Source organism: Parasteatoda tepidariorum, chromosome 8, assembly GCF_043381705.1.
Source record: "Parasteatoda tepidariorum isolate YZ-2023 chromosome 8, CAS_Ptep_4.0, whole genome shotgun sequence".
NCBI classification, from domain to species: Eukaryota; Metazoa; Arthropoda; class Arachnida; order Araneae; family Theridiidae; genus Parasteatoda; species Parasteatoda tepidariorum.
Genome location: NC_092211.1, coordinates 85,851,733 through 85,913,983, shown reverse-complemented (window position 1 = coordinate 85,913,983; position 62,251 = coordinate 85,851,733). Strand labels below are relative to the sequence as shown.

At 28.5% G+C, this 62,251-nt stretch overlaps 1 protein-coding gene across 1 annotated transcript; it reads left to right on the top strand.

The window, feature by feature from the left end:
• Positions 1–1,621: 1,621 nt before the first annotated feature.
• On the top strand, positions 1,622–43,899 carry LOC107443870 (protein O-mannosyl-transferase Tmtc3). The gene is made up of 21 exons (XM_016057875.3): positions 1,622–1,761; positions 12,562–12,768; positions 15,333–15,469; positions 16,869–16,950; positions 17,687–17,792; positions 19,587–19,702; positions 21,620–21,789; positions 22,742–22,994; positions 23,495–23,643; positions 24,939–25,022; positions 26,307–26,444; positions 28,297–28,390; positions 30,039–30,173; positions 30,550–30,632; positions 31,883–31,955; positions 32,275–32,361; positions 32,610–32,683; positions 33,525–33,645; positions 36,185–36,286; positions 39,591–39,674; positions 41,327–43,899. The coding sequence occupies exons 2-21, from the start codon at positions 12,562–12,564 to the stop codon at positions 41,702–41,704; spliced, it is 2,673 nt and encodes an 890-aa protein (XP_015913361.2). The 5' UTR covers positions 1,622–1,761; the 3' UTR covers positions 41,705–43,899.
• Positions 43,900–62,251: the final 18,352 nt, after the last annotated feature.

Below are 62,251 nucleotides of genomic sequence, written 5' to 3'. Positions count from 1 at the left end.
TCAAAAATACCTCTTTTGTTACAAGTGTAAGAAAATAAACCTGGTATACCTTAAAAATCTCCTTATCAGTCTGGTTGATTTGAAGTGAATTTTAAACAACCTCAAAACAAGCTGAAGTATATATAAATCAACCTCGTACACCTTAATTACAACCTTTACGAGGTATAATTTTTATTGCTGTTTTCTCTGCAACCTTAAATATACCTCAAATATACCTCAAAACAACCTTAATACCTCAAAAATACCTCAAATCAACCTTAAATATACCTTAAATTTTCATAAGGGTGTGTTTTTTTCATATTATACCCAATTTCAAAATGATGTTCCTTGTTTGAAAACTTTATTCTCAAATAATAGATACATATTTTATCTCTTCATTACTTTTAGATAACATACTACACAGCAAAATTTTATACTTGTAAGATCTTGATATGAATTTGAATATGTAGCTAAAAACAGAATAGTTGAATTATTCTAGTTGAAATTATTCTTTCAAAACTAAAAAATACTTACCAAGAAAACGATTAAAATTAATTAAGAATCAGCACTAATGGCACTATTTCAAGTAATTTGGAAAATTTTTTATTGTTCTTTTCCAAATTATATGGATACAGAAATATATATTATTCTATAACGAATAAGAATATTCTATAACTATTACAGTTCTGTACGTTCTGAATTCACATTTATTTATTGGAACGACGAAAGCAATATTGACTTCACTTCAATTTGTAATGAATTGAAGGCAGAAGAAATGCATTTTACCTTAATACACACGTCTGTAACAGTATGCGATAGCGAAATCGAAAGTTATCAGTTGCAAGTTTGTTGATAATGGAAGTTAAAAATTATTGAGAAATTTTTCTTCAAATATTCGGCGTGTTCTGCGTCTGAAAGATATCCCAATATTCTGGAGAGTTTTTTCAAGTTATTCGGCTTTTCTTTAGGGAAATTTTTATTTTTATTTGTTGCTAAGAAAATAGCGTCTGATTCTGCCAATGATTTTGATGGAACTAAATGAAAACGTGATAAATTAATGTCTGATATTTACAGGCTCCCGCTAGAGGACGTACTCGAGCGTTGCGATCGCGAATCGACTGGCACGCATTTGCCCTCGACGGTGATCGGAAGTACGGAAAATGTATTCAGTGAGAATGGCTTTTTAACGGAGCATTCGAACTGTATACCATCACATACTAGTTGTTGGTTTACGTCCCACTAAACTAAGCAGACTGTCGCCAATAGGCTATTGTTGATGGTCTAAAAAGCTTTCTGAGGATGATTCGAAAATATGCCATCACAATTTTAATCCTCTGCAGAGGGGATGACTCCTTTGCTGTATTAGCCCAATGACCTACGCGTGAAGTCGAGCACTTCACGATAGAACAGTTTATTGAGGATCGATACCACACACTCTTGGTCCCTTTGCAGGCTGATCACATATCTCTCATTCTCACTCTAACCGCAGCCAGTGATGTTTGACTTCAGTGTTCTACTGTTAACCGTTTCTTAACGATCAGTTAATTTCGTCACACGATCACATTGAAATGCTGGTTGCAGTGTAAATGGTTCTTTAGTGTATACTTTATCTTCTATACTTCTTATAATCGATAACCTTTATATGAAAATCATCGCTATCGCCAGGTAAATTTAATGGCTGTCAAATTATGTTTACTTTCTAAATGATACTAAATTATATTTTGGTTGTGTCCTATACGTGCCTTAGTCAATTTTCCGTGATAGGTTATTAATTTTTTAAAGGTAAGATACGATGAATAATTTTGATTATTTCTTTTTTCCTAAATTTTTAGTCAACTTTTTAGAGCTCATTATTTAATATGTATAATAAATGCTTTTTTATTTTGCTTTTGTGTGTTTGCGATTGGTGTAAAAACATCTATATATATATATACAATAAGATAGAAAGAATTATTGAATCTTTACATCGTGTTTTGATTTTGCAATAAATCATTTGTTCTTGTGTAGAAATCAATATGATTTATTTCAGGAATATTTATTCTCTGTTGTAACATTTTTTATGTCTTTTATTGATTTTATTTTACAGAACAAGGAGCCATACTATAAAAGTTATCTATTATTTTTTCATGACAATAAAATTCAGTTTCACAGTTCAAAAAAATTGATTGTTATCATACATCTGAAATCTTAAATTTTTAGTGATTGAAATTCAGGGGATGCGAAAATGGATTCAAAGGATGTTTAATTCATTAGGTTATTAAAATGTTTGCAAAGGATGTTTAATTCATTAAGTTATTTAAATGTTTGCAGTTAAGATTTTTTATATTGTTACTAACATATTAAAAAAAGTTAAACTGAAAACTGACCCTTCAACTTCTTGTATTCTAAATTTAAATAACTGCACTTAAATTTATCTTAGTGTATTGCTAATTATTACTGTTGACTAATTGGGAGAATCTTTGTATCAATATCTGCACCAAAATAATTGCTAAATTGTGGCGATTTTCAGGTTGTGTCTGTGAGAAACTAAAAACATAAAGGGAGACCAACTTAAAAAGTATAAAAATTTTGTGTTGTGATCTGTAGCAAAATAATTGTCAAATTATTGTTCGGGCGATGGCCTGCGAAGAACTAAAAAAAAAAAACATCACAGAAAGGGACCAACCGAAAAAGTATCTAGGCAGGGGAAACATCTCCACGTTTATTTTTTTTTTTTAAAAAATGTAGAAGTTTAAAATTTATTTGGATAGTTGGCGTGACAGATCACGATATGAAAATATCAAATATCCCCTGTAACCACAACTGGGCAAATCTCTACAGTTGGTTTAAAAAATTTTCTAATTTAAAATTTATTTGGCGGCTTAGCGATTGTTTTTGGCATGGCAGATCAGGATGCGGAGATATCCTCGTCTAATAGTTGAAGAGTTAAAAATGTGCTTATTTTTATATTTCCTTAATTTGTTACATATTAGCTTAAGGGTTTTTGATAAATAATGTCACATTTTCCCCGCAATATTTTTGGCCTTGCTTTCCCTTGTCACAAAGTGTCAGTGTCACACTTCACCATACACCCTACCTCCCTCTTGTTACATGTCACACATTAATAAGTAAACGATACTTGCAGTTCAGAAACAAAGCACTACATAACAAATCACGTTTCAAACTTTATTTTTAAACATAAAGCTTTTTGTCTTAAGGAAATTTGTAGAACTAAAAATAATTTTAAGTAATTTTTATGAAATATAAAAACAACAATTTTAAAAATATTAAATCTCTTCATTGTAAATGTTTTTATTTTAACCAAAGTGTGTAATGCCCCCACTTTTTATTGTTGCCTTTTCACTACTTTCCAAGCTTGTTATCATTTATGAATAGCCCTTTAGTTGAAGAGAAATACTATTAAATTTTCATTAAGATGTTGATAAGTAAAAAATTAAACATTTGTAATCGTGAAAATTGTTAAAAAGTGTTTTCTACAATAACCTCCCCCCCCCATCTTTTCTAAACTTGCAATAGTCAGGAGTTTGTTTAAGAAATGTTTAATTATTTATCTATAGTTTATCATATATCCTGGTGTATTGCATGCATTTCCACATAGTATTTAAAATCTGGAAATTTTAATACAATATTATTAACTAAAAACTAAAGTAAGAGAGAGATTTCGTGTTTAGAGACTGAAGAAAGCTCTTATTTATAGAACTGAAACCATAATATGTCCCTTTATATATTTTCGTTTGTGTTTTATTCAAGTGTTTTTTGCTTTAGTCTACATAGCACAAAGCATAGCTTATCCTTTGTTGGACAATAATATTGCAAAACGAGAAATTAGGAAAATAAACGTGAATTTTTAACAGCTTGTTCTGTAATTTTGTTTTCAGATTTTTGTAACTATTTATTTATATTTTTAAGAAAAAAACACTTTTACTATTTAAAAATTTTATTATGAAACTTCTAATAGTTCATAAATAAAGTACATTTCCAATTAAATAATGAATCTTAATTTTTACTGTAATGGTTTTGTTTAAATCAAATGATTTTAACGCCCCCCCTTTTTTTTTAACTTTCATTCTGTGAGCATTGCAGTTCTTATTGTTAGAATTTTTTCATGTGTTGTGATAAAAAAAAACCCATTACTCTCCCTTAATGATTTATCAAAATAAATTTATTTTGATAAAGTTGATGAAAAGTGTCAGATATTTAAAAGTGTCCTATATTTTCCTGCTTTTTGTACTTTTAAAAATTAAATTTTTAAATGTATTTTATTTCTGCAAATATCTAACTAAGTTAACTGGTAAAAAGGATTTGATTTAGTGATTAAAACACTTAGGTTTATTTAAAGGATGATTCGAAAATATGCCNCTTTTAAAAATTAAATTTTCAAAAGTATTTTATTTCTGCAAATATCTAACTAAGTTAACTGGTAAAAAGGATTTGATTTAACGATTAAAACACTTAGGTTTATTTAAAAATTACAGTATTGCTGTCAACATAACTATATATGTGTGCGTCTTTTCGTAAGTCAACTTACTGTGCTAGTGGCCCTGTACTCCAAAAACAAGTGCACCCCTACTATAAGCATTTATCTACCATTTGTACAAAGTGACTCAAGTGTATCTTTCTAGCTTTTACACTCAATGACGTCTAATATAATTAATTCAACTGCTTCTAATGTGAGAATAAAACAAGTTAAATTTATCTTTATTTTACCCTGCTAAAGGTTAAACTTTAGTCACAGGTGTTAGAAAGTGAACTTAACGCCTTTTTCAAGAGAAGCGAAAAATTTTGCGACTACTAATTCAGACCAAGCCATCAAATTAAATTCGACTTCTAAAAATAAACCATTCAGTCCAAAATTTAATGCTTTTTAATTTTGATACATACAAAATTTTGTGTATGATGTATCGTTCAGCTGTAATAAAATATGAAAATTCGTAAAATTTTGCAATTCTTTGGCTCTCAAAAGTTGAGCTCTTGTTAGAAACCGTCGCAAATTCATATTATTATTTTATGAGATGCCCTTGGTAAAATAAAATCATTTCCAGCTTTTTGGGAACTAATTCAAAGCACGACTTTTTTTTTCGTTTTTATAAATTATTTTTTTTTTATTTATTTTGACTGGGCAACAATTGTTACAATTGTCTTAAGGCCGTAAAATCCTAAATTTTGATCCTCCTAGCTGGCGGAACCGTGGCGACACGGTGACATTGTCGCTGAAGGTTTCTGAGTTCTTGCGGAAAGATTTTTCCTTAGGGAAGTAAAAAATTTTTTTTTTCTGTCTTATCTTTTCTTATTTTATCTTTTCTTCTGAATTATATTCAAAAGATGCCTTCGGAGTAGTTAAAAATGCTTGCGATTTTTATATTTAAATTTGAGAATAATGAAATATAAAGAGTAATGAAGTAAAAAATTATGGTTTTCTTTTCTGTAGAAATTTTCGTTCTATTTCTTTATGTAGTTATTACTATTGATTTCGAACCACGGAATGAAAACACGCGTTTAGTAACCTCTTTTCGAAGAGTCCGATTCGCGTGGTTTCGCAGTCGCTTTTTTTTTTTAGTAGTTACCGTTACGGATTTCACGATTTTTTTTTAATTTGTTTTTACTGAGATGATTTACAAAATGCGAAAAAGAAATAATGAGTGTGTTTCCCCCCCCCCTACAAAATGCCAGAATATCGGTCATAATATTAGAATAAAAAAAAAAATTACATATTCAAATAAAAAAGTTATATTATTTTATTTTAACCCTTTTTTTTTAAGTTGACGCTTTTGTTACTTTAAATTAGTAGCAAGTATATTCAGGGGTCTGTCCAGTCATTTTGTGAAAGGTCCGGTTTTTGTAAAATTGTGAAAAAATTTCTCGTAATTTATGAATATTAAATAAGCGTTAAGTCACATTCTTTCAACCAGGGTCCTGCTTTTATGAATTTGTGCAAATAGGGTCCGGTTATTGCAAAAAACTTTTTCAAGGACTTTTTAAATTGTAAATAGATACAAGATTATGCTCGGCACTGTAAAATTATAATAAAAAAATTAAATTTTCAAAAATAAACAGCAATTGCTGCTTTAAAATTAGAGATGCAACATACAAATATTTGGTAATTAGCCTATACTGCTGAACGCAGAATATTCATTTCGGACAAATAAAAGAAGAAGCGTCTGCCGGAGACAAAACTTAATTCGTTTACATCCATCTTTCTTGTTTTCGCCCCTGGGAAGGGTTTATTCGATTAACAAAACACTAATGAAGATAAACAAATTTGTGAAGATTCCGATTAAAAGAAAAATCATTTTGTGAAGGGTCCGTTTTTAATTTAAAATATTTTGTGAAGGGTTCTTTTTTATGAAAAGGTATTTTGTGAAGGGTCCGTTAACGGACCCAAATTTCTTCTAAGCAGACTCCTGATATTTGTTATTTTTAGAAGTACCTTGCAGAAAGATATTAGTATTAGAGAGGTATATCGCAGAAAGTCCGAAATAAATTCTGCCACAGCGATTTTGATGTAAGGGGTAAAAAAAAGGTCGTTTCAATTGCTTGCAAAATCTACCCTCTCTTTTAATGCAATATGTAACATTTACATACTGCGTTTGGAATATAAAAAGCTTTGGAAGCCAACTTTTCATAGAGCAATGGCAAAATGTTCTGCCTTCTATCATTCTCTCCCTCAGGTAGTCTGGAAGAGCTCATCCTTTTCTCTTATCTGTTCAGACAAATGCCAGTGTACTCCCCCCCCCTGCTCTTGCGCATCCTTTTCAGATCCGGAAAAGTGAAATAACTAAAATCAACATTCGGAACGTGAGCATCGCAGTTTTCTGGGTCTACTGTGTTGCATATCTAGCTGCCATGGTAATTTTCCTTCCTTTTAATTTAATTGGTTCTTGTTGATTTTTTAATGTTTTAAAATCAACTGTCGTTTTATAAAATCGCTCCATTGGGTTATTACTGGTCAATTTTTTTATGTTTCTAATGAGATATATTTGCAACCAGAATATTTTGAACTATTAATTTGATTTGCAAAATCTTTTTAAAAATGTGTTTAATTCAAGTTTAACTCTGTTTTTTTTCTTCGTGCCCAAGGAAAGTTTCTATTTTCCCTTTCTATTTTTACACTTAAGATATTTACTCTGTCTTTCTGAAAATATTGTTTTTTATTTATTTATTAATAAAGGTATTACTGACTGCATACTTTTGCGGTATTTTTGAATGGCACATTTACAAAATTGTTTCATTATTATCAGTTTTAAATATAAACAATTTATTTTTTAACTTTCACATCAATCTTATTTTTATTATTTTATCTTACCTAAAATGCACCTTCGTAACCAAATTTTTATTCAATTTACTTCATGTTGGTTTTAGTGTCTTTAATTTTGTTATTAAAAATAAAATAATTTATTTAAGCTAAATAATTTATTTTACTAAATATCGTTTTGTAAAAAAAATCTAACTTCTAGGATAAACTTCTTAATTTGCAATAAAAAAAATTTAAATATAATTTTAAAAACTTGTCTGGAATTAAAACGATTCCAATTGTATTATAGATTCACAATAATTGAAACATGAAATATTCTATTTTAATTTCATTATTTTTTCCTACCAAACTTATTATTGCTCATTTTTTATTCTTTTATTTCTTTCCTCAGCCTTCTATATATTTTACTTTACATATTTTATTATTTAATGATACATTTATTATTTAACATTTTATTATTTAATTTACTTTACACATTTTTGATCGAAATTATGATAGTACTACCTTGCATTACTCTGAACCCTTAATCTTTTCACGTCTCGCTGTTTTTTTTTAATTTCTATTATTTATTTTAAACATACAGTGGATTAAAAATCTTTTGCATTAAATATTCTAAGTATAAATCGGGTGGGTAAAAATCGTACACTGACGACTAATCGCTTTCAAACATCGTGGGAGTAGACAAAGCTCTATAAGTAAACAAAACTAAGTTTTTTTTGTTATTTTTATTTTCCTTATTTTAATTTTTTACTTTTCTGATAAATTTAATAATGCTTCCTTTGATGCTTTTATGCGATTGTTAAATGTATGTATTCTCTTATTTTTTCTATAGCAGATTTTCAATTGTCAAATTAATGAAGTAAATTGAATAAATTTTTAATATTTAGAATTTCGAGTTATTGCACGTTCCTACTCTAATTTTCAATTTAAATGCTTATCACCGTTTTTTTTAAAATCTTTTATTTATTTTATTAAAATAAATGCATTTAAGAGATAACATGGGGATACCTTTTCCTGGCACAATATAAAGGGGGATTATTTTCTAAGGGAGCTTTTAGATACTATAAAATATGTTTAATTCAACAAAATTTAAAAAAAAAAGAAGTATTTCCCCCCCTTGTTTTCAAGAAACGTTTTTTCTTCTTTTTCAATTAATTTTCTTCCCGCTCTCTCTTTTAAATTAAGTGTATATTTAGTAGCATTCTTTTCTATCTAGTTGTTACAATAAGAATTTTCATTTCTGTCGGATACTTTCCAGATAATAGTGGAATAATTTTCTTCCCCCCATTTGCAAAACAAAGGTATTTTCTTTCCCTCTCTTTTGCTAACTTCTGTATTTTCTGTGTGTGGACGTGTACTAAATGCCAACCAGCAGAAAAAGCTTTATTTCCATTTTCGTCCAATCAATATGAGTTTTTCTTACTTTAGTGGCATTAGAGTGAGAATTCATTGAGTAAATTAGATCTTAGAAATGAAATGGAAAAAAAGGGGGAGGGGAACGCCGCATCCTTTTGAAATTAACTTTTTCCCCCCTATCTCACTTTTTCCCTTTCGAAATATGAGGGGGAAATAAAGTGCTTTCTGTGAAAAGATATGCTTAGTTTTTTGTTGTTGTTTTTTTTTTTTTTTTGTTGAAAGAGTAGCTTTTTCTTTGTTTAGCATATCGCTCAAATTTGCATTTCTCAAATGTTATGATTTTATAATCTAATTTAATCTCAAGGTTTCGCTTCATATAATTTTTTTTTTTTTAAGATTATGAATTCATCATTTTTTAATCAACGGGAGGTTGTTGTATTATTTTGTGTAGATTAAACAATTTTTTTTATTTGCTAATAATATTAAAAACTGAATGAAGGTTGTATAGGGTGTCCAGTAAATGTTGCTTGTAACTTAAAGTAATGTAAACTTCTAGGGCAGACTATAAAGATTAAGAATTACACAACAAATCATGACCGGAAAAGTCATCGTACGCAGCTAGTGGCGCATTCCCATTTTGAACTTATTAACTGTGTGTTTTTGAACCGGTACTTTCATTTATCTGAAACATCTTAATTTCATGTTAATTTTATGTTATCTAATAATTATGGTCGAAAGTTGCATTCAAATAGGCACGGAAATAGCTTTAAAAAAAAATCGTAACTTAATAATTTGGCGAGCTTCTAAAGTCTCTCTGAAACATGTTGTTACATTATTGCTGTAAAATATTTTGTTATTCAACTAAGGATCGAGCACATTTTATAAGAGAATTGGTTCCCAGTCGATGTGATTAAAATTATGATATTTTATAGTTGAAATCTTCCAGAACAAAAGTCCTCATTGGGTCTCAATGCCAAAAAATGAACTCATATTAAAGTATTGAGAGTTTTACTTCCACGCTACGTATGTTTTAAGTGTCCTTTCTAATGAGTTGTTCGAAGCATTTCGGTCAATTTTAAAGCTCCGTACCTCAAAATTTGTTCATTTTTTAACTTTGGTCCTATCTGAGCTTTTGATTAGGAGGATTTCAACTTCAACGTATGAACATTTAAGCTAAACTGGGACTCGATTCCCATATACAATAAGAAAGGTCTTTTTGAAAATTACTTTATTGAAACATTTTATAGATGAGTTAGAAAAATAATTTGTGGTTGGTTGGTTCTAATGCCACTAGCCACGCTGGCAAGCCTGCTTGGTGAAACCCAGCAAATTTAAGGCAGAGTGTGCGATTCTTGTTTTTCAGTGGCGCCATCTATGGCCAAGAATACGACTTCGCCACACCATACGTCACACCTGTTTATAAGGCGGACCCATTCATACATCCATTCATTCATCCACAGATCGTAATTTTGACCTGAATCAGAGAACGATCGATCTCCAATCCAGTATCCCCAAATGTATTGATTTGTTATGGGAACAATGGAGGACTTTGCGACTCGACAGAATTTTAACGTACATCAGTCACCAATTACACAGGGAGTCTTCGGCCGGCGGGGTTCGAACTCTCGGACTTAAGCCCAGCGCCCCTACCGACCAGGCTATCCCGGCACAAAATAATTTGTGCGTGTGCTAAGGTTGAATGACATATTTATATCTTAATTGGTTTTGTTTTGAACAGGCAGTGATATAGGACATCACATCAACACATCTATTTTTTTAAATATGTTTTTAATATTGCACAATCACAGTTTCGCAGCATTGGCGCACTACCTCCGAAAAGAACCTTATCATCTAGGAGGCAAAACTCTAATGGCTTGGGGAGCATTTGGATTTAATGGGCTGAGATCCCTGCATTTCCTTAAGGGAACACGAACATCTAAAACACATCGAGATACGTTGCGGAAACATATGCTTCCTTTTTAAGATCATGTGGAAGGAACTGATTCTACATTTCAATAAGACACTCGATAATGTCTCGATATATATTTTACGTTCGACAGGAAATTGGCTTTCCATTATTTAAGGGGTGCACAACCTGCTGCCCGCGGGCCAAATGCGGCCCACCGACTGTTGATATGCGGCCCGCAAAAGCTTCTGAACACAATAGATTTTTTTTTTTTTGAAAAATAAAAAAATTTCGAGAATTTTGAATCACACATTTGAGTCATCACTTTTTGACGAGCTCAATTTACATATATTCTATAGTAAATCTGTGTTTCTTGATCTCTTACTACACCGTAATTGCTTTACATGGTTTTTAATAAATGTAAAATTTTTAATACGATATTAAGACACGTTAATTTCGAATTTGAGTTATCACTTTTTGTCTGGCATTATTTTTGACCATTTCATCTCAAATCCAAGTGATTTTTCCAATTAATTTTGTTCAATTGAAATATATTTTATTTGAATTTGTATTAATCATCAAAATATGCGTTTATTGAATAATCTTTTATATTTTCATTCTGTGAAGTGAACGTTTTTTTAAAAAAAAAAAATTGCACGAAGGTATTTTTATGAATTTTATTTGAAGAAACTTTAAATTGACCCAAATTAGAACACCAAATACTACGATTTTGTCAATTTAAAGATTTTGATTTTAGTATTATCATCTGCCAGTTGAACTTAACTTTTTGATTTATTTTATTGGGTTTAGAAAAAACGCCGCATTTCTCTTCTCTTGGATAAAGCTTAAGTATTATTATATTAAATATAAATTAAATTTAAACCACATAAAAAGTAAAATTTTACGTTGAACTTTATGAAATTTATATTTAATCTTTGAAAATGTTTCACAGAAATTACTTTTGCCTTAATGTGTTGAAATTTGAATTTTTGAATATAGTGCTGTAGAGTTATTTTTTAAATTCTGCTGCTGGGGGAGGGGAGTTGCTTACAGACATAACACAATATGTTATGTCCATAACAGGCAGTTTTTAATTTTTAAAAAAAAACATTTTATGTATCTAAAAGTTATTAAAAATTGGAGTAAGTGTTAATAGAATTGCTCTAAAAATGAATTATTATTCAAAAACATGTTTTTTTTTCCTGACATAGATCTCTTAACTATTTTGGTTCAATAGTGTACATAGACTTAAGTGCACACCTCTGCAAGATTTAGAAGTAAAGTGCATCTTATCTCAGACTTATCTTAAAAAATTTATATTTATAATGTGAAGCAAGAACACTGTGGTGAAGAGATATTCGGATATTTATAATCATCAATTTTATTTTAATTTAATAAAATGAAAATAGTAATTGTGATTAAAAGATAGAATTAAGGTACTAAATTGAAACACTGTATACATTTATCATATTTTAATGTTTTTTTCTTTCTTTTTAACAATAATAGAAAATAACTCATCTTATAGTAATTACATTCAAAGATTATTATATACGAACGAATTAGGGTTATTATTATATATGAACGAATTAAAATTTATTTTATAATTAAAAAATATTTTGATTTTAACTCATGGTGCTTATTGGTGCTTATTTTTTCTGGTAAGTGCGCTCTTATACCTCTGCGGAGGTACCAGGATGTTATGTATTTATTTTTTCCAATGCCCGCCTCAACTCAAGGGTATTAGGGCAGATTTGTTGGCCATTCTCTCACTGGCACCATTCTAGGTGGGCCAACAATGCTCCACAGCTGGTGCAGAGAATGAAAGAACATCCATGCCTTGTCCAAGATTCGAATCTAAAACCTTTCTGATGCAAGGCCAGTTCCCTGTCCCCTACACAGTTCGGGTTTAGTGATGTTATTTTTTATAATGTTATTTACCTTTAATATTGTTTAAAGCCTTGTAATTTTAAGCTACATTTTTGAATTTAAAATTATTAAAAACTGTTAAATAGTGTAAATATTGATTGTGAAATAGATTTTTGCCTGATTTGTCTTTGTTTTGTTTTAGATGACTGCAAGTGGTGAAACTTCTACACAAAGACCTTTACACTTTGTTGTATTAGTAGTCGCAGCCTTTCTGTGTTACTATAATTCCCTGTACTGTGGATTTGTCTTTGATGACATGTCTGCAATTAGAGACAACAAAGATCTCAGACCTTCCACACCTGTACTTAATCTTTTCTTTAATGATTTTTGGGGAACACCTATACATAAGGTCAGTCTGATCTTAAAATATCTTTGTTCAGAATCACCAAACTTTATATGTTCTTTTTTTTTTTAAATAGAATTCTAGTCAAAAATGGAGTAAGGAGCCATTGTGGCTCAGGGGTTAGAATGCTCATCTCCCTATGAAGTGACCCAGGTTTCAATACCAGCGATGGCTGATCGATATGAATTCTGCACCCCGCTTGCATCGACCTCAGTGCTGACGTAATAGTTCCTTAATCATAGACGAATAATGAGCTAAGAGTCCACTTGCTGTCAGGTTAACAGTGGGAGGTTTTCGTTGTTTTTCAATCCGTGTAACGCAAATGCGGATTAGTTCCATCAAAAAGTCCTCCATAACAGCGGATTTCTCCCAATACTTCATCCAGGAACTCCCTTGTTTTCCTGATTGGGTTCAAAATTTCAAGGGTTTGTTTTTGGACATTTGTAGTTGTAACCTCAAAATTGGATCAGCTGTTCAATGATGATTATAAAATTAAAAAAAATAAGTAAAAAATTGTGTGCTGCAAAATAATAATTAAAATTAAATGCTTTGTGACGATGACATGATTCAAAACATACCGGCAATGAAACAACATACTGTTTTATTGCCTGATGAAACTTGGAAGTTTTTTTTTTTGATAGTTGCCTTATACCTTCGCTCAGTTTTCACAAGCAACTTAAGAGGTTTTCATGTATTTAATATTTTCTTCCTTGTAAATGCATCGGCAAGTTTTAATAACAGTTCTGTTTTTTTTTTTTTGCTTAAATATTTATTCGCAAACTCGTTCAAAGTCATTTTTTTGATTTCACTTTTGATAAGGATTCAAACAACAGGTGCTGTATTTACTAAATGCAATTAAATTGTGTTTTAATTACAGTCTCCCATGGTTCTAATATTTTTATATAGTTAATCTTGATTTATTGCCTATATTTTCATGCAACTATTTGACTATAGATGGCAATTATAAATGGATTTAATGTCATCCATAAAAAATAATGTAAGGTAAAATTAATTTTACTTTTTTTACACATAATTTTATTTTAGTGTCTAAACTGTTTAATTTTTTAACTTTTATGTAAAGATTATTAATGAATTAGCAGGTTATGTAAATGTGATTTTAAATGAGTTTCAACTCAAGGGTTCCCTTCATTCACAAAACTTTTTAACTAACTTCATTAAAAAAACTTAACTAATGGAGAATTATATGTACTGATNCTGTCATGTCAAAAACCACTTTTTGACGTCAAAAACCCAACCCTGAAGGGTTCCCTTCATTCACAAAACTTTTTAACTAACTTCATTAAAAAAACTTAACTAATGGAGAATTATATGTACTGATTTTTCCATATTTATTCTGTAACTAACTAATATTTTTGAATACTTTTAATTTTATTCATTCAAATGTGTTTCATTGATCTCAGTTAATCAATTTCGAATTTTAAGGTTGTAAATATTTTTAAAGCTTGAATTTTAAACTTCTTTAAACAATTACACAAATATTTACAAAATATTTACAAAAATTATTCAAAAATATTAATTATTTACTGAATAAATAAAGAAATTTCACAGATAAAATTCTCTGTAGATTAATATAGCAGAAGTAAAATCTTTTTCTCTTTTTGTTTCTTTGTATCTTTTTTTTTTCATTTAAGGTGACCTTTAAATTGACGTTTTCAAATAAATAATTACATTTATAAATTAATTAAAATACCAAATGGTTAGCATTTAACAAAAAAAATTTGAGAGTGTACTAAGTGTACTTTTTTACTAAGAATTGTAAAAAAAATAATAATTCTCAGAAATAATTGACAACCATATGGAAATTAATTACAACCTTATGAAATCTTAAATTGTTTTAGGCTAGATAAAAGATTTTGACCTTTAATAGTTTGATTAGTATTTGTTGTTAAATAGTAGATATAGGTGTTATATTACTCAATTACAATTGTGTCATAAATAAATATTCTGTTTTATGATTTGTATTTTCTGATTTATGATGGCCTTCATTTTCAAGTTTAGGATCTGAATTCTGTAGTTAGTTGATATTTTTACACCTTTAGCCTGACGGCAAGGGGACTCTAACCCATGATCCGTCTACCACAGGGGATATGTTACATTAACACTGTGGTCAACGCAATACGGGTCTGGTGTTCTTATTAACCAGCCATCGCTGGGATTTGAACCCGGGGCAAACGCTGAAAGATAAACGCTCTATCCCCTGAGCCACCACGACTCTGGATCAAGAGGGAAATTTTCCTCCATGGAGGACTTTTTAAGGGAACTAAACGACATTTGTGTTACATGGAAAGGAAAACCTTCCATGGTTAGCATAGGGCAAGGGGATTCTGTCTACCACTAATGATATTTTACGTTAATGCTGTGGTCAGTGCAAAATTCTTATCAATCAGCCATTTCTGGGATATCAAGCCCTGAACCACTCATTGGAAAGTGAGCGCTCTATCAGAGCCTCAACAGCTCTTTGTCATTGAAATTGATATATTTCTTCTAACCTATTCAATAATTGATATATATTGAATTGGCATTTTCTTAATTGACTATTTTTCTTTCAGGAGCACAGCCATAAATCATATCGACCGTTAACGGTTATCACTTTTCGTATCAACTATTATCTTCATCAACTTAGTGCTTGGGGATACCATTTTTTCAATATTATTCTACATGTTTTCGTCTGCATTTTGTACTTACGGTGAGGCTTATTTGTGTACCTTTTGATTTTAAGAATATTATATCCATTCACTTTTAGAAGAGTTTTTTATTGTTCATTAGTAATTATTTGATGTTTATTTTACTTTTGTTAGATTTTAAGGCATTTTGTATTCCTAAAAAAATTTACTGTCCAATGTCGCACAATTTGTTTAAGAATACTCCAGAAATAGGTTACAACTTTTTTATCTTAACTTACGGAGTTCTTATTTGTTACATAACTAATTAATATTTTATTAATTAGTGAAATGTACTCTACTCCATCTAATCACCAAATTTTATGTTTTAAGATTGTAAGTAGTTATAAAACCTTAAATTTTGAAAAAGTTATAAAATATTAACTTTGTAACTAGATAGAAAATATATTCATTACGTCCTAGTAGTTCATAAAATTCTAAATTAAACTTTATATTAGTGATGTTAATAAATTAAAAAGTCTTGAGTAAATCAGAAATGAGACAAAAATGGATATTCTATATTGTCTTGATTAAAAAATAACAAAGGTTGTTGTAGGCCATTAAAGCAAGGGATGCGATTGTTCTTGTTTTCCAGTGGCGCCATCTATAGCCTCTTGGACATGGGCCAATGTCCTACCAACTAGGCTATCCTGGCCGTTTTTTATCTCAGTTTTTATACTTTGTGTTCACTTTTTGTGGAATGACCCCACAGATCTTAAAAATATGGTAAAGTAGTTTATACAGAAGAGCGATTAATTGCTTATGCTTCTTAATGTTAACTTCACTATTTGCATATTTTGCTTATTTTGAATCTGGAACTATTGAACCAGACAGATTTAACGTGCACCAGCCACTATTTAATGCACAGAGAGTCTTCGACCGGCTGGATATGAACTCCCATTCTCACAAACATGAGTTCTCCCTTCCAACCAAGCTATCCTGGCCTAAAAATAACAAATAAAAATATAGAATGTTAACAAATTTAAAAAACAAAAATCATTGCTGCTTATAATGAACTAAACAGAATTAAGTAAAATTCTATTAAAACTGTTGGCAAATATCCCTTGATTTTGAGTCAGGTGTATTTTAGTACTCTTATTTTTAAAATAACAGGTTTCTATAATTGTTTCAAGATTTATATGTTTTCAAATAAATAAACAAGATTCCTTGAAAATTGCTGCCAATTAAACAAACAAATAGATAAATAAAATGAAAAAAGAAATACTTGTGATAACTGCTTGTAGTATTGAATAGAATTGAGTAAAATTAAATTAAAATTGGCATAAAATGCCCTTAGATATAGGGTCAGATGAATTGTGAAGCCCGTTAAGATAGTAACATTTTACAACTTTTTTCAACATTTATATGTTAACCTTTGTTTTTACTTTAAACTATATCTTATTTTCATTCCTTAATTTGTTTCAGATTATGTCAATATTTTTTATCTTCTACTGCTAGTTTCATTGCTGCGCTTTTATTTGCTGTACATCCTATTCACACAGAAGCGGTGAGTGTAATTATTTAAAACTGATTGAGATAATGTTAGGTACTTATGTACTGCCATTCACTTATGTACATCCCTTAAAAAAATTATTCTTAGTAAAAATAGAAAATTTAAAATTGTTTTTTTGTATGTGCTTGTAAATATTCTTTTTTAATAAAAAAAAAGAAAATAATAAAGTAAAGTAACTATTGGAATTGTTGAATTCATCTGCATTAAATTATCTTTGAATTATAAATTAAAATGAATTAAAACTGGCAACTATATCTATGAAATCTCAAATTTTTTAAATCCATTTTTTAACTATTGATCTTTTAACAAAATTTCTTTGTTTCTTCATTGAATAAATATCCAGCCTGTTATTTAATCAGGTCCTATTTTCAAATGAGTTCAAAGTTGTTGATTAAAAGGTTAATATGAAGTTAATGTGCAATGGAATTGCTTTTTTTGTCAGAGTTGAAAAATAAAGAGTAATTTATTAAAAAAAATTTTAATGTGCTTTTAATGCAATTTACTACCATCTTTTAAAATAGATCAAAGTCACTAATTTGCTAGGTATAGAATTTGGTTGTAAAAACTGATAAAACATATTACTGACTTTAAAGTGCATTTTTTTTAAAGAAAATTAAATTTTATTCCAAAACCATGTTTAATTATAAACTTGAAAAAATGGATGGTTCATAGTTATTGTGGTTTTGTTTAAGTATGAAATAAACAAGATGGCTTTATTTTTTTTCTTCAGGTAACTGGTATTGTAGGAAGGGCTGAAATTCTATCTTCAATTTTCTTCCTTCTGGCTTTCATAGCTTATATTAAATCCACTTTACCTCTGCATAATACTGGCATAAGTAAGTTGCAAATATATATGTTTTGCTTTACTTGATTTCCCCCCCCCCCAATGTTGCTAAGAAATGATGTACACCATATCAAACTACATCTAGGAACTCAAAATCTGCTCCCCCCTCTGATATTTTTTCCATATATGTAGTTATAGTATTTCTAAAAGTTAAACTTAACATAAATTACGTTTAATTTTTTAGTTTCTCACTTGTCATTAAGAAAATTTTTGTAAAATAATAATTATAGAGTAGAAACCGAATTATTTGGAAGACTGAGTACTATCGAGGATGTCTGAATTTTTAAATTTTCCGGATCGCTAAAAAATTACTCAATATAGCTTAACTATAAACCTACGTTAACCATCTTAGCCGTTTTAGTATTCTAATTAAGAAATTGTATTTTAACCTTATTACATTTTGTGGGAAAGTATAGTGATAAGCTTTTTTATTACCCTTTCACTTTCTGTTTACTGATATGCATTTCTAATGCATTTCCTTCTTGTAAATCAAAGAGAAAATGAAATCAGCATGACGTTTCTATATGTATGATTGATGGTAGTTTATCGAAATAACTAATTTGTCCCTTCACTACCCATTGTTGACCTAAAGATCTTCAAAGTAAATATGACTACACTAGGTGAAAAAAAGTTCCCACACCTTTCTCACTATTCAAATTCAAGGACAACTGAAATTTTTGCATTTTGACGAAGGATTTAGTAGTTTCCCCCTCAATTTAACACATGGGTGTTAGTTCCATCACCCATGGGTGTTAGTTGCTCCACAAAGGCAATTTCTCCCAATATTTAATCCAGGAGTTCCCTTGTCTTCTGGATTGGGTTTCAAATTACAAGGCTACTGACTTGAACATTAGTAGTCGTAAACCCAAAAAAAATTTGGTCGGCTATTAAACGACAGTTGTAAAGTAAATATATATGTAGGGAGCCGTGATGGCTCAGGGAATAGAGCGTTCACCTTCCAATTAGGTGAACTAGGTTCAAATTCCAGGGATGGCTGGTCGAAAAGAATTCTGCACACGGCTGGCACCGACCACAGCGCTGACATAAAATATCTTCAGTGGTAGACGGTACATGGGTTAGAGTTCCCTTGCCATCAAGCTAACCGTGGGAAGTTTCTGTGGTTTTCCTCCATGTAACGCAAATATGGGTTAGTTCTATCAAAACGTCCTCCACCAAGACAAATTTCTCCCCAAAGCTTGATCCAGCAGTTCCCTTGTCTTCTGGATTGGATTCAAAACCCCAAGTCTATTTGGTTGAACATCAGTAGTCATACACCCAAAATTGAGTTGGCTGTACAATCATGGTTATATATATATGAAAAATATACTGGTATAATATATTCTTATTAGTTCCTATTGTTTATAAAGATATTTTATTTATTTTTGTTACTTTTTACTGAAACCAGAAAAAGTGAATTTTATTTAATGAAAAAATTTGTTTCATTTTTAATAATTTGATTTATAAATTATTTTAATGTAATTAAAATTTGATTGTTATAGTGAGACAAAGAAGCATTTTAACAAAAATATGTTAATATTTTGCCTAAAAGTCAAATCTGAAATATTCCTTTTCAAAATTCAAAATTTTTCTTCTCATATAAGTTTAAATTTTTTTTCTCCAGATGATTATTAAAAAATTATTTGAAGCTGATTCAGAAATTTAGTATAATTTTCTATCTTTACATAACAGTGTTTTATTATTAAATAAATTTAAACATCACTGAAGATTAATTTTTTGAATCTAATTACTGTACTTTTGTGATAACCATAACTATTTAATTATTTAGATCGCCTTCCTTTGAGCTGTTGTCTATTTTTTATCATTTGTGCTACATTGTCTAAAGAACAAGGCATTACTGTTGCTGGTGTGTGCTTCTTGTATGAAATTTTTGTTGTTCAAAAGGTGAGAATATTATATTCATATTTGTGCTTCTCAGTTACAATCCTATCAACAGAATTCACTTATATTAACTCTTTTGTAACAAAACTTTTGATTTTCATAAAAGTCTTGTCTTAACTTTCACTATCAGTTCATATTTGAGCTATAAAGAAACGACCATTTGACCAAAGCTTGTTATTTTTTCTGAATGACTCTGAAATGACTTTTTATTTGCACTTTCTTCTCTCATGTTGTAAATATTTATTCATTGCTTAATATGTATTATTAGCTGCCAACTCTACTGTATTTTGCCAGTCTTCTTTGCATTATTGATTTAAACAAAATTTCTCCTGGATTTTATATTTTCCCTAAAAATTATAGATAGATATTTTACTTTGCTCAGTCATTGCTTGTTTGTGTATTTAAATAAGTAATACTGCTAAACATTAAAATAATTCAAATTCAAAATAATAAGTTTTTTTTTAAAATTTTCTTTTAAAATTATTTTTTTATTTAATTTTTTTTTATTTAAACAACTTAAAACTCCTCATGCACCACAAAGTATAGCATGAGGCTTACAGTTGTAAGTAGAAAACAAAAAGAAGAAAAATTTACAAATTTACATTAAAAACAAAATTTCGCAAGGCCGAACAACTTAACTGTTATTTAAACAACTTAAAACTCCTCATGCACCACAAAGTATAGCATGAGGCTTACAGTTGTAAGTAGAAAACAAAAAGAAGAAAAATTTACAAATTTACATTAAAAACAAAATTCCGCAAGGCCGCAAGACTTTCAATACTTTTGACCAGTTCTGATAAGACAGGTGGCCAACAAATAAAAAGACGTCTCAAATCAGTCTTTAAATTCATTCGGGCACTCGCATACAGACTACAGTGAAGAAGAATATGTTCAGCATCTTCATCAGCATCACCGCAAGCACAAATTCCACTGGTCTGCAGATGGAAACGAAATAAATATCTCTTAAAATTTCCATGGTTTGTTAAAATTTGGGTCAATTTAAAATCAGTTGCAAAGAATTTACATTGCAAACGGTGAAAAATGGATGGAAAGAACCTTTTCGTCCAAAGCGACCGAGGCGAAGCAAGAAATTCAGCATTGATCAGTTTGAATCCTTTTTTTTGTTTTGTTACAGTATCGTAAAATTTTCATTTTTTGCAACTCTCTAATTTTAAATTAATTGAAGAATGTCTTTAGAGCTATCTAAATGGATGTAAAGTAATAAAAACAATCTACATCCAAGCTCATTTAATGTCAATCATAAATAGAAAAATTCCAGAAAATATTTAAATTTGTAATTATTAGTGGAATGTAGTGGAATTTTATTGACTATAAAAATCCCGAAAATTCTAGTAAATATAATAATATTAATAGAAAATCTAGGAAAAATATTTTAGATATTAAGCAATGCTTAATACCTATTATAGTCTTACACTGCATACTGCTTAATACCTATTACCTACTTACACTGCTTAATACCTATTACCTATTATAGGTAACATTCTATTAATATTATTTTGAAAAATCTACTGTTTTTGTTTATCGTTTGCATATTCACAGCTTTGGATATTTATAATTAATACAAAATTAGTCTTATTTTTAAAAATATTTCATTTGCAAATACAAAATTAATGAAATAATAATAATTACTCTACATCTCCAGAATGTTCAGCAGCAGAGAAAATTTAAATTTTTTATTTGAACTGCAATGTAGCCTTAAATGCATATTTGACATGGAAATTTTGTAGATAGACCAAAGAAAGTTTTTTAAAAAGAAGAAAGATAAGAAAGAAAGACTAGTTTTATATAAAAATAACAAGGATTTTCTCGTTTAAATCCAGTAACACAGTTTTGCTTTTTTTAAAATTCATATGACTTCAGTTTTGTTCTCATTATACAATAATATATTTGCTATTTCAGCTCCGTTTCAGTGATTTGGCACAACTTTTACAAAATGGATCTATATTCAAAGGATTACCCATGTGGCTTAGAAATATGGTAATTAGAATTAGCTTTGTTGCAGCCATTACCATTTGCCTTCTAATAGCTAGAGTTAAAATTATGGGAGCACAGTTGCCAATATTCACGAAGTAAGTTCATGATCTTTACTTGTGTATCATTTGCTAAAAATCCAGAATATTGAGAATTAAATTTATATGGTTAAAAAATTTGAACAGAACTTTACACAGAAGAGAATTTTTCGTGACATTGATGTTTTATTTAAATTTCTCATTAACGAAATTAATTTAGTTTTTGATCAGTTATTACAGTTCCACTTAGCTTAATTTTAATTTATGTACATAAAAGGAAAAAGAACTTTTAGAGCACATTAAAGTTTTTTTCCATTATTTTGACAAAATTTATTTCAGATAAATAGTTAATATCTGAAATTTTTTTCACTCTCTCAAGATGTTATAACAGAGGTTGGTATGAAGAGTGTTCCATGCATTTTTTTTTTCCATTTAAAATAACGTGTCATAAATGCAAAAGTATTTTCAGTGCTCAATGTATTTCAGATATACTACTATATTTTGTTACCTGGCCTTGTGTTATTATTCAGAAATCAACCCTAATTGTCTTTGAATATTCGAAATTTTTTTGTTGTTTTGATTTATGAGTATTACTATTAAATAATGAAACAAGCCTCATTTAAACTAATCAATATGAAACTTTTTTTTCTCTTTTTTAATGATACTGTTTTTTTATTTTTTTATCCTTAATTAACTAAAAAAATCCTATAACTTTATTTAATAAATTAAGTATATATTGTTATTCAAAATTGTGAGCTTAAAAGTATAAGTAAACAGAGTAGAAATATTTTATATTCAAATTCATTTAATGATAAACATAAAGGGGGTAATATTTTATTTGTAATAGTTATCGGGAAATTTATAATATTTCTTTCTATTATTTCTATCAATTATTTCTTTCTTATTTTTATGTTAGTAGCTACATAAAATAATATTGTCTCTGTAGTATTGAAAATTGAATAAGTGTGATATTTAATTTTCAGTTTTAACTGATTAATTCATGAATTTTTAGATTTGATAATCCAGCTGCTGCTTCTTCTACTCCAGTTAGACAATTAACATTCAATTACTTACTACCAGTTAATGCTTGGCTTCTTCTGTTTCCTTCTGACTTGTGCTGTGATTGGACGATGGGAACTATTCCACTTATAACTTCACTCTTAGATCCTCGTAATTTAGCCACTCTTGCCCTTTATGCAACGTTAGCTGCTATGTTATGGTTTGCTTTGACCGCAGACCCGAAACACTTCCAAATTATATCTATAGTAAGTTGTTTTATTAACTTTATCATCTATCAATTTCTTTCGATTATATTTATAAGTACATGTTGGGTTACTGACATTCAATCAATATTTATATTAGAAAGAAAATTTGAATGAAATTCTGTGAGGGTTATATTTAGCTTTTTTTATCTCACAAATAAATATTATAAATATAATATATATAAAGTAGATATATATAATAAATTATGTATAATAAAATGTATGTAATAAAATATATATAATAAAATATATATAATAAAATATATATAATAAACGCGTGTACTNTGTAATAAAATATATATAATAAAATATATATTATAAAATAAATATAATATAACAAATAAATAAACATAAATGCAAATTAGTCTAGATTCTATGAGCTATCAAAAATATATCTCCACCTACAAAATAGAGAATTCAAAATTTGTTATTTGAAACAATTTAAAATTGAAATTTGATTCATGAATTTGTCATTAATTATATATGAAATTGTTTTTGATTAGTCAATGTCACTTCTGGTGCTTCCATTTCTACCTGCTTCAAATATGTTTTTTCCTGTGGGCTTTGTGGTGGCAGAACGGATATTGTACATACCTAGTATGGGCTTCTGCTTTCTTATAGCCTATGGATGGAGCCTTATATACAGAAGAATGTAAGTCACCATTTAAAATATACTTTAGAAATTATGATCACACATTATAACAACAATCATTATTAATATACATGCTAATGAAGATAAACATAAATAAAATATTGGCAACTAAAATGTAAAAAAATAAAACAGTGTGAAATTGTTTATCATAAAAAATGAAGAAAATGAAAATGTAAAAATCTTAAAAATTATTCATTAGTTCTTTAGAAAAAACTGTATTATAAGGTTGCCATAAAAATTTACTTTAAAAGATGTGGAAATTTAAGAAGAAAAAAAAAAAACTGTACATCAAATAAAGACATTACATAATTTATTTTCAAAAATTGATTCAATAGGATCCCCAAAAAACTATATTTATTGTTTACATAGGATAAACAGTTTGTCTTATTTTAAATATGAATTAAAACTCTGCTTTAATAATGTTTATATGTTTATAAATTTTTATATCAATGTTATGATGTTTGGAGTCTTTTTCTCCAAATATCCGTATTTAGCTTTCCTGTGTCTCAAAAACCTCTTAGAAATTATTTTAATTCTTTTTTTCTATTATTTAACATAATATTTCATTTAGTGCTATAAATAATATAAAATGACACAAGTTTTATTTTTCAAAAAAAAATTTTCTTCATAAAATCTACATTAAAATGTTATTTAAATTTCATCAACCATATAAAAAAATATTGACAATTACAATATAAAATTAATCCCACACATTTGCTTATGGCATTGATTTTTGCACTACATCATTCAATAAACACAATAAAATGGTGATACTAACTTTTTAGTATCAGAATTTTATTGTATTGAATTATTTGTATTTCTTTTAATACATAAAATTAACTAAGCATTTTTAATACTAAAAGAAAGTACAAACCTTTTTTCATTTATCATTTTTAAATCATTATTGATGAAATTTTTTAAAAACTTGCTAAAATAGTTACCATTGTTTAACCTGTGTTGTTCCTGAACAACTTACTTCAAAAAATTGCTTCAATAACGATAGTTAAATTAACAGTTAAAGACAGGCTTAATTATTTAATCCAGACATTTTATCATTCATGGTAATTATGTTTGATTATAAAATGGAACTTTTATTATACGGAAAGAAAACTTTACTTCTTCACACTAAAATCAATTCAAAATATTCTGTATAAGCTCTATATTTTTACTACATTAGAATTTAAAAAAATTATAGTGTATTTATATTTAATTTTGTGAGGTACAAATTATGTAAAAAAAAATGTAGTTCACAAAATGGTGCAAATTTTAAAACTATTTTTCTTTGCTCTTTTCAGGGGAAGAAAACGTTATTTGATATATCTTATACTAGTAGTCATTATATTTCATTCTTTAAAAACGATTCTAAGAAATTTTGATTGGTAAGTAATGATTGTCTTTATAAAATTGTTGTTTTTATGATATTTCATATTTTTTTTAAACATAAATTCAGTATATTTTCAATCAATTGTGTTCTGATTAACCTGTATTATTGTCAACATTGACCTGTGACAATTGTGATACAGTTGGGAATTGTTGTTGGTTCAAAGTACTCTGTAAAAAAATTTTATTAAGTCAGTGAAACTGTAAATCTAAAAAAATGATTCTTAGTAATTTTGATTGATGTATCAATGCTTATGATCAATATCTGTTGCATTGTATCAATAATCACTATCTGTTACATTTTGCAGGTTACTAAGTTTTGACAATTTAATGATGGGGATTTTTTTTTTTACGAGGGAGAGAGAGTTTTTACACAATAAAGCTGGGCTATGCTGAAGAATGATGCTTTTTGTCTATGCACAAAATTTCTGCTTAATCAAATAAGCCTAATTTAGTTTGAATTGCTTGTTTATTACAAGTTATTTATATATTATTGAAAGGTAGTACAAGGATTATTACAAGGTATATATTAAAAAAGATCAAATTTTCAACTCTATTTTCTACAATATTACTTGTTAGGTACATTGAACAAATTGAAAACAACAATGGACTTTTTTTTTCCAAAATAATCTTGACTTAAAATGTTTTCATCAAAGGTTTTAGATAAAGTTATGCTTCATTCTTGAAAAATTGCTCAATATAACACATTTCTAAGGTTAATATGGATCCTTATCAACATGCATTTATTAGTTAATATTAATATATCATTGTGTTATTAAAATACAAAACTATTACAAATGCAAGGAAATTGAAAATTTTAAGGGTTGCTTGTATGTAATGTAGGTGTTAAATGTATTTGTATCATTGAATATTTTTTATGCATACTAATAAAAATTAAATTACATTTTAATTCAGAGCAAATTAATATTGAATACTTAAAGCTGCAGCTAATATCACAATAATAAAAGTATAAGACTGCACAAATGCTAAAAATATACATATTTTCATTTAGAAAATTGAAAAATTTTTTAGTCTTCTTTTATTACTTTGAAAATATTTGTTGCCTTCATATATTGAAATATAATTATAAATTTTAACTTTGGAAAAGCTCTATTATATTTCTTTTAAGAAACAAATTTTTATTTAATTAATTTATTATTTTTAAGGCAAAATTATACCAGTGCTTATTAATAATCATTTACTTTTAGTTTATTTTACTTTGCTATTTTATATTATGTTACAAATATTATTTTACATTAGGAATTATTTTATATCCATTTTAGGGTGTCTGAAAAAGAAATATTTGCTGCTGGTCTAAAAGTAAATCAAAGAAATGCTAAGCTGTATAATAATGTTGGCCATGCCTTAGAAAGTAAAGGCCAATTCAGTGAAGCTCTGCATTATTTTCTGCAAGCTGCAAGGTGATCATTTTCTCTCTATTGTTTAAAAGATTAATTTATACATTACAGTTTTTGTGGATGTGATGCCACAATAGGCATTACATATTTCCTACCTTTTAAAATTTCTTGAATTTCTTAAACTTATATTTTTTAAGTTATTCTTAATAGAATTGCAATTAAATTAAATCAATTATTTAACTTTTATTGTAATTTATGAAAAGCTAACATAAAATATTTTATTCTTTTCTTATCAATCAATGTAAGAGCTAATTTTTTATTTCAGTACTAATGTACTCATTAATTCATAAAATTTGAAAACAAAATTCTATTTATAACTCTTTATTTCTTACCGCAAATACGTTTAAGTGGCATGTTTATACTAATTCTCACAGTCTTGTTGGGGATTCGTAATGGCCAAAGTATTTTTAAATCTGATATTGATTATGAAGAGTTGGCTTTCTATTTGGCGATGTTATATTTCAAAAAATCACCAACCTTGGATCTCTTCCCCATGCTCCTAATTGTCTGTTGGGAACAATTAATTCACTTTCAATTTCCAATTTTTTGGCGACTGGGGGTGCCCTTTTGGGCATCCCATTCCCATCTGTTGAATATCAAAAAAATTGTAATTAAAATTTTCGATTAAAGAGAATGATTTTGCTTAGGGTTTTTTTCTTTAATTTTATATTTTAAATATGGCCATTTTTAATCAATTAATATTTACTTAATAAATAATATCTTTCTTTTAGGGTATTATTCATTTCTCTGAGATAATTATCACTATAGCACATCCAAATTAAGATGTATCTGCAACGACCAAAAATATGCTTAAAATATGCTGCCTGTACGAATCCACTAATTAATTTAAATCGATCTCCGTCCCAACAATGGGGAAAATTACATTATATGTGACATTTCGTGAAATATGTACATAAAAATGATGTACCACCAATTGACACAAATTTATAAATAATTCTGAATTAAACAATAGAGGAGACAATTGTTTCATTTATAAAAGATTTTTAAGGTGCCAAAAAGTCATAATTTTGAAAATAACAGCTGCTAAATAAAAACTATGCAACTCCAAATAAAAACTACTTATGATTTAAGATTGTTGAATGCCCATAATTATTTAGTGATGATGATCATCACTCACTCATTAAGAATGAAGCAGCCGCAGGAGACAGCTTGGTGAAAAAAGGAATTTATATTTAAGTAAGTTAAATACTGTGAGGAAATACCCTCAGGAAATACCTCCTCTATTTGCGACCACTTTTGGGAGGAGCAGAATTTTTTCCATAGACTTCCTGTTGAAGAAAATCTTTAGGAGAGACCATTAAAACCTCTCTCAGTGACCTGGTAAACATTTGCACCAAATGGGGGAAAAGGTCAAATAAAGAAACATTAAAAAATATTTGTGTGAGGCTCTTATTGAGAGAGCTCTTTTTGACGATACAATCTCATGTTGTATCGTCAAAATACTAGTCATACACAGTCAGAGTGCGCTAAAGACAATGCTATCAATAATTTACTTTTAAAGTTTAAAGCTAAATTAGGAAAAAAAGTTATTTTAGAAAAAACAAACATCTCAAACAAACCTCTTCTGCTCTTCTTCTAATGATATAAATTTAAATGCAAACTTAAAAAAGAGAAACATACTTGCTTATTTATTTAAAATAGCTTTATCATTTATAAATGGTAAATTTGTTTTTAAATATAATTATATCAGTTGGTATTATTTTTATGGACTAAATTTTATTCATCAATCCACCTTTTCATGATGTCAACAGAAGTGGCATTTCCGCACCAAGAAAATGACACTGACTAAAATTAGTCATTACAAATTTTTTACCGTGTTGTAAAATCATTTTAGTGTCCAACCTGATGACATTGGTGCTCATATGAATGTGGGGAGAACCTACAACAACTTAAAAATGTACGATGAAGCGGAACAAGCATTTTGGAAGGTAAGTTATATTCTAAATCTTGTGTTGAAAAATATTTTTTAAAAATAAACAATAGTTTAAAGTAATGATGTTTCAAGTCATTGCAATGATATCTTGTGTCAGCTGTAAAACTACAGGATAGTCCATGCTGTATATCTTAAAAGTTAAATAGGTCGTATAAACCCAATTAATTTTTTCAACTGTATCAATAAAAATCTTTATTTTCAAGTACTCTATCTGGCCAAAAATATCCGGACACCGGGCTGTTATACTCAGGATATCTGCACACCTGGAAAGTCATAAATTTCGGTATTGAACAAAATTTGTAATGAAATGTCATAATTTTAACTATTTAAAAAAAAAACATGAAAAGTCATGGATTTAGATCTCCAAAAAATCTTATTTTTAAAATGGAATTTACCCCCCAATTTCATGGTGTTCCGAATATCTGAATTTGTAGCAAAATCCCCACTCACACTTCTATTTTATTAAAATATAAAATGTTGTTCTTATAAAATCATGTTCTTTAAAAATTATGGTGTTCTTTAAAAAAATTAAAGAAAAAACATCATTTCTAGAGCGAGTTATCTTTTAAACTTCTGTGATTTCAGAATTTTTGTTATTATTTATTTTTATTTTATCAATTTAAAATTTTAGCTGAAGCAAACCAGTCATTGGCGAATTTTTTTATTTCTAAATGAGAACAGAAAAGATTAGGAGTATTTCTTTCCTTTCCGATGAACAAGAAAAGTGTCTTTAAATTGTAATTCTGCAGAAAAAAAGAGAAAAATTATTTGTTTTTGAAATTTTTTTTCCAGCTATTTTATTGCTTCAACTTTTTCTTTACTCTGTTTCTTAAATTTAGAATCTATAAATATGAAGATGCAGAGTATAACAGTTTTGGTTATACCTATCATTTCAATGAATGTTATTATAATGCTTTTTTAAATTTATTGTTGTGTTTTTGTTGGAGAAAATTGTAACTTAGTTAAGTCATGAAAAATTCTTGAAATTATTCATGGAAAGTCATGAATTTGAAAATCTAAAATGTTGCAGATGCCCTGTATAGTGGTAGAAGTATAATGGTGTGGGAGTGTTTCTCTTGGTTTGGGTTGTGTCCATTAGTTCCTGTAGTTGGAAACATGAACTCTGAGATGTATATTGACATTCTGGACAATGCGGCTCTCTTCCACCAAGATTACTGCTCCATTCACATATCGAGGCTTGCCCGGACGTTGTTTGACGAAATGGGTGTTTAAAATCTCGACTGGCCTTCTCAGTTCTAAATCCCAGAACACCTTTGGGATAAATTAGAGCGCAGATTGCATAGCCAGCCAAATCGGCCATCCTTCCTCACTGCTATGGAAGTCGATTCCAATGGCCACCTATCAAAAAACTGGTCGAAAGTCTTCCCAGGCGTGTGCAGGCTGCCATCAAGGCAAAAGGGGGAACTACATTATATTAATATGTGTCTCAGGTTGCTCTAAGTCCGAACCACTGGGTGTGCAGATTCTTTTGACCTTGTTTTTGCATTACTTTAATTACTTTTACTTATTTTATTAAATTACTTTTACTTTTTTATTTGATTACTTTTATTTTCTTTTTATTTAATTACTTTTCTATTACTTTACTGGATATTACAAATAATTTTTAACATTTTCTTCCACAGGCTAAAAATCTTTTACCTCGAGCTCGTCCAGGTGAAACATATCAGGCTCGCATCGCTCCGAGCCACCTTAATGTCTTTTTAAATCTTGCAAATTTAATATCTAGAAACGGCACCAGACTTCAAGAAGCCGATGCAGTAAGTTTTTTTACTCAGAATTTTTGCTTTTATTACATCTTATTCTAAACTAAAATTTAATCAGATACAAAGAAAAACTTAAACATCTTAGTGGAAACAAGAGAACTCTCACAAATCTAACAGCCTTACAGATATAGCTCATTGGTCTTCATGCTAGATCTGTAAAAAAAAAGTACTCAGTAGTAACTTCTTTTTTTCAGTGTATATTTCGAGTAAAAGTTTACGTTGATTTGAGAATAATTCCATGTACTATATTAACTAAAGAGCTATTACATAATATTAAACAATTTTGTTGCCATGTTACAAAGAGTTTTTTTTTTTAGATTATGTATATAAAAATTATTCTGATGATGTAGTTTGATTACTTTATTTACAGCTATATCGTCAAGCTATTAGGATGCGTTCTGACTATATACAAGCCTATATAAATAGAGGGGATATTCTCATAAAGTTAAACAAGTATGTCATTTTTTAATGTTGTATTGTCTTATAAACTAAAATGTTGTTATATTTAAGTTTATTGACTATTCTTTTATTGAGACAGAAAATGACATATGTTCTTGATCAGTTACTTAGTATTAAAATAATTTAAGTTAAAATATTAAAATTTATTACTGACTATCTTGCCATTTTATGTTTGTAAGATAATCATAAATATATTGTAAGATGTCAAAAAACTGTAACTGTAAATATGAGTTAGTTTCTGTTGAAAAAAAAAAAGGTTTACTATCAAGATGAGTTTTGTTATGTCTTTGACTCCCTAATTCATTTGTTTTCTGAGTTCAGCCTAAAGTAGAGATGCCTATTTTTGGCCTTATCCATTTTTGAGGGGGGAAAAAAACTAAATAGGGTAAAAACTATAACTTAAAGGAAAAACAAACTTTTATCTTTATTTTTTTATCAAAATATCAGAGAAGCATACTCACAAATTTATACACTGTAGGCACATTGTGTATTTTAATAATAATATACTTGTTAGTCTTGTTACTTTGGATAACATAATAATAAGTTACACTTAAATTTATTTTCAATTTCTTAAAATTTATTTTCAATAAACAATAAAGAACTGTCACATTTTAGAAATTTGAATAATAGGCAATTTTATTCATTTAAATATATCTGTACAAACCTGCTTCTAATGTAAAATTATATATTTTCTTAAACTTGAAATGAACTAAGAATATATAATCAACCAAGGGGATACTTTTAAATGAAAACAAACACGAATAAGACTGTTCAGATGCAAATAACATGTGACATGCACATGGACGCCAAGGGAATATTTGGATGTTGTTACATTCTAAAAAAAATAAATGAATAAAAAATCTTTAGTTTTAAACTGCAATTTTTTAGTTTAAAATTTATAAAACTTGCGCACTGGTATATTGTGACTGTCCTCTTCTGAAAATAAACGGTTAACTTAATTGTAGTAATTTAATAGTTAAATAACTATTTATTTATTTTTTATCAATGTTTTCTAAAACATTTAATTTAAGCTATTTTATATACTAAACTTAACTGTTAAGCATCTTAATTGTTACGCAAAATGCTTGCTTTCTCTTGAGTAATGCTTGCAAAAAGCATTAAATTTCTTTTTTTTTTCAGAAAAAAAAACTGTTTTAAAAATAATTTAATTTATATAAAAAGGACAAGCTTACCTAAGTATAGGGAGGTTGTATTTAATATCTGAATGGAGAACTTTTTTTTAGGACTTCTGAGGCAAGGGAAGTTTATGAAAAAGCATTGTCTCTCGATAACAACAATCCGGATATATATTATAATGTAAGTGAAAGATTTTTATTTTTGATGATGTTATATAAATTGTGCTTGTATTTACAGACTAACCATATATCTTTTTATGTTAGTTAAACAAATTTTATACTTTTGTTAAAGAAAAAAAAAGAAAGTGAAAAAATAATGAACTAATTTTTCCATGCATAAATGTTGGCTATTGAAAACCTGTATGACACTCTGTGAGAAGTATCTTCATTGTGTCATGTGTGTTTTCTATAACAGTTTCATTAAAAAGCAGAGAAAAATTTATTATGAATTTAAGTTTATCATTGTTTAGTTAATGAATAATCTTGTTTTTCTTTTTTAGTTGGGTGTTGTGCATCTGGAACAGAGCAAACTAACCGAAGCTTTGGAATATTTTGATAAAGCCTTAGAGTTAGATCCAGAGCATGAAGTAAAATAATTAGTATTTTATAATTTATGTTACATTTTGTACTAATGTAGCTTTAAAATAATTAGAGAAATAATAGTTAGAGTTTGTTTTTCAAACGATGTGATAGTGGTTTTTCTTTTCTACCTCTTTTTACTGTTAATTTTTTAATGTTGTGTTATTAGATGCTTGCTATATTAGTAAAAATTAATAATTTAAAAAATGAAAGATTGTTATTATTTTAAAATAATATTTATTACTCTACATTTCAGCAAGCACTGATGAACTCTGCTGTTCTTATACAAGAGAGTGGCAATGCTTTGAAGAGAAAAGTGGCCTATGACAGGTATGCAGAAAAAAAAATTGTTTACAGCTAAGAAATAACAAATTAGTTAATTTTTTTATTTATTTTCAAAAAGTTGTTTGGAACCTTAATGCTAAGAAACTACTGGAGGAAATTATATTGAATATTATATTCAGGTATTCTACAATATGGGATTTAAAGTCATAACATAATAAATGAACAAAAGAAGTTTTCTTTAAAAAAGTATAAAATTTAAAAAAGTGTTGCTATAAAACTAAGTTGTGCCATTTTTTAAGTTTAGTTTTTTTAATGAAAATTATGGATCAAAATTTTACAGTTCTTTTTCATGATTGTTAAGCTTTGGCTATCATATTGTTTTAATAATTAAACTTCAAATATCTGGCCTATCAATTTGAATTAAGTTTTTTTTTTCAATAATATTTTAAATTTGATATTTTGTGATGACCCATGAAATCAAATTTACTTTTTCAAGTTATCATCCTTAAAATGTTTTTCTGATTAAAATCTAATTGGAATATTTAGATACATAAAGATTTTCAATTTTCAAGCCTCCTTTACCGAGTAATTGGAGTTTGCAGACACATCAAAGCGTTTTATAAATAAATTTCTTTATTAAATATTTTTGAGCGTGTTCCCACCTGAATATTTTCAAAATATTAGACTTTTAAAATAATATGCGTTATTCAGAACACAAAGCTAAGCATGGCAAAATGCTAATTATAATTTGTTTTTAATTTTATGTCTTAGGTCTGTTTATATCGTGATGATTGAAATAAATCTGATTCTGATAATTATTTATTTTTATCATGTTCAAAAATTGTTAATAAATTTTTTTAATAAAGTTTTCATTGTACTGTTTAAGACTTCACAAGTTACTGAAGAAAGGGAAAGTAAACGAGAGAATTTATTTTAATCTTGCAATGCTTGCCATGGATGATAAAGAAAATTCGCTCGCTGAGAGATGGTTTAAGGAAGCTATTGAGGTAATTAATAAACACTCTGATGAATAAATTTCAATAAAAGTCGCATTGACATTCATTTTTATTTTATCACATTATTCTATATGATTCTGTTATATTATGAAAAAAAAAAGTCTCTTCTCACGTCTCTGTTCTAAATCTATGCTTTTTTACATATGTACTAATCAATAATATAATTGTAATTTGCAATTTAAAGAGCTTCGTAGAAAAACAGTTGTTTTGTTACAATTTCAGTGAATTTAGAAAATAGTATGAGAGCAATACAAAGGTTTTTCCCAAGAATTTTTTAAAACTAAAAACTGTGTTATTTAAAGGTCAAGTATTAATTTAACTTTCTATTTATAAATATATTAATAAAATTTGACATTCTAAAATATGTTAGCATAATATTATTTTGATATATATCTATGTTCTTTCATAAAGCTTCTCAGTCATGCATTTGAATAAATATACAGGGTGTCTCAGTTAAGCGTTTCAGAACTTCTAAGAGGGGGCATCCTGACGACTCGAAATCATATAGCAATGTGGGGTCGGAAATGCTTTCCTGAAGCGGTGACGTACGCAGAAGCACCATAAAGAAAAGAGACAGTAAGTGAAAAATCACTATAATAATATATTGAAAAAATTATATGGTACATGGGCCAAAGTAAGTTTCTGCCACCGGCTACAATGTAACACCTCTCATCTCCGGAGCATGGACATTCGAACATTCTGCAATACACCAGGCATATCTCGCAGGCAGCTACTGCGATTCTTGCAACCAGCATTATCAACAGGGGTGTCATAAACCAGTGTTTTCATATGACTCCAGAAATCAAGACATGATAGGTCGGGTGACCGAGGAGGCCATATAATTTTTTCAATGTATTATTATAGCGATTTTTCACTTACGGTCTCTTTTCTTTATGGTGCTTCTGTGTACATCACCGCTTCAGGAAAGCATTTCCGACCCCACATTGCTATATGATTTCGAGTCGTCAGGATGCCCCTCTTAGAAGTTCTGAAACGCTTAACTGAGACACCCTGTAGAAGTTTAGCTGCTTTAAAACTTAAATTGAAAAAATAAAATTTAAAACTTAAGAATTTTTTTTAACCTTATTTCTATTGAAAGAAAAAAACTTTTCTTCGTTTTATTTCTATTAAAAAAATTGGTTATTCATAGACAGCAAGATATTATTGAACAAAAGTACCTTCACATCAACTTGCACCGCGGGGATGACATCTTCTAAATTCCATTATTACCCAATATTCCTGAAATGATTTTTAAATGTTAAAATTCAATTATTGAAATATTTGTGTCAAATAATGCAAAATTTTCTCATGTTTATCCTTTCTATAGTTTTTCTATAGTATATTTTTTTTTAATACTTTAATATTCTTTATTTTGCTAATTTACTTATTGGTTTAATTTTATTCAAAAAAAATATCTGACATAACACTTGCTTTTAAAATTAATCACACATTTGGATTAAACAATCCATGTAAAAATATTTTTTGATACCAATGTGTTAATTTTGTGCCAAAATTAGATTGTTTTCCTTTTTCTTGTGTATATCTTTATCATGTGCATCTCACTTGTTCACTTAAACAGGGCTCCCACGGGTCAGGAGGGAACAGGGAAAACCTTGAATTTAATTTTGCCTCTGAAAAACTTTAAATAGTCAGAAAAATTATTATTATTCTTATTTTTTTTTTTTTAAAAAAAAGACTGGAAAACTTCTACATTATATCCAGAAAAACCAGTTTCAATAATTGTCAGTAACAGTAATCAGTTATTGAGATTCGAGTTACATAATTCTGACATCTATAACAATTATTTGTTGTAAAACTTGACACTTACATGCTTTTATCCTCTTTTAATGATATTTCTTTTATCACAGAATCTAATATTACAAGTAAATACATTACAAGTAAAAAATCAAAGTGGTCTGATTAAAGATTGCATCGTATAGATAAAATATGGCTTTGATTTTCATTGAAATTTTCCTGATATACCTGGAAAAGTCCAGAATTTTTTTTCCTGAAATTGAGTCAGAACCCTGTTTGAGTTTCTATAGCTTTGTTTTGTTATGTAAGTGCATTCATTTACCTATTATAGATGCAACTATTAGCAATGTAACAATGCAAAGCTATTTTTTGAGCCAAATTAAGTGGAAAATTATTATAAATTTGCTATTTCATACTTCTATTTTTTAAAATAAACTTACACAACACCCATTGGGAACATACTGCATTGTTGTAGTTAAAATAACAAATTGGTGAAATACTTAGGTTGCCTTTCTTTACAAAAGCAAATAGTATCTGTCACATTTATTTGTAAATTCACACTGTACTGTTCCTCTTTTCTAAATTATTGTAAACATTTTTAAAGGATACATATATGTTAGAATTAAATATGCTTTTATTTTCCATATCAATATTGATATGGAAAATATATGATATGATGACTTATAGGCTTTTCCCTTTTTTAATAAGCTTTTCAGTTGCATTCTTCATTTTATTATTTGTGCGTAGTCAATTATTATTTGTTTTCCTTTTCTAGATAAAGAAAAACTTTCGAAGTGCACTTTTCAACTTAGCGCTTTTGCTTACTGATGATCACCGTCCTCTGGAAGCAGTGCCTTTTCTCAAACAACTTCTTAAGGTAATTATCACTAATTAACAACTTGTTAAATAGTAATTTTATTTAGTAATCATTGCTGTTTGTGCCACAAAAAAAATGATTCATTCGCAGAGGTAGAGAAACCAAACATACGGTTTATCTGTGATTATTATGATTTTATAGTCAAGAGTCTTAGGTTTGAGTGAAAAAGAGTTACAGTTTTGAGAATTTCCGCTGTAATTTTTAAAAATATTTTCCCTCTCGACTACAAGAGTTATAAAAATTTCTCTGTTCGCAAGTAATGTATGAAGATTTTTTTCTATTCCTCAAATAATTCAAAAATCAATAATATCATTATAGAATTAAGTAGTATCTACATGTTTGCCTAATTTAATAACTTTATCAAAATATTACTTTTTTTAATTTAATAGTCAACTCACGCAAAATTTTACAACATTATATACCATTTTAGAATTAAATAGCTTGTACAGTGTGCCAAATAAAAGGACCACCCAGAATAATTTTTGATCTAATTATCAGATCTTTATCTTTCAGGATTCCATCTTACTTGTTCGAGGAGGTGACCTAAAATGTGCTAATAAATTAGTGCAAACAGTATTTTAAGTTATGGAATCAGACCCAAAAACATACTTTCTGTGAATAAACATACCTTTTTTTTTGACGAATTTGGATTTCTGACTTTTAAAATATAAGGGGTAACCTTAATCTGGGAAATATAGTCACAAGAGTGATCTTAAGTTTGGACCCCTTAAAGTTAATTGCTTTTTGCATATTTTGCCATATCTTGAGAATTTTTTAAGCAAATTGAAAAATCTTTGCAAACAGTTATAAAATTTGTTTATTCAAAAATAATTCCATGTGGAGAATAAATTTTGGTAAATATTTACTATTTTTTATTATTTTATTTGATAACAGTCATTTGAACCATTAAGATTGAGCTCTACAATATGAAAATTAAAAGTTATTCGGGGTGGTTAGTTAGTTTTTTTTATCACTGTTTACCTTATAATTCTGTTAAATTAAATTTTGTAAATTCTAACTATTTAGATGTCTGTGTTGTACTTCTGTTTGCTGGTAGCCAGTTAGGAAAGTTGGCACCTCTTATTTTAATGCTTTAAATTAAAAGAATTAATGAAAAAAATCTCTAACTTGTTTCTGTTTTACGTAATATTTTGTGGAATTAAAATTTTATTTATATATGATCAATTTAAAATCAATATGTTCTTTTAAAGTATTTTCTGAAAAAATGTAACTTAATAGTTTTTAGAAGTGTGAGACTCATTTTTAAAAAAAAAACATTTATCCAATTTATAGGAAGTTTCTTATTTTGCCCCTTCTTTCTACTGCTTTATGTGTTTCAAATCTTGCATCCTCTTATTAAGAAGTTAACTGATATTTATGAAATGCGTAAATGTAAATTTTGCATTTGAAATATGATTTTTATCAAATTTTTTAAAAAATTATATTGAAGCTTGTGCTTACTTAATTGAATTTTGAGTTATTATCTCATAATTTTTTTTTTTGTGTATACTCATTCTTTAACAATTAATTGAGAGACTGCATTTTATCTGCACAATTAAAAGCTTTTAATTTGGCTTAGTTAATGTTTTTTATGTTTGAAATTATAAAACAACCATTTTCAGAATTTTACATCTTTTTGAATCTTAAAGTATTTAATGATAGGGGTTTAAAATTATGAGACAACCATTCACTATGGCACCTAATATTTAAATAAAACTCAACTTGTATATTTTAAACATTAAAATCTAAATATTTAGGCCTGCTGACTTCAAGTAATTTTGAAATTTTTAGAATTTATGATATTTGTATGCAATTTGCTAAAAAATAGCAAAAAATTGTGGATTAAATTTTATCAACTCTAATATTTTTTCGCAATCATCAAAACAAGTTTTTATACTGAAAAATTACATTAATAAAACAAAAAGTATTTAATAAAAAAATATAGTTCAAAATCTTATATCATTAAAATTAACTTTATTTACGTTTCATAATGCTTTCTAATTTTTTAAGTAGTTACTAATTACTCTTATAATTATGAAATTTTTTTTTTACACTTACCTCTTTATGATCTTCTCCTCCCCTATGGGGTTTACAATTAAATATAAATCTTATTACTCCTATTTTGCTTGTTTTCCCCTTTATTTCTAAAGTAGATTTAGTTTGTGATACCATTTTTGTTGCATTAAGAGGTGTAATAAGTGTTTGGTGCAATATACATTTTGACCTTCGTGCTATTAAACTGAACTCTACACCAATGGTCGGAAGTAGCACACTATAAGTAGTAAAACAAGTGTAGTTGATACTTTTTTTTCGTAGTTTGTAGTGTAGCTCGCTACTTTTTTAAAAAAGTAGTGTAGTTGGTAGTGCGATATAGAAAAACAGTTGTTTGTTGCGATTCCTGGCAACTACTTTTAATGTTAAATTACTAATTTTTTGAATTTGATGGGTATAAATCTTTGCGGGTCTGCCAATGGGTGCAATGAAAATGACCCTATGGCTGCAGCTGAGCGTTAATCAAAATTACATATTTAAAATCAAATATAACTAATATATAAACTAACCATTCCAAAAATGAAATAATTTATAATTTCAGTTACACTTTCACAGGCGAATGCAGACTCGTGAAACATGGGTGTTACTTCAAAGGAAGGGAATGTATTTTCGATGTACTTAATTTCTTAGAGGAAATAAAAAAGTATTAAACAATTAGATGGTTTCGCCTTTCTTTAATTAAATATTCGCTGTCGTAAAAGGCACAAAACGTTGAAGATTAAATGAACAAATTCGAAAAAAAAAGTTTCGGAATAGTTAACTGGTTCATGTAAACACAAATAAGTAATTCTTAATTATTCCCTTATATTAAATGTAAGCCAATTTCTTATTCATAACCATTTTGAACGTTGGTTTAAATTAAGTTCTCCAGCAAAGTTCATCACCTTACAGTAGTTAAGTAGTTATTACAATTGCAAAGTAGTTTGTAGTCGCTACATTTAAAAAAGAAGTAGTTCTAGTTAACTACATTTATAACAAAGTAAACTACAAAAATAATGTAGTTTTTCTGACCACTGCTCTAAACTCAGCAGAGCATTTTGAGGATATGCTCAGTTGCAAAAATCTTTTTAGTTTTCTAACAATGCACCTGAAAACTACTAAGAGTGAAATTAATATGTTCGAGATACTTAAGTTCATAAAGTCTACCAATTAATTGAAAAATGAATGAAAGCTAGATCGATTGAAATGAGTTCCAGATTCTTTGTTTAAAAGAGGTTACCTTTAATTTATTATTGAATAAAATTTATTTCAGCATCATCCTGAGCATGTGAAAGGTCTAATTCTCCTTGGTGACATTTATATCAACCATATTAAAGATCTTGATGCTGCCCAAAAGGTATTTTTTATCTTTCTTTATGTATTTATCGTATACTTTATTATTTATAGTTATATAGTACTTTTATATCTAAGCTAACCCATTCAGGATTAAAAGCTTTATTTTTTTTTCTCAATTAAACTTTTGCTTAAGTTCTTTTTAAAATTTTTTAATAAAATTTTTCAGTTGTGACATTTATCAAAGGTTTCATTCATACAGAGTTCCCACTGGTCACGGATAGCAGGGAAAACCTGGAATTGTCAGGGAATTTTATTTTAGCTCCAAAAATCAGGGAACGTTGGAATTTTTTATAAAAACTTGGAAAATTCCTTTATCATACCTGGAAAATAACCATTCTTAGAATCATCAGAAACAGTAATCAGTTATTTAGATTTAAGTTATTTGATTGCATTAAAGCATATAATTTAAATTTTAAATTATTATAAGAATATTAAATGTGAATTTGTGAAGGAGATTTTTAATACCAACTAATTGCATGATTTATAACTTTTAATGATCACTTTAATTTCAAATCATGTGTGCCACACTTGGCTGAAATCTGTCTGCTTTTTTACAAGATCATTTTAGAGAGGGCAGTGTACTTTTAGGTAACAAAATTAATGCCTACGAAGCCATTCCTCATTGTGTGTTGAATAACAGATTATTGGTTATTAAGATTAACCTGAAGTGATTTTATACTTCTGTTTTCCATGTTAACTCGTGAAAATTGATAATTCCCTATTTATGAGGTCACCCACTAATATTTTGGAACATAATTTTTGTATAGGTTTTTTCATTGAGCTTTAAATTTAAAATTTAGTGACTTAATGTTTTTAAAGCTACTGTCTATTAAGTTAATTGAGGCAAAGACTACCCATCAAAGTGTATCGTGATTTTCAGTTTCAGAGCCGCTAAAGATCCGACCCAATGTTGGGCGCTTGAGAACACTTTGGATGCGTGATGCAATAGTGAGCTATCACCATCTGCTCTTCATTCTAAATTGTGGTAATGCAAGCATAAATATTGTCATCTTATCATTAGGAATAAATATTTGGCTGTTGCTAATGTCCCATTTGAGTAGCTCAACTCTATGGAAAAATTACCCATGAGAAATAGCAAAACTCGAACCATCAAGGTCAAGCTAAGGAGTTAAATTGTGACTGCCCTGGTGTGCGTCAAAAAGAGCTTCTTCAGCTTAACAGAAATAGCTTGAGGAAGATCATTGGTTTTCTCACTGGTCACTGCACCATTTGGAGACACCTCTAGATTATGGGTATTACACGTGATCTTCATTGTCGTGGTTGCCATCTTGACTTCACGACATATCCTTTAAGAGTGTGAGATCTGTTCTGCTCAAAGATTTGAGCATCTGAAATGACATTGTGTTAAGATCTAGTTACTACCGGATATTCCTGTCGGGAGTTTGCTGAACTTTGTTTCAGCTATAAAGCTTTTCCGCTAGTTATGATCAGTCTGGGTACAATGGACCTCTAGTCGATTTTTCTCAGAGCTGTTCGCCCTCTAAGGCTACGAGTAGCTCAGGTGCAATGTTAAAAAAAAACTAAAAATTTTGTATTCTTATTTTTCAATTTTTAATTAAATTTCTATAAATAAAAAAAAATCTCATTTTTGCTTTACTCATTGCTAATATTTACTTCCTTCTTTCGTTCTAGTGCTATGAAAAAATATTGGTATTGGAACCTACAAACATTCAAGCAATTCACAACTTGTGCGTTGTTTATGTAGAAAGGGGCTTCCTGCAATATGCAGAGGCTTGTCTCCTAAAGGCCATATCCTTAGCACCAAAAGAAGAATACCTACACAGACATTTGTCTATCGTCCAAGCGCGAATGAAGAAGCACACTAGTGATACCATGAAGTCAAAATTTAAATCAAGCAATGAAGATAGCGCATCTATCCAGCCAACGTCTAGCCTACCTGCGTCTATGGAGCTATCAGAGAACTTAGTGTATGCAGATTCATCTGCAGTGCCAATGAAGAAAAAAGAGCAAAGTATATTGCAGCAGCAAAATATATCGATTAAGAGATGAGTTGTTGAGTTAAATATTAATAGGGTTTTTGAATGAGTGGTGCTAATGATTTGTTATCGAATGTTTATTCATGTTGACTTAGCAAAAGTGTAATATCTTATTAAGATTGTGGAAAGGCAGAGATTTTATTTTTATTTTTTTTGAATGCTGAGATTCAAGGGGAGAGTGAGACTGAGAGTATAAAAGAGTTACGGTTTATTAAATCAAATCAGACTAACTTTGAAGTTAAATTTGAAAGAAAGAATTTTAATTATTGTTTGTGATACATGAAAACAAAATTCAAACCAGGTTGCTGTGCTATGCATGCAAAAAATTCTCATCCTCGCTGCTTTCTTCAATATTTAGTAATGGTTGATTCTTATAAAATATATTTAAATCCTAATGTGAAAAGCTAGACTAGTATAAAATTATTTTTAAAAACCTCTTTGCCTGTTTCAAATGTTGCTTTCATTCAATTAGTTTTCTTTTGTGATTAACCTATTGCTTTCAGTGGATTAGAGTGATAATTTTTGCTGTGTTGAAACACTGTTAGCAAGGGATTAATCAGAAAATATGTGATTATGTAGCAAAAGGTCATTAATAAAAAATTTATTTCAGGCCTCAGTTAATATTACTGTTTTAAGTCTAGTGATTGTTTTGTAATAATTTAATTTTTATGTTCACATTTTCTATTTGAAATCTGGTTAAATGTTATCAATTATATATTAGTGTATAGCAATACTTAATCCACTCAAAATCAGAAGTTTAATGTCTTCAAGTGTTTGCACAAGAAATTGTGTACCTATTTTTCAATTTTCACAGAAATTTAAATCCTTATGTAAGCATGCATTATCTACTTTACCACCTATGTTTTAAGATGCATACTGTAGCAGGTTACATAATGAATAAAACATATGTGTTGCTTACAACACATTAATGAAATTGGGAAAAAAAAGACTATTTCTTTCTGAAAATGTGAGTGTGAAAATTGCTTATTCTTTAAAATGAGGAAAAGTAGCCTTCCTAAACCTTTACATGTTAATGCTGTTTGAAAGATTTTGTTTATTTGTTTTACTGGAATGCAACCTTCCTAAACCTATGTTAAATATGTGTATTCTGTACATAAAATCTGGAGCTTAGTGGAAGAATATGTTAAGTTATATATTAAGTAGAATTGAGAATGGCAACTTTAAAATGTATAAAATCATATTTCCAATGAAAATGATTTTATTTAGAAACTTATGAAGATGAATTATTGTTCTAAACTAGTAACTGACCATAACTTTTTTTTCTAAATGTTCTTTAACTAATTAATTCTTTTCAAATGTTCTTGTGTTTCTACTATTGATGTTTGATTCAGAGTTTAGTAGAAGAACATGTTAAATTGTATATCAATTCGAAAATAGCAGCTTTAAAATGTATCGAAGCATATTCCCATTGAATTTATGACAGTAAATTGTGCTTTTATACTTATTGTTGATCATAACATGTTATTTAAAAGTTCTTTAACCAAGCTCTAAATATATTGCTACTAATTTTTACATTTGATGGAGATTGTTGTCTTGTATGCAGAGTGTTTCATAACCATACTGATAAACTTCTAGGGGAGGTAGAATTGCATAAGCTTTTATCTAAATAATCTTAAATTTTTGTTTTCTAATAAGCACTGTCAAAAATTACATAGATGTTTTATCATAATTTATGATCTGGCAAGATTTGCCAAGTTAGTTGCTAAATCATTAAACTACAATATACCAGCAATTTATAAGCAATTATGCAGCTTTTGACAATAATTATTAAAAAAAAATTCAAATTAACAGGAAATTAAAATAATTTAAAATAACCAGTTCAAGGTGCACATCAAAACAGTTCATAATAGGAAAGTGGCCCAGCACATGATGTGATGCGTTATCTATCATATCTGCCAATTCAAATTCTTAATAATTTTCCCTATCTTTCCTAGAAAGTTGTCTGTCTGGTCGTGAAACACCCAGTATAATGAATTTGAGACTAGTGATTTACAAATGTATAAGAAACATCAGAAAGCTGTTTTCAAAGCATCTTATGAAAATAAATCACTTAAAATGGAAATAAGTTTCTAAATAAATGTTCTATACCATCACAGGGTTGTCACTGCACATGGAGAATAGGGAATACCTGGAAAAAACAGGGAATTTAAATAAAGTAACAGGGAAAAATTAAATTAAATAATAAAATAACAGGGAAATTAAATTACCTAAAATAGCAAAGAAACAGCAGGGAATTTTGTTTTTTATTTTTTGTCTTTTAAAAAATAGTAACCACTCAAAATGCAATATGTGGGATATTTAAGGATGATATTTCAGCTACATTAAACTATTTCATTGACTACAGCATTATTTGTTTTAAGCATGTTCAGCTGTTCCTTTTTTTCCAGCAATTATAACTAGTATAGTTAACCGAGTACAGCTCATACAAGAGAACAGTGATTGTGTTTTTCCTCTTAATATATTGTGTATAATGTGTACAGGGAAAACACAGGGATTCCCCCCCCCCTAGATTAGAGTGGCAACCCTGCGCCAGATGACGATAACTCATTTTTAAACTAGCAAATCTGAATGTTCTTCAAATGTGTTAAAGCTCTACTATTGACATTTGACTGAGAGTTTACATTTGGTTTATTCTATAAATATCTATGCAAATCTTTAAAGCAATAAAATAAATATTCTGCCAATTCTGTGGAATGGATATTCAATGACTAGATTTTATTGCTTAATACAAGCAATATATAAGGAAGAAATATTAATACTGTTGAATGTGTTGTAAACAAGAACTTATTACGTGTTAATATGTATTTAATTTTAACTCTGTTCTACTTTTGTTATTATTTTGGTTTATTTAAGTGATGAATATGAAATCTAATGAAATGGTGAAATGTTTCAAATTACTATGATATCGGTGATAATATTCCGGTCAAACTTTGTTTAAAGTTTCCTTCTTCCTTATAGCAGTAAAAATTATTTTTGAATTAAATGTAAAAAGTTGTGAAAAATGCACAAATTAACTTTAATTTATCAAATTTAATTTTTTTCTTTATTTCCGCAATGCCCGATGTCATGATGCCAAGAATTTAAAAGTGCTTTACAGAGTATAACTATAAATTGACTTATGACTAAAAATAAATTTTTAAATTAGCACAAATCATTTATTTCAACTGTAAATTTATTGAGTCATAAAGAGTTGTATCCTTAATTTTATATGAATTATTTCAAGCTAAAATGTGAGATGTTATGCACAAAAAACTATACTTTTTACAATAACAATAGAAATAAAATAACATTTAAATAAGGCATTTCTTTTTTCTTATTTCAAGATTTGAGTTGTTATAACAACACCATTTATAGGAAAGGAGCTCTTACTATATTTTTATTATATATATTTCTATGTGGCTTTTGACCTTTTATATTTCAATAAAAAAATTGATAGTCCTGAAACAATTATTGTAAGTTTACAAACTAATGTTCAAATTTTTAAGGTGAAATTAAACATAGATATTATACCATAAATATAATGTAAGAAGGTCTACCTGAATCTCATTGTACCTTATGTTTATAATTGTGTGTGAAAACTTTTTATTCTGGTCAATTTCATTTCATTAATTATTTTTGAAATTGTTTATTTAGGTTGTTTTTTTCCATTACGATTTTGTGATATGTGAGTAAATCAAGATAGATATCTTGAAATGAATGTTTTGTTGCTCGTGCGTTTTAAAATAATCAACATATCTGAATTTTGGATATTATTTTTAATATTTTCTATTTTATGGTTTGGTATTTTTTTAAGCACTCAATTTTATACTTTACATATTTGTAAATTTTGCTAGTTGTAAGATATATGTATTTTTCTATTAACTATTATTTTGATGTTTTTTATATTTCTTGTATATTTGATATTAAGTATTTATAGTAATTTTTTTCAGAAAAGGCACTACTGTGTATTATCTTTTAATTTGTATAAAATATTAACTATTAAAATTTTATTTAAAAACTAGCAACTGAAAACTTTTACATTATTTTTGTAATTAGTTTTATTCTTTGATATTTTTTTTCTGGACTAAAAAAGTACTCTGTGCTTAATTACTTTATTGCTGATACCATGTTGCAATTGTTATTTGTGTTGTGTGGTTTTATTTATATACTGGTGAGGGGTTATTTTAATTGCACTTTAAATAAAACTTCAATATTAAAATAAAATTTTAAATAGGCAAGATTTAAAAAAATAATAATTTGGAATATCTAAATTTGTTTGATTTTAAATATGCTCTGAAACCACAAAGATCTTTTTCTATTGTTTTTCATTTGTGTTAAAGTAGTATTTAAATTTGTAATTAAAAATAGTCTCCTTTTTTTAACATTTATAAACTTGTTTTAATTAGTTTTTTTTTTCATAATACTGATAGAATTTGATTTGTTTTAATTATGTGTCTTTTCATTTTCTACTTTTTTAAACATCCATTTTCTTTGAATTGTTTTTTTTCTCCTTGATTTTTGACTTCTTTAATGCACTTATTATAAAAAAGTATGTACTTATATATGTTGTTGTGTTGAAACACGTAAGTTTAAAAGTAAGAAGGAAAAAAAAGGGTTATCTCAACATTTTAGGTGTGAAAAAAAAAGTAATTGAAGTGCATTCCAAAATGTTGCCATTGTTATTACTTGATCTGTGATGGGTCAGGGGATAGAGCTCTCACCTTCCAATGAGGTGAACCAGGTTTGAATCCCAGAGACGGTTAAACGATATGAATTCCGAATCCGGCTTGCACCGACCACAGTGCTGACGTAAAATGTCCTCAGTGGTAGACAGATCATGGGCTAGAGTTCTCTTGCTGTCAGGCTATTCGTAGGAGGTTTTCGTAGTTTTCCTCTCCATGAAATGCAAATGCAGGTTAGTTCCATCAAAAAGTCCTCCACTATTACAAAATTCTCTCAATACTTGATTCAGGAGTTCCCTTGTCTTCTGGATTGGGTACAAAATTACAAGTCTGTAGAATTGAACACTAGTAGTCATAAACCCTAAATTCGGTTGTCTGTTCAACAATGGTTACAAAATGTTTTTAATTCTTCCACTAAAACATAAAGTTTTCAGACAGGTTTTTCCTAGATTTCATGATATTTAATATAAATATCAGAAATGGTGATTAAAAATTGGGGCCTTGGCATTAATAGTTTAAATATAATTTTGAATTTTTTTTAAAATTTAAAAGGTAGGTGGCAAATAACGAACGTTTTTTTTTCACATCTAAAGGAATTAAATGACTAATGTTTGTATTAAATGACTATAGGAATTAAATGACAAGCATAGTTGCCAACTTGTTCGTAAGGAATAAAAAATCTCCATTATTTACATATCAACAAATATCATATACCACCAGATCTCATTGTTTATTTTAAGTTACAAAAATACTAGTTCTTGACTGATTAATCATTCCATTTTTTTTTTATCCACTTTACTCAGGATTTGCAAATCCTACTTACATTGTTTTCAATTACACTTAATATAACCTTTCTGTGAAGTTTTTATTTCTCCTTAAGAAAGAAAGCATATTTAAAATAAGTTTTTGATATTTTATTCTTGTTGCTGTTAAGTCTATAGTGTTGGAGAATTTATTTTAGTTTTTGTAATAAGGCTCATACCTCGAAAATTACTGTAATTCTTAATTTATTATATGAATATCAATGCTGTTATTTTTTGTTCTGTTAAATGGTAATGTATAAATCTCATTATTCACCTGCAAGCAGGGAATTTTGTNAGGTGTCAAGTTTCTTCCGCAATTGAAAAAAAAACTGTAAAAAAAAATAAAAAAACTTTCCCAGAAGAAACTTTTTCAAAAAGAAATTTCAAATATTAAAACAGTTTATAATTACAATCTAGTCTAATGTATCATTTATTACTTCAAGCTGTTTACTATATAATTTTTAAATAAGTGGAAACTAAAAAGCAACAATTGCAAATAAATACATTTCTTAGTAAATTAAAATATATGTAGTTCTTCCATGTTTTATGTTATAGTGCATAGTAAAACCTAATTTTATAATTAAGATCAGTTAAAAAAATCAATTTGTATTAATATTACTCAATTAACAAATCATATACTTTACATATGCTCTACTAAAAATCATATATTGAATTAATAATTACAAATAGCATGCTAACTTTTATTATCAAATTCTATTAAATATGAATATTCTAAAAGACTTTTAAGTAATATGATAGATTTTGAAGTTATAAAACTACAAACTACGGCATAAAACTACAAATAATAATAATATTGAAATAGCAATAACTTTCTGGTACTGTATTAATACTATATTAAGCTATTCTCATCAACGTATCGCTAAACAATTTTATTGGCTGTTTTCGATTTCTTCTATTTCGTCCAATTTTTTTTCTGTATGAAATGCCATCCCTGTTAAGAAGGCAAAACTGTGAGCAATTATGAAATATTTGCACTTTAAAAAAGATCTCCAAGATTTGAAATTTAGAATATATTAATTTTAGTTTTTATGTAATTGTAAATTTTATATCAAAAGTTAAAAAAAAAAAAAAACTCTTAAAAATTTATTTTAAAATATATTAATAAAAAAGAGAGTTTATATAAGATAGTTAACTATTCGGAATTGGGCGGCAAGGCAAATAATAGATATTTATATTCCTAGCTTTAAATACATTTCCATTTTTTTAAATGAAATTTTTACTAGACATGAACGTTGAATGTAAACAGGTCTGTATGATGTTTAGTGCCTGTTAACTAATGGGGTGGGGGAGGTCGGAGCACTCGAGGGTTTACTGTTAACTTTTAGAACACTAAGTACAAAGTCAAAAGATTTTTTTTTACCAACTTATTCTTGAAAATTCAAGAGAATATTAGCTTGCAACTGTAGATCGCTCTGAAGCTCTTCCATATTACTATATAATACTTAATAATTGTATGGTGAAATACGTATAGGTATTGTTTTGATCTTCGAAATATCTGTCCAGAATTTTACTTATTGTGTGTTAAAGTTTTTTAACTATTTTATACTATGCATTTGAATACTGTCTCCATGTAAATACTGTTGATATTTTAATTCCATTAGGTAAATAAAAATTCTTTTAACTTATTGAATGTTTCCTTCAATTTTAGTGTGTCTTCAATTTTATTCGTTTGACACAACTTGTAGTTTATTTCTATAGAATAATTTGTTTACCGAGTCTTATTTTTGTTTGAAAACGAACATTTAATCCTGATAATTCGAAAATAATTTCAAAAATATGTTTTTTTATTGAATCATATGTTGACAAAAAATTTAATTTCTTTTTCTCACTTGATACCTCACAGAAATTTTTTTATTATTTTTATTTGCCTTATTTTATTTAAAATAGTGCTTTTTTGTTTTATTTTATTTTTCATTTTGATAACCGGAAAAAAAAATTGACTTCACTGCTCTATAATCGTGTTTTGTTCATATGAAACTCTGATTTCCTAGAACCTCTAACATGAATGTTAAGTTGTGGGTGTTGATAAATGGAGATGATTTTGAAAGAATTACTTTCTTTTTTTATTATTTAGCTATTTAATTTTTTAATCTCAGCGAGTTATTTTAAATTATCTTTTGCTGACAGATATCGACGTGTGCTAAGATAATTTACACTTTTGTTTCCGTGTGATTTTAACTACCTGTTTCAGGGGTATCGCAAAAATTAAATTGTAGCTTTGGAAAATAGATAAAGCAAGATTATTTAACCGCAGTTAAGCTTTCTTGACTTATTTTATTCACGTCGGATTAAAATCTCTATTGCGTATTTACTCGTTGCATAAAACAAAAATAAAAAATACAATTATTAATACTCGAAATTGTAATAAAAATATATATATTATTTGGTGGTTTGTTCACTTTATCTAAATATAACTGTCAAGGTTGTTATATTGCAGGTCTCGCGGCCCGAAACCAATCACATATGTAGGCGGCCAGCGTTGATTTGCGTAAACACCAGTATTTTTGCCCTACGAGTGAGGGTTCTAGACATTCTTAAATTGAATATAAGAATATGAAGCATTCGATCCAAATGCTCTCAGGGCTGAAAGTAAGGAGTATCTTATTTATAAGGTAAGGAGTAAAAGAAGTTCTTACTATATTCAACCGTTAACTATTCATCAAAATTTTCTTTTTTTAGTATGAAAAAAAAAATCCCAAGTAAATGTCATAACTGTTACGAAAAATCTTGGTAGTAAGTTTTTCATACTAGGACCAATTCATGCGTTCGACGCATGAGTTGAATGAACAAAATTTGAAGAGTAAGAGTGAATGGCCGAAATATTTGTTATGTCCGATTTGATATTAGTTCATTCGTTGATATTTCAATATTTATTCGATATTTTAATATCAGAGTGGGAAAAACATGAGTATTCAGAATATCGGGCTGTGGTTCTTGACCTTAAAAAACGTTAATGTATAGAATAACGGGCAAATATATACCGGATATAAAGAACACCGGGCAAATGTATATCGAATAGTGGTCATTGACCAGATCTAGAGTATATTTCGGACATTTACCAAAGCGACCATGTGATTGTCGACATTCACCGGTGTAACTCAACAAACATCGATTTCTGTCTTTCAAAGTATGCACGTCATCGCGTTATTTCAGCGCAGTGTGGAGGATTTCCAATATTAAATTCCGCTCTCAGCTGGTAAATACATTTGTGTTAACTACTATATGTTATTTTGCGAAGAAAATTTCATTTTACCAGACCTCAAGAAGTTAAAAGGGAAAGGAAATTCCTACTATAATTAGCATGAATTTATTACCTCGATTATTTATCATTGGGAGTCCTGTATTTAGAGTATAGTTTGTCTACAGAATAAAATCCCCTCGCTGTTAAGTTTAACCTTTTTGAAGGCCGTGGTAAGTATACTTACCACCACGTTTTACCACTTTTAATTTAGGTTTCCATTTTTTAATAACTTCAGCTTTCTTGAAGTGAGTTTGAATAAAATTGATAACCATTTGTCACTTTTAAAAAACGTATAAAAGTTATAAAGTACGTAATTCCTTTTGAAGTTTGTAGCTTTTAAGGAATTTATTTTATAAATAAAGAAAAATAAAAGTCAATAAGTTCCTAATAGGTCATGTTAAATATATTTACCACCCAAAAAATGGCATTTTTATAAACTAAATGAGTTTTAAATATCAATTACTGTTCTTAAAACAATTTCAATTCCAAAAATACTTTAATTTACCTTTGCTAGAAATAAAGGGCCCGTTAAAGGATTAAGGCCGTTTGCTGCTATGGAAATAAGATATACCTTAGTTCAAAGAAGGGAGAGGTGTAAATTTTAATTTTTTTTAAGCAAACACATTGTAATAATTTATTTTTAAAAAAATTATCTTTTACACGTACTGCATAACTTACATTTAATGGCACTGCATAAAGTAAAACTATGGTTTAAAGATTTTACTTTTTTCAGATTATGGATAGGACTTTTTATGCCTCGTGTTTTTTCCTTTCATCCCTTCAAAAATATTTCTCAATCACCCTTCTTGAAAGTTTTATACGGCCGATAGAATGATATCTTTTCATCCTTTTCAAAGTCATTGGGATACCAATGGATTATAACTTGTTCTAGATATAGTTTTCGAAGAAGTTATTATTTGTAATAAATTCGTCACGTAAAAACCTACATAGTTCTTGTTAACGTATTGGCACATTGTATTTAGTTTACAAACTTTTCGATACAGGTTTTTTTCTTAATACTATTATCGAAACTATATGTGTTACAATTTGGTGAATTTTAATAATAAACGTTAGAATTTAAACTTTTAAAACTAATAGCTTTTTCATAAGGCTGGTAGAAATGTTTATGTTTAATTTAAACTTTAGTTTCAAACTATCACTAAAAAAGTAACTATTGTATCTTTTACATCCTATCATAACGTAATGGTTGCTATCTAGTTGCCAATACCAAACTTATTTTGTGAATTGATCATTATATTACTGAAACATTTTCTATCATGAAATGATTGTAGATTCAACAATGATAAACATTACGTTTTGGTTGACCATCCTAATAGTAAAAATTATATTTCATTATACTTTGATAGTTTTTTGTTTGTCGAACAATAAGAAACATAACTATTTACCATCATAATAGTACAACAGCATATTCCACAATAATATGATGGCTTATGTTGGCCCAAGAAAACTAAAAATTACTTTATGGTGTGTACCATCATTTCACTAAAGCAGCATTTCCATTTTGAAATGATGGAAGCTCGATGAACCATCAAAAGCTACTACTGATGAATATTAAAGATTATGATGTATTTTATTTTATTTTATAACCGTCGTTGAACAGTCGACCCAATTTTTTGGGTTTATGACTAGTAAAGTTCAACTTCTTAGTCCAGCCAATTTGAACCTTCGTAACCAATTTTGAACCCAAACCAGAAGACAGGGGAACTTCTGGATCAAATATTGGGAGGAATTTGCCTTCGTGGAAGACTTTTTGATGGAACTAATCTGAACTTGCGTTACATGGATAGGAAAAGCACGAAAACTTCCCACGGTGAGCCTGAAGGCAAGGGGATTTTACCACGTGATTTTTCTAAAATTAAGGATACTTTACGTCAGCACTGTGGTCAGTGTAGCCGGGTTTCGGAATTCGAATCGACCTGCTATCACTCTTATTCGAATCCGGTCCACCTTATTGGAAGGCGAACGTTCTATCCCCTGCGCCACCATTGCTCAATTACGATGTATTCTTGTATAGTTCTGTTCTATTTTTTAAATGGCGTTGAACAGACGACTTAAATCTGAGTCTGCGACTATACTAATGTTCAACAACGTGACCTACAATTTTGAACCGAACTCAGAGAACTAGGAAACGCCTGGATCAAGCATTTTGGCAAACTAGCTGTTGCGGAGGACTTTTTGATAGAACAAGCCTTCACTTGCGCTACGCGCAGAGGAAAATCACGAAAGCCTCACATGGTCAGCCTGACGGTAAGAGGATTCTAACTCATGATCCGTCTACCACTGAGGATATTTTACGTCAACGCTGTGGTCGGTGCGAATGCAGTATGATTGTAGATGTAGCATCAAAATATTTCAGAACATCAAGAATCGTATAAAATCCTCCGATATCCCCATCAAAGAAATCAGCTTAAGTGAATTCAATGCATTTGAGTACCCTAAATTTGCTACATTTTAATCAAAATAGGAATGAGGTATGGGTTGATTACTTTGCAGTGTCTACCGCATAGTTAGAACTTCAGAAAAGTGTACAACTCAGCCTATCAGCATTTCTCGAAGCACTGTAAAAGCTCTGCTATCTACAATTAGTATAAGTGTGGACCTCTTGCAGTTCGCACACGTCACTGAAGATTTTATTCCAGCTTTAAAAAAAGAGCGCTGTAAAAAATGGATACTCAAATTTCACGATATTTTCTTCGTTTTTAACGAAACCATTTCCTGGAATATACTTAGAGCAAACATATTGTCAAAGTGACGAAATAACAATCGTCACTTCTTCGAGGAAGTGTATTTCCTCAAAAGTAAAGAAATATTTCGTCATTATAGTTTCAATCGTCTAGCCTTTATTCTAGTTTCGGTATTTTAGGTAACTATCTCCACACAATGCACTGCAATGAGGTTCTGAGTTGAGGAAATATTTTCATCGTAAATTTGTGAGTTCGCGTTTCGTCACAAATCATATGATATCGTGACGAAATGATGCTCAAAATTAACGAAATACAGCTGAAGGATGACTGAACCGTCAAAAGCAATGGTTTTATTTCTGAGAGTGCATGTAAACAAGTTAGGTTAAGAAAAGCTTTGCTGCCTTCCATAGATAAATGGGCTTATAACTTTAGCTCCTGCATCAGAAATCGGATCCGACGCCGATTTCTTTTGAAGGCAGGTGATCTTCAAGCGGTTTTCCTAAGCTCTGCCGCCAAGGAAAATAAAAAAAAGCCTTACGCTTGAAGCAATGCGATTTTAAATTATATGCGTAAAATTGCAGTGAAGAATTATATGGACTTTAAAGCAGGCAATTAACTTAAAAATTTTAAAACTTAATTTAACTTAGTTTTCAAAATCGCCAATTTGGCGATATTTTTCCTCCTAGATGAAAATTGTCAAAATCAATGCCTAATTTTCAGTTTTTGCAAATTTTTATAAGTTCAGGCATTGGAGTAAGTTTTTAAATATTAAAACACAAACGGTTTTCATTTCCGCAGAACTGTAGCTTTGCTCCATATTGACGTTTTGCACCATTTTTAGAATAATTTTTAGGCTAAAAATGATCCAACAGTCATGAGTAAAATTTGCAAACTCACAGCAGTTATAAAAATAGCATATTATTTGCAAAAAAAGCATAATTTCATATGACGCCGGGCCTCCGAAAAACAGTCTAGAGGAAAACCTTGAAAAATTTTATTTGTCCTTGCCTTAAAAAGGCATAAGTATTATCGCAGCCAATGAAATCGTGTTGGAATAATAAGGAAAAAATATCCTCATTCTATTTTCCATGTTCTCTACTTATGAAACAAATCATGTGCACCGTAATAATAATAATAATAAAAATTAAAAAAAAAGCTTATATGAAACACAGGACCAGGTTGAGAGGGATAACCGTATTTCAGGCTTACTATAATGAACTCCCAAAGCTTATGAATGCATAATTCATTTTTAGAATCTTCTAAAAAATTATTAGATTTCTCCTAGCCTCATGTTTCATAATCTTTCTTCAGAATCATTAAAAATTTTTTATAATTTTTAAATGCAAAACTAGGGAAATAGAAAAAAAAATTAAATTTGGTCATATTATTTCCCCCTCACTCAACTCCCTAGTTTTATCTATTATTCTCTTTTACTTAAGTAACAAGTGCTTGAAATTTCTAACTAATTTTTTGTAACCGTCTACAAAACAGTTACAATTTCTTAGGGGTTTTGGTAGGCAAATATGTAACAAAGTTAGTAAGAATGGAAATTCTAATTATTTGCTTTTGATTTTTAAATGTTCGGTGTTTAAATATTTCACGTTGTTCTTACAATCACTTAACATTCATAATTTCTTGCAGGAATACCTCCTGTTCAACATTCCATTCGATTATGGTTTGCTGAGACAGAAATTTAATAGAATCAAATGTTGTATTATTGTTAAAAAAAATTAAAACTTTGAGAAAACTTTTTTCAAAAACAAAATTTGTAAAACAAGTTTAACTGGAACTGAATTTCATAAAAAATTTCACTATTTCTGAATATAGGTAAAATTTGGATAATTTTGTATAGATTGGTGAAGTTACACATTAGCCTCAGGCACCATCATACTATAATCCCGATGTAACACTCAATTTTAGCAATATAGCTGATAGCAGAACTGAAGTTTGTTGTTTTATGAAAGTGGATAATGATTCTCTCAAAGTAGTAAGACGGACAAAATATTAAAGCTATAGGCTTCCTGATAGCAGATTTAGATGCTTTTTAATTTTTGAAATTTGTGTTTTTCATTGGATAGGCATTTTCAGGTTACATGCGTTTAAAAGGGTTACATGCGTTATAATGCTTTTTTTCCAACTAAAAGGGAAATTTTTTTCTCATTTTCGATTATTTGTTCTGACAAAACCGCTCAGCCAAATTTAATGTTTAAGTATATCATTCGATGTGGAATTTACTGATTTTAAATTTTGTTTCAATTAAATTATGCGAACTACGCATTTTTTAGATGTAATAGGAAGCAAAAACTAAAAATGTGGCGAAAATTTGACAGTTTTTTTTCTATAAAAGTTTAGTTCACTTCTGGATCGTCGCCAACTCACATTATTCTTAAATAAATAAATCAGAAGAAACTGAAGGGCTAAGATATAATCTAATTCATTCATTCGCTTCAAAAACATACCAATATGAAATAACAGTCGACATATTATTCTTTTTTGGGATGCCAAAATTGAAATAGAATAATTTCCAGCTTTCTGTAAATTATTTCGAAGGGCGGCGTTTTTTCGATCTAGTTTATCAAATCATTTGCGAATAAATATATTTTAGTTCTTCAGATAGAACAAAATAATGTGGAGTAATTCTTCATATTTTTTTTAAAGTTAACTGTATTTTTTTCGATAGTAATTTTATAAAAAAATACTCTATCTGTTTAAAAAGGATTAGTATGGAACAAAAAAAAAGGTTGTGCTCTCTGTTTATAAAAATGCAAGGAAAAAAAATCATTTGAGTTTGAAACAGCAGAAGAAATGTTTTCTTACAAAACGTGAATCGAACGTTCGTCGCCTTCTTTATATTCGCCACGGTACTTTTCTGTTGCCACTTATCTTAAGCTACTTATCAGAAGACCTTAATTCTTTCACAAAAGAATTCCATTCTGTGAAGAAGAAGTTGACACATTCTTTATTCTTAGAATACAACATTTACTACAGATTCAACAAGTTTTATTCTGAAAGCCAGACTATTTTTCTGAACACTTAAAGGATAAAAAGTTCATTCCAAAAAAAGTTTAGCTTCTTCCGTGATGTTATGGAATTAAGAATAAATTTTTCAAAGATTAAAAAGACTTAGATTACTTTTTATTGAAATTTATTTTCCGACATTTAAATGTTCACGAATCACTGTAAAAATGTTCTGTTTCAAAATACGACAAAATTATGTATAAAAGGCATCGGGCAAAATAAATCAAACATTCTCTCTCTTACAAATAGGTGATAAAGTTCGTGTAAAAGTACTCATTCTTTTTACATTAGTTTCAATAAATTAATCAAATATGAGCTAATATTATCTCAGTCATTATCTTAAGTTACTGCAGCATTTTTTTAAAGCACATTTGTGACTTAAGTAGGATTAGAACGGAAAACAAAGTCTTTCTTTACAAAATTTTAAATTTTTTTAAAAAAGAAGGCAAAAAAAAGCATATTATTTTGAACCACAAAAGAAAAACGCGAATAAAACGTTTGTCTTCTCCTTTATATTCACCACGATACTTTTCTGTTGTCACTTATCTTAAGCTACTTATCAGAAAACCTTAATTCTTTCGCAAAGAAGAAGCGGACACATTGCTTATTCTTAGCATACAACATTTACTAGAGATTCAACAACTTTTATTCGAAAAGTATTTTTCTGAACACTTAAAGGATAAAAAGTTATTTTGATGCTGTGGAATTAAGAATAAATGTTTTTAAGGAAGAAAATACTTACATCACTTTTTATTTAAATTCCTCCAATTAACTTTAAAATCACCACATAAATATTTAAAAAAGTAATAAGGTATTTTCTCCCTTATAAACAGGTAATTAAGTTTATCCAAAACTGCTTATTTTTTTCTTGCTATAATTTTACTTTTTCGATCATAAACTGGCTAATACTTTCTCAACCAGAGCAGTAATTATTATTTTTTTAATTTTTTTAATTTTTTTATTTCATTTATTTACTTATTTTTTTATGCACGAACATTTGAGTTTAAATATTAAAGGATTCCCCCCCCCCCTTCGAAATGTGAATAGAACGTTTGTTTCCTTCTTTATGTTCACCACAATACTTTTTCTGTTGCCACTTATCTTAAACTACTTATCAGAAAACTTTATTAATTCTTTCACGAAAAAAGTCCGTTCTACGAAGAAGTGAACACATTCTCAGCATACAACATTTGCTACAGATTTGACAAGTTTTATTCTGAAAGCTAGAATTTATTTTTCTGAACACTTATACTATAGAAAAGCGTAAGTGAAAATTTAAATGCAAACTCAATAATAAAACTTCCTAAGGATATCAAAGTTTACACATCGTTTCGTAAACCTATTAAAGGCTGGAAGGATGCAACGGAAATTTTCAATATTCCTTTCCGGTTTCAGAATATTGTAATTGTTTATACTCAGCACTGTATTCGAGGAAGTTGAATGTTACCAGCAAATAATTGTGGAAAAGAAAAGTAAGCAAATGACTGAATGTTGAAATCCAAGCAAAATGTCTACATTCGATCAAAGGAGAAATGAAAATATCCTTTTTCATTAGATGTCGCTCAAACAGCAAAGAAATGAACGATATTCACCTGACGTTGTCAATTAACATTTCCATATATTCTGTTGCCAACAAAATAGCTTGAATGGCATAAAAGTTATTTCATGAAAGAAATCAAAGCCGTCCTTTGTCGATTTCTTTTGATGAAAGACAACATTTTCTTTGTAAAAATAAGTTATTCCAAAACGTGCAAAAATAATAAAACTTAATAAATAATAAAAATGTAAAAAAATGACTTAAGAAATTCGTATTTATGAAAATTTTTGTAGCTTATATTATAAATAAAATATTATTATAAGTAAAATATTTGTGAAAAAAAATTTTTTTTTCGAAAAAGAAAAACAAATTTTTAATTTCAAATCAGACACGAATTTTTGCAATCAACTAACAACATTTTTTTTTAATATTCTATGCTTCAAAAGTAAGTGCGTTGGTGCAAGAGTCAGGTAAGTCTTTGTTTCTTAATTATCCTTCAAAATATGAAAAATGTTCGTTTGATAAAAATTTGCGTAACTTAACGGAATATTTTTGACGGAAAATAACGAATCTGCAATTATTTTTTGTTTACCACACAAAATGTTTCTGGTTTTGATAAATGAATTACGCACTTATACAGGGTGTCCCAAAAGGTCGTTTACAAACTTAACATGCTGGTCTGTCATATCATGATGNAAGAATATATGCATGGATTTTCTACAACGAAAGTGAAATGTTTCTTACTTTTTCTATAGTGCTGGGCTACTTATGGCAAAAAAATTAAAGGGCAATTTATTGACTGTTTATGGGGATAGTAACATTTCCCTCTGTTTTCTAGTAAAAGATTCAAAGATTGCAAGATTCATAGCAGCATTAAATGTTTTTTTTTTCTTCTCTATTTTATGGTTTAATTTTTTATTCTTTTTCTTTTTAAAATTCCTTTTTTTGAATTTTTTATTTTATTCCATTCATTTTTTTAAACTTTTTTAAATTTATTTTTTAATTTTTCTATTTTATTTATACATTTATTTACGTATTTATTTTGTGTTTTTCAAATATTTTTTTATTTCACTTTTCGCTACTTGATTATGATAACTTCTCAGTTATTCAGTCATATTATTATGCAATCTTGAGAGAAACTATACTTGACAATCAGTCAAGATTTTCTATAATTTTTGTTGACCGGAGTTCTTGCTGAGTTGTCAGACAAACAAACCTGTCGGAAAATTGAGCTATCAAGCAAACGGCGTCGTGATGTGTACGTGTACCAAGAGATGTGTATGTGTTACAAAAAAAAATCATTACCATGCTAAATATTATATCAAAAGAGCGGTTTCTCTTTTATGTTCTTTATGTTACTGTTCATAAAATAATACCGTCTAATCTAATAAATGATCAGTTTTCTAATATAATGCGATTTTGTCAAATTTATATCAAAGTATAATGCATTTTTTAGAATGATACGTATCAATAATGGAAAATTTGAAAAATCATTTCACAGGCAGTTAAAAAGAGATCCTCAAGAAGAATTAATTTTCGTATTTGTTAGATGTTCAATATTTTTAATGCATGCATTCATTTATTTCTTGATACTATTTTTCTATTACTTCCCAACTCCCATTATTTTTTTGGCAATCATCTTCATTTCTCGCTTCAAAACATAAATTTCATGAAAAAAAAATTTCTAGTTTTCTATGATAGATAGACGTTAGCCTCCTTACTTTTTGTGCTTTCATATTCAACTTAGAAAATAATTACCTACTGACAATGAAATAAATTTCTCTGAGGAGAACTTTTCGGGTCAAGAATAAATTAGGTTGCATTTATAATTGTTTACAGGTGAGAGCGAAAACTTTACAAATAAAACTCTCAAACTACCTATATCATGATATGACAGACCAGCATGTTAAGTTTGTAAACGACCTTTTGGGACACCCTGTATACTTATCTATATACACGCACAATTTTTATACAAGATACAATTTTTGAAATTATTTCAAAAAATGTAATTTTAATTTATTTCAAAATTTTTGAAATTATTTTAAAAAATGTAATTTTACATGGTAAAATAAAAAATTCGAGTTACATCGGTCAAATAGCTCCTGTGAAATTGAATTTTAAAAATACGACTTTCTCAAAATTTGATTTCTCTTAAGCAATTTGATCCATTTCACTCAAAATTTATATTTCATCATGTTATTACATTCTTTAAAATGTTAAAAATTGTCTATCTTGCATTTCAAAATTTTTTCAACTGTTATTAAAAAAAAGTTTTTTTTTTGCATGAAATTTTCCTTGGATAAGCGAATAATACAATTGTGTGCATGAATTTTTTAATTCGCTTAAAAGGTTCCTGAGATATGGCGAAATACACAAAAAGAAAAATTAACATCAAGGGGTGCAAACTTTGGACCGCTCCCTCGAACCAAACTATCTTCTAAACAAACTATATTTCCCAAATTACAGCTGCTCCCTTATTTTGAGGATTAGAAATCAGAATCCGTCGAAATAAAGGTATGCTTATTCAGAGAAAGTATGTTTTTGTGTCTGATTTCGTAACTTAAAATATCGTCAGAACTAATTAATTAGCACATTTGAGGTCGCCCCCTTGAATCATTAAGATTGAGTGCTAGAAAGAGAAGATCCGATCATTAGATCAAAAGTTATTCAGGGTGTTTTATTTACACCAGTTCTGTATTTCATTGCATTGTTTGCTGAAGACTGCAACTGCTTTTACTAGTTTAATTGTGGCAGCAGCCTTTTTTTAAGAAGTGGTAAACAGCGTCTCGAAAAACGACGCATACTTATTGTCATTTTTAATTTCATTTGACACTTACCAACATGAATCTGAATTTAAATAATTTTTGCTCCTGAATTCTGAGAACTTTGTACCGTGGAGGAAACCTTTCATGGTAAATTCTGAGAACTTAATACGACGGAAGAAACCCTTCATGGTAATTCTTGAGAGCTTTGTACCGCGGAGGAAACCTATCATGGTAAATTCAGAGAACTTAATACAACGGGAAAAACCTGTCATGGTAATTCTTGAGAACTTTGTACCGCGGAAGAAACCTTTCATGGTAAATTCTGAGAACTTAATACGACGGAAGAAACCCTTCATGGTAATTCTTGAGAGCTTTGTACCGCGGAGGAAACCTATCATGGTAAATTCAGAGAACTTAATACGACGGGAAAAACCTGTCATGGTAATTCTTGTGAACTTTGTACCGCGGAGGAAACCTATCATGGTAAATTCAGAAAACTTGTACGGCGGAAGAGCCATTCATCTGAGAACTTTGAATCGTGGAAGAAATCCATCATGGCACATTCTGTTTCTCCTCTGTTGGATTTTTGAATTATGAAAAAAGAAAAAACCATATAATTTCATAGAAATAAAAAAAAAATCGGAAACTTTTTTAGTTAAGAATTCTTTTCAAAATATCAAAATTTAAACAAATTATGGTAGGATTACTTCCCCACATCGTAATCCTGTTTTCATTTCTGTATTTTTTTTTAAAAACTTTTAGTATTTGAAACTTGAAAGATTTATTCTTGGAATATCTAAACTTACTTTACTGACTCATATTTTTCTATTTTTTTTTGTTTTTAAATGACTAATGCGGTTAAAAGAGAATTCACCCTGAAGGAATCCTTCCGCTATATGCAATGCTCTTAATTACGCAGTCTTATGCATTATGTTCCAAATACTCAAAGGAGAGATCATTAAGCCATTTCCTACTTATTTTCAAGAACTTGATTTGATTCTTGATGTAATAAATAATTAAAAGATATTAAAAATAAAAGAGACTCAAAATATAATCTATATTACGTTATCATACAAAAAATAAAAAAAGTTGGCTTTTTTTGCACTAACATTTTCAAACTTCTAGAATTTTTAACAGTTGTAAATAAAGGATTGAAAATAGTAACACTTTATAATTTTATTAGATGTTTCTGAATTCATTTATTTAATTCATTTAGAAATGAACTAATTTATTTAGTTATCTATTTTATTGATATTTAATCAATTTATTTATATATATATTTGATATTTTAAAGCCTTATAATCAAACTACAAATTTAATTACATTATGAAAATTATAATACGTAAATCCATAGTTTCACTTACTAATTCTTTTTTAGTATGTAATCAGAGCAATTCGAATTGTTTCTGCATTCATTTATTTAATTCATTTAGAAATGAACTAATTTATTTAGCTATCTATTTTATTGATATTTAATCAATTTATTTTTTACATATATATTTGATATTTTAAAACCTTATAATCTAACTGCAGATTTAATTACATTATGAAAACTATAATTCGTAAATCCATAGTTTCACTTACAAATTCCTTTTTATCGTAATCAGAGCAATTTGTTTTGTTTACACAACAATAGACACAAATCTCTGTTTAAAAACTATTTTTTTTCTTTGAGTTCTTAAATAACCTTAGTTATGATTGTATTGTTGTAGTATTATTTGTAGCTGTTGAAACAAATAAAATAGAAATACAGTTTTAACCGAAGTTGTGACATTAGTAATCATGAAG

Bases quoted from the DNA above. Each gene is read 5' to 3' on its own strand.
- LOC107443870 (XM_016057875.3), top strand. From the start codon at position 12,562: ATGACTGCAAGTGGTGAAACTTCTACACAAAGACCTTTACACTTTGTT. The intron at 22,995-23,494 runs GTAAGTTGTTTT...GTTTTTGATTAG, and splicing joins ACTTCCAAATTATATCTATA to TCAATGTCACTTCTGGTGCT. The intron at 31,956-32,274 runs GTAAGTGAAAGA...TTTCTTTTTTAG, and splicing joins ATCCGGATATATATTATAAT to TTGGGTGTTGTGCATCTGGA.